Source organism: Lupinus angustifolius, chromosome LG03 (assembly GCF_001865875.1).
Source record: "Lupinus angustifolius cultivar Tanjil chromosome LG03, LupAngTanjil_v1.0, whole genome shotgun sequence".
In the NCBI taxonomy this organism is placed as follows: Eukaryota; Viridiplantae; Streptophyta; class Magnoliopsida; order Fabales; family Fabaceae; genus Lupinus; species Lupinus angustifolius.
Window position 1 is genome coordinate 4,142,338 of NC_032011.1, and position 62,847 is coordinate 4,205,184.

The following is a 62,847-nucleotide window of genomic DNA, read 5'->3' on the forward strand; positions in this document are numbered from 1 at the left end:
CTGCTGCTTCCAAGCGTTAGAGAACGTTATCCCTCGTTCCCTGTCCTACTGAGGGGTCCCCCAGTCAAACAGTTGTGCCGCCCTTTTCAAAGAGTGCGGGGCAGTCTGAGAATTTGATGGATCAAGAGCTGGTCCAAAGGGTTGCTGATACGCCCCCTGCTGTGCCTACTTAAACGGTTCTTTCTGCTGATCCTACTGGAAACCCCCCGCCCGTATCGACTGGGGAAGAAGCCGGTACGTCGGTGCTCCCTTCCTCTGGGCAGACAGCTGGAGAGGATGTTGGTCGTTCCTCTGAGCCAAGCAGGAGGAAAGGTTTTAGGGGGAGTCAGGATTGTCTTTCTCCTGTTAGTGTCCCCAGGGCGATTGAGCAGGCGCTCCTCAATGCCCATGCCAAGGAGACCTTCGACAAGTTATCCATGTCTGTCCTGCTGCAGAACGTAAAGGGAAGTGTTGTCCTTATTGCTTCTATCTAGAACTATTTCGAGATGAATGGGGTTCTGGAGTTGCGCCTGGCGGATGACGTGATGGCGAAGCTCCGGACTGCTCATGAGGCGGAGAAGCAGAAGATGGTTGATCTTTATTCCGTCGAGAAGGCGGAGCTGATCAGGCTGGGCGAGGTCGCCAAGGCCCAGGCGGCGAATCTATCCACTCGCGTGGGGTTTCTGGAAAGTGACAAGTTGAAACTCACCGCCCAGGTGATGGAATCCGAAGGGGCGGTCCGTGCCTTAGATGAAGCGCTTCGTCGGCGAAAAGAGGAGGCCGTAGCTTGGAAAGCCCGTGCTGAGGTTGCCGAGCGAGAAAATGCCGTACTTCTGGGGCAGGTGCAGGCATTAGGGGAGGAGAAGGCGTCCCTGGAGACTCAGGTACGGGCATTGGAGGAGGGACGGGCGGCCGTTGAGGTTGAAAAAGAGCAGTTGGAGAAAGCTGTGGTTGAAGCCGCTGTGGATGCTTGGGAGAGTGCCCAGTCCCAACTAGCTCTGGCTTTTCCAGACAAAGACTGGTCTTGGATGCAGTTGGGGGCCTGTGTGGAAGATGGGCGCCTGTTAGTGGGGGATGACAATGGTGAGCCAATCTTGATGTCTTTTCCTGGCCAGGGTGGGGGAACTTTGTAATTTTTGCTTTTAAGTACCTTGTAATTTTGCTTCCTTTTAACGAATGAACAATCACCTTGTAACTTGTTTCTCTTTAATGAAAAATCTTTGCACTAATCTCCTTTATTAAATTCTATATGCAACTCTGTATAACCACTAGACGTTGTGTTTGTGAACAATTTTGAGTATGATGGACTTAATTCTGAATCTGGCGGCCCCTCGGATAACTGTAGAAAAATCATTAAGTGGGATGGCGCTGGACAAGGGGGGTGAAGACCGGCCCCTTGGGTGAATATAAAAAATCATCATGAGGCGGCATCAGGTAAGGGGGGCGAAAACCGACCCTTTGGGTGAATGTAAAAAACCAGAGATAGCACCAGGCAAGGGGGCGAAGGCCGGCCCCTTGGGTGAATGTAAAAAACCAGAGATGACACCAGGCAAGGGGGGCGAAGACCGGCCCCTTGGGTGAATGCGAAACAATCATTAAGTGAGACGGTACCAGGCAAGGGGGCGAAGACCAGCCCCTTGGGTGAATGCGAAAAATAGGCTGGGAGATGATCCTTCAAAACAATCATAGAGTATAATGTCTCAATCATATAAATCTTGAAGCTTGTATGCTCCTTTGCCGATCTTGCTGATTATGCGGTAAGGTCCTTCCCAATTAGGTCCTAGCTTGCCTTTTACCCGTCCTATGTCTGCTCTCCTTAATACCAGAGTTCCCTCGGTAAATTGGCGGGGAATAACCGAAGAGTTGAATTTCGCCGCGGTTCTCTTTTTGATATTTTCCTCTCTGAGACGGGCTCTTTCTCGGATTTCTTCCACTTCATCGAGGTTGTTTCTGAGGAGAGATTGGTTATCGCCCTAGTTGAATTGAATCGTTCGCCAGGTAGGTTCTCCTATCTCGACCGGGATCATTGCCTCTGCGCCGTATGTTAAGTTGAATGGTGACTCGCCGGTCGTAGAGTGGGGAGTGGTTCGATACGCCCACAGTACATGATGGAGTTGATCCGGCCAATTTGCCTTTGACTCGTCCAGCCTTTTCTTTATCCCTTTCAGGATGACCTTGTTTGTTGCTTCGGCCTGCCCATTAGTATGTGGATGCTCTACTGAAGTGAAGTGTTGTTTGATGCGGAGGCTTGATAACAATTCTTGGAATCTTCGATCGGCGAATTGGGTACCGTTATCCGTTACTATGGCGGACGGGATGCCGAAACGAGTGATTATGCTTCGCCAAGTGAACTTATGGATATTTGCTGAAGTGATGGTAGTCAATGCTTCTACTTCTACCCATTTGGTGAAGTAATCTATGATGACTATCAAAAATTTCAGCTGCCCCGTTGCTTGAGGTCCCAGAATGTCCATACCCCAACTATAGAAAGGCCAAGGCGCTTGTGTCGTGGTTAATTCTTCTGGTGGGGCTTTGTGGAAATCGGCGAAAAGTTGGCAACGAGTGCATCTTCGAGTGAGGTCTATCGCGTCCTTTTCCATCGTGGGCCAGTAGTACCCAGCACATAACACCTTCTTAGCAAGTGAGGCGGCGCCCAAATGGTGCCCACAACTCCCCTCATGAACTTCTCTGAGGACGTAGTCCGCCCGATCCAGACCAATGCACTTAAGCAAGGGGGCGGTGAATCCTCGTCGATACAGTGTTCCTCGGATCAGGGTGTACCAAGAGGAACACCTGAGGAACCGTTGCTTTTCCTGCAGGTCGGGAGGCATGGTTCCATGAAGGATGTATCGGATGAAAGGGCCCATCCAATTGTCTGGGATCTCCACTCGTTCCACTGTCATGACACTTAGGTGGTAGACTGTTCCCTGGACGACAGACCGATTATTCCCGAGGCATTTGGTACTGACGAGTTTGGACAAGATATCTGCTCGGGCGTTGCATTCACGGGGCACATGCTGAATGGTCGCTTCATCGAAGTCGACCATGAGCTCTTTCACTTTGAGCAAATATTTCCCGAGGAGGGTGTCCTTGGTTTGATATGCACTTGTAATTTGAGACACAGGTAATTGAGAATCGCTGCAAATTCATACCTTGTGGGCGCCCACTTCTTTTGCTAGCTGTAGTATGGCGATGCAAGCCTCATATTCTGCCTGATTGTTGGATGTTGGAAATGTGAAAGTGAGAGAATGTTCAATGGTTACTCCTTGTCCATCTTCCAGCAGAATTCCAGCCCCGTTGCCTCTCGGGTTAGAAGATCCATCGACGAAGATAGTCCATACCTGTTCCGGATCGCCCTCTGGTGCGGCCAGCTCGGCCACGAAGTTAGATATGATCTGGCTCTTGATGGCCGTGCGAGGTTCAAAGTGGATGTCAAATTGAGAGAGCTCTATTGACCATGTGATCATCCGCCCAGCCAACTCTGGCTTATGCAAAATTTGCCTGATTGGTTCTGACAATTGTTGTTTGAGATTGGAAGTACTGGCGCAACCTACGTGTGGCGACCAACAATGCATACGCCACTTTCTCCAGCTTCTGATACCTCAATTCCGGGCCTTGCAGGGCCTTGCTTGTGAAATAAACCGGGTTTTGACCTTCTGCCGTTTCTCATATCAGCACGGCCGCTACTGCTCCGTCGGACACGGCCAGATATACATACATAAGTTTGTCACGTAATGGTTTGGAGAGAATATTGTTTGAAAGTTCGCCAGATACACGGCCATATATTGTTTGAAAGTGTTGAACGCCGCTTCGCAACTCTCAGACCATTCAAACTTCTTGCTCTTCTTCAATAACTGAAACAAGGGGAGTGAATGCTTTGCAGCGGACAGGAGAAACCTGGACAACGCAGCTAGTCGCCCATTTAATTGTTGGACCTCCTTGACCGTGCGGGGGCTTCTCATGTCAATGATTGCCTGGCATTTGGACAGATTTGCCTCAATCTGTCGGCTAGTCAGGAGAAAACCGAGGAATTTGCCCGCCTCCACTCCGAAAGTGCATTTTTCGGGGTTTAGCCGCATGTTATACTTGCGGAGTTGCTGAAAAATGCTTTCCAAAATGGATACATGATCTTCGTCGGGGAGGCTTTTGGCGATCATATCATCCATGTAGACCTCCATGTGCTTTCCAGTTTGGCCGACAAACACCTTGCTCATCATCCTTTGATAAGTTGCCCCAGCATTTTTCAAACCAAAGGGCATGACAGTGTAGCAGTAGGCGGCCTGATCAGTGATGAATGCTGTTTTTTCTTGGCCGGGAGGGTACATCGGGATCTGATTGTAACCGGAATATGCGTCCATGAAGGACAAGTACTGATAGCCTGAAGAATTATCCACCAAATGGTCAATGTTTGGAAGAGGATAAAGGTCTTTAGGGCATACCTTATTGAGATCTGTGTAGTCCACGCACATCCGCCATTTCCCTGATGGTTTCTTCACCAATACAACATTTTCCAACCACGTGGTGTAGGTGATTTCGCGAATGAAACCCGCCTCTAGCAACTCAGCCACTTTCAAAGCGACTTCCTTGGTCCTGTCCGCCCCCATTTTTCGCCTTCTTTGCACCACTGGTTTAGCACCTTGTTTTGTTGTCAGTCGATGGCAGGCGAATGAAGGATCTATACCAGGCATATCGGCCGCTAACCAGGTGAAGAGGTCCTAGTTTGCCTTCAAATATGTCTCCAACCGCAACCTTTGGCTTGCTGGAAGGAAACTGCCAAGGTACACTACCTGTCCTGGGGATTGGCCCAACTGTAGAGTTGTTTTTCCCCTTCTGGTTGTGGTCGAAAGTCTCCTTCGTCCGCTCGGACGTCCAATTCTACCATGTGCATGCCCCGAGATCTTTTAGAGGGGGGACGTGCTGTTTGTTGAAGTGGGGGCGGAGGCTCATCTGGTAGCATCTGCGAGCCGAATGCTGGTCTCCTTTTACTATGCAGACTTGGAGGCTGATCGAGAGGAACTTCATGCATAGGTGGGGCGTAGAGACGATCGCTCCAAGCCTGTTCAAAGTTGGCCGGCCGATTATGGCGTTGTATGCTGAATCGCACTGGACGACCAAGAACTTTGTTTGGACAGTCCTACTCATGAGGTGGTCGCCGATTGTGTGCCAAATATCTACATATCCCCTCGGGGTGATTCCCTGACCGGAAAACCCGACCAACTGTCCATCATAAGGTAGGAGGTCACGGTCTCAGAGCTCCATTTTTTCAAACAGATTCTGAAAAATAACGTCAGCCGAGCTACCCTCATCAATGAATAGGCGACTAACCTTTTTTGTTGTTGAGTTTGGCGGTGATGACGAGGGGGTCATCATGCCCTCGGACGACACCTTCATAATCACGATCGTCGAAAATAATGGGGGGAGTTGTAGTTCTGTCTCTGCTGGGAGTTTCTGGCAGCGACGTGCATTACCTCCCGCACATATTTTTTCTGGGCGGTCCTAGAGGTACCCCCGGCAGCAAAGCCTCCTGAGATAGTGTTGATATGAACTGGGCTCCTTGGCCTTCGGTTGTCTGTCCGGTGCCTATCCACTTGAGGTCGTGGGGTAGGGCGCCGTTGTTGAAATTGTGGGGGGGACCGCCTTCTTGGAGGTTCTGGTCGACGATGTTGTGGTGATCGTCGACGTTGCTCTAGGCCTGCGATGAATCGCCGCCTGGATGAGATCTTCGATGGTATCCCGGAGCTGGGTGCAGTCATTGGTTAAGTGGTCGAACATACTGTGATAGTCACAATATTTGGATCGGTCTTGCGGGTCTGGCTTGGTAGGGCGGGGGCGTGGGAGTTGGACGAGGTGAGTGGAGAGTACTTCTTGCAGAATTCGTGAACGGCTAGCGTTCAGAGGGGTATAGGTGGAGTATTTCCGTTTGGCTTCCCGTGAGGGGTGATGTGTTTGGGGCTCGGCATGGGTGTGTATATGGTGGGTTTCTTCTAGATTGATGAATTGTTGGGCCTTGGAAGGGAGGTCCTTCATGGTAAGGTCGGTGTATTTGGCCAATTCTGTGCGGAAAAGACCTTCCTGAAGTCCCATAACGAGGACATGCACTGCTACTTCGGGGCTTAGGATATGCACCTTCATGGCCTCGGTATTAAACCGATTTAGATATGCTCGAATGGATTCATTAGATCCTTGGCGAATGCCAGACAATGTGTATGATGACCTTGGTTGCTCCTTGCTTGCCGTGAACCTTGTGTTGAAGGCCGAAGCTAGAGTTCCCCAAGTGTTGATGCTATTTGGAGCCAGGCAGGTGAACCATTGGAGGGCCGCCTTTTTAAGAGTCAGGGGGAAGGCCCTGCAAATGATGGGGTCGGTTGCCCCATGGAATAACATAGAAGCCTCGAAGGCATCAAGGTGATCTTGTGGGTCCGCCGTTCCGTCATATTGGTCCATGTTTGTGGGGCGGTTGAAATGGGAGGGTAATGGGTAAGCCATGATGGCAGGTGTAAAAGGATGTCTAGCACCACAAGAGTGGTGCGGGGTTGGTTGGGATGGTGGGCGAGACTCGCTCGCTGACTCTTCACGGTTACTTTCGTGAACAAGGCGTTCCGAGTGATCTTCAGGGTTTATTTTGGATTGGCGGAGTTCTTGTATTACGTCGGCCTGTTGCTGGATGAGCCGCTCCTGGCGTTCCAGCATCCGGAGAAGGTGTTGGGTGGTTGGTTGTTGTTCTGGAGTGGTATGGTGGCTTCGGCTAGCTTGATGGGATGGTTGTCTTGGTGGGGGAAGAGTACTTGGGGCAGGGTCGACTTGGCTGGTAGATAGAGCTCGGTTTCTGGTGGTTACCATGGTGAGAGTTGGAAGCACAGACGGCGCCAATGTTCTTTCCTAGAACACAAAGGTACGGACAATGGTTGATCAGCTGCTGAGGAAGGAGAAGAGGATAATCGTCAAAGTAGCAAGATGAGGTAGGAGAGCTGGACCCGCCGGTGGAGGTACCTGAAAAGGTTCTCCGACGATCAAGTCAGTGTATGAACTAAGTGAATGGGAATATGAGAATAATGAAGGTAGAGAGTAGTAGAGTGAGTAATGTTAAAGAGTAGAGAGGTTAAGATACTTCCTGTTGGTAGAGACCCCTATTTATAGAAGGGAGAGTTGACTTTGGGCTCTTGGCAGGTGGTGCGACGCGTGGCCGACCAAAGGTATTGTCGGGGGCTGCTTTTCCCGTGTCAGGCGGTCTGCTAGGACCGTACACTATGCCACTCTTGTCTTTTAGCCTCTGGTTGGTTTGGTAGCCGTTCTGCAGCTTGTCTGCCGTGCTGGCAGGTGGGTTGGTGAAGTATTGAAAGCATGTTGTCTCTTAGGTCAACTCTGGTGGTCCCAACACGCGGGGCCCACCTCAGCGACCAATTATGTGATTCTTCGGTTCGCCGGGTAGGAACAATTTGATTAGATGCATCAAATATGCACTAATCTATACAAGTTTTACTCAATTAACCACATGTCGTTGAGTTTTAGAGAAAACCCATTTTATTAAGCATTTTCCTAAGCTACCTTTTGGTAATTGGTATGATTTTGAACAAATCATCGAGAATAAGAGGATGATGATTGTGATGCCTAAAAATGTAAACATATATTCTTTTTAGGAGATTCTAATTTTTTTGCCTTCATTCATTAGTGACATGTCCATAAGTATTTTTACATTCCAATTTTTTTTTTGAGTAATTTTTTTATCAAATATAGACAAATCATATTCCTAAATAAGATATATAAGAATGTTGAAACATGCGTAAGTGTCATTTTAATTCCCAACATTGGACCAAATTGTCATTTTTGTTGACCAAATTGTCATTTTTGTTGACCAAATTGACATTTCTGTAGTTTCAATGACCAAATTGATTGATAATGTCAATCTTAGGAATGAATATGTTTTTGCTCTTCAAACATTTTGGTGAACAATACACTAGCTTATGATAATGGTTAAGGAATAAAAAAATAGAAAGGTTTTAATGGAAAACTAGAATACACCACTTCCTAATAAAAACACACACTTTCTCTTAAACCATTTCTTTAGTATGTTTGGCATGACATATAAGTGAATTATAAGTAAGTTATGACGTTATTTGATAAAAAAAAATAAGGACCATACGATAAAAAATTTCTATATATAAATAGGTAAGAAATCCACACCATGGCTTATTATCTTTAAATAAAAAATGAAAGTTTATGTACGTCCATTTAGTAAGAGAAGACTTTTATAAAATTCTAGAGATTATAACTTCCAGTTTGAAAAGTTCTAAATTGACTAAAATAATAAAGTATTTCATCATATTAAAAGATAAGTTATTTCTTTTGGTTTCTAAAATTATAATATATACATTGTCATATTTAATTATTTTTTACAAAAATATTTCTAAAAACTAAAAAAATAATATATATATCTCAATTTTAGTAATTGAAGGGATAACTTATATTCTAATATGAGAAAATATTCTATTCTGATTGAGTCATGTCTGAAAATCCATTGACTTATAAGTTCTTTAACATCATTTTACCATTTTCAAGAATAGTATTTTGTGTATTAATTTAACATCATTTAACTTATTAAAACAACTTGTTATATATTTTTTAAATGGTAACATGGTCTCTATATTTCATTGAATTCTTACATAGATTTTCCCAATTTTTAAAAGTTTTTGACATAGTTTTTAAATTTTTAAATAGGTCCCCACCGAAAGACGCTATTGCAAAATATTATATGTTGCTGTTGAGCTCTCTGGTCATACAAATTGTGTTTGGTTTTTGAATTTCACACTCTTAAATATTTATTATAATATTTTTATATTGTAGTCATTTTAATATGATTAGCTAATTACTAAATAAGATAAATAAGTATTTAATTAATTGATTAACAACTTAACAAAACTATGTTATAAACATGTCTCATCACGAGTTCAGATGAGCTGAGTCAAATTTTGGATCTAATCAATTGGATGCATGCAGTGACTACAGTTGATATACATCGATAATGACTTGGTTTATTAACAAATGCAACACATATTTTAATATGTGATTTTCATTATTGGTACGTAAACATCCGAAACCATAAGGTTAAAAATTATCATAGAAAAATGTGGAACACCTAAATTATAATGTGGTTGTAATTAACTAATTATAATATAGTTGTCTCAATTGTAACCTGTCTTATTGGGATGAGTACCCACGCATCTTGAAGAAATTAATTTCTTATCATAAAAGAAATTTTAACAATAGTACAAAAAAAATTGTGATAGTAAGTTGAGCTTGAACTTTAAGACTAATTACTTAACTTAGTTATCAAACATTTCTATTTTATTGGAACCAATTATTAGTGGTCTTAAATTAATTACCTTTGGGGTGGTTCACGTGCTACTGAATTATCACTGATAGTGAGGGTTTCAATTTGATATTGATCATTGAGTCTTGTGGAGAGTCTCACTTATTGTGTTTACTGCTACTTAATTAAGGGCTTTCCCACTAGCTTAGCACCATTGTCTCTAGTATACCTTTTTACTTTGGATTTTTGAACAAGTTTGTGCCTCTCACTTTCTTCAAATGACAGCTAGCTAGGTAAGATAGCTACGCATGAAGCTGTTTAATCCTTACAAATTGACCAATGCCAAACTTCTTTCACCTCTATCTCTAATGGGAGTTGCATTCCGACAAGAATAAATTAGATCAAACTGTGTCTCAAACTATATTCTGAATCGATGATATTAAAACAGAAATAGAAAAATATTGAATATTGAATATTTTTAAAATTAATATGGCATGTTTTTGTTAATCTACAACATTATTGAGTAGATTTTTGTCCATACTACTACTCCATCATTTACTTTTAGAAATTCGGAGATGCAGGACAAAACAACTATTTATAACCAGACAAGAATACTGTAGGTAAATATGACGTTATATGCATTAGGTATGGAATCACATTAGTTTGTCTCACAATGTTGTTTCAACTTTTTTTAATCCCTCAGGAAAAATGATTTGATACTACTTAACTTCATTATATAATCATAGATTTAATTAGTTTTTAGTCCTAGAAAAGTAGGCGTTTTTGTTTTTTTCTACAAAATTTTATTTCTGGTTTCACTTCTTAACATTTTATATGAAGTGGGCATTTAAGTAATGATGTGTCAACATTACAACCAATCATGTTGGCAATTAATATAGCAAATGATTAGAATAATATCCACATGTCACTGCCTAGCAAATAATAAAGATAAAATCACTAACAAAGTGTTGTTTAATGTCGAAAGGCTCCGCTAGATCCCAGGATGACTAGAAGGTCAATTGTTTAATTACTAAGAGCGACACACTTGTTGGGAGGGGCAGTCACGCACCCTAAAAGAAATTAATTCATTACCTAATAGGGTAAGATATATCATTTGTAGTAGCAAAAAAATAAAATAAAATATCTAAAAGTATAAGGACTCAAATAAAAAATAACTTTCATTTGTAAGGACTAAAACTAAAAGCACGATATTTTTTTGAACAACAACATAATAAGTGGCCTATATAATAACAACAAATATTTTCCATTAGGTTAATTAGTTCATGAGATTACAAATTCACGTGAGGAAGCAAAAGTCATATTAGATGTTTTTTCTTCCAATTTCTTTAGTCAATACAACATAAAAGTGCAATGTTCAACCAACTTAGCACATGATAATACTTTGGCAGCTAATAAACTCTTGGAATATTATTTGAAATTCTGAATATGCAATTAATGAGGCTCATTTGAGGTCAATCTGAACTGCTTCCTCACATGAAATGACCTAATAATATAAAGAAAATTTTGTTTTAGAGCCCATAGTTTATTGAATGTATAACATTTAATTTAATGTATTTTCTGCTACGGATATTTAATTTTTAGTTTGCTATTATTTATTTATTTTGGCTTGGAGAATAAATATATCCTTAATGAAAAGGCAGTGCAGTAATGCAGTTGGCTTATAATGCATTTCAACATCCTATCAATTTTCTGATTTAATAAAGATAGAGAATTCATATCTTTGTGTCTAGCAATGTTTCTATAGGTACTATATAAGTGCAAATGTGACAGTCCTATATAAATGACTAAATTGATTAGTTAAACACAGTATAATTAAGTTTAAAAATGTAGATTTAATATGTATACACTCAGGGTATATGTAACAATGTCATTTTTAATTTTTCTAACACCATTATCCAACAAATAGTAGAAATAGTGAATGTGAGATCTTTATTTTAGATAAATAATGGAAAGAGCAACAAACTTGTTATGTTTTATTTTGATTTACGACAACCCCTACAACTTATTAAGACATCATTTCTAGCATTTTTATACACACATGTATTTCTTTTGAACATTTTGTATTCTCTCGTACCTCTAGTATATTTAATAAGTAAATAATTTTTTTGCCCACAAAAGAAGTATGTATAAGTATTTTTTACATACATCATTTATAATTATATCTTAACTATTATCTGTGAAATAAAAATAATATAAATTAGTAATAAATGATATAATGATAATATAAAAAAAATATATATTAAACTCTTCCCCTGTATAATATAAATATGAAAATCCATAATGATTCATCGTTTTCTTTCTTTGAAATATAGGTATAGGTAGGTCTTCCTATAACTAGTCAAGTAAATGTGATGAGTTAGGCGTGATTAACATCAGACCTGACCCATCCATCACCTCATAATGATAGTACCAATGATGCTTTTTGCATGACAAAAGTAAGTAATATGAGAAAAACCATGGAGTTATCTGAGACATGGAAGTGATGGAAAATTATGAGAGGTATATCCACCATCCAATATGGTAATAATCATACGTGAAATAATAATCACTTATAGCAAAACCTTTTTAGTACCATGTTGGTCTAATAATGTAAGGTTTTATTAGATTCTCAAAGTTGATGATTTGATTTCTAAGAACAACATTTACTGGAAGAGGTAACTATAAACTCCGAAAGGGATTAGTTCCTTAACAAAAACATGAGAGAATAATTGTAATACAAAAAAATCTCTTTTGAGTGATACATCCACCATGGAAGACCTGAAATTGAAAAAAGTGAGATTATTAATAGGGTGCCTTTCCAAATACACTTGAAAATAAACTTATCAATGAATGCTATGCTTTGAGATTATTAATAAGTAATATCTACTTATATTCTGATACTTTATAGGTATAGAAACTTTTAGAATCAAGAAACAACAATAAATTTTATGAAAATAAATAAATGAATAAGAAAGAAAGTTTATGAATATTTGAATCATATGCTTCCTTTGACCTATGTTTTTCTTCTTCTTCATTTCTCTCTTTATTTTACGTGATGCACTCTCCTTATTTCCTAAATCCTAATATGGTGTAGATGGATATTTGGTTCCTAACTTAAATTTGGAATAATACAATCAATTTGTATGGGGACGGTCAAAGAAAGTACTAGCGGGTTTTCCGGTGCTAGGACGAATAAGAAAAAGGTATCGATAGGACACGTGGAAAAACATTACCCTTTAGATGATGGTCAAAACATTGGGGATGAGATTCATTGAAAGTGGGAGAGAAAAATGTATGGCTCAAAATACATGGAGATGATTGTAATTATACATAGGGATGATACAAACTTATATCAAGATATATATAACACATCATATTTAAAGATAAATATATTTATAATTTTTTGTATTATAATTTACTAGCTTGTTGCTGGAGACTCACATTATGATATTTTCATTTTTATGATAAAAAGTATGAAAATGAATTGTCATAAGAAAATTTTTATTGGAGGTTTGATATTTTTTAGTATGTAACTTGCTCCAATTTTCATTAATATTTTTTATTATGTGAGAAAAAAATTGTAATTTTATTTAACTAAAAGGGCAAAATAGGTAGGACATAATTACACCATATAGGTAGTTATATGAATTTTTTGTAAAAATAAAAAAATATGAAAGACAAAATAGGAAGTAGAAATTACACCATGATGAAAGTTACACCATGTTTTGTCTTTATATATAGTACAGAGGTATATATATAGTGTAGATAACTAAATCTTATTTAAAATTAAAATTTTAATGTGTTGTCAGTAGTTTATTAGTTGTCTGTACATATATACGTTTCCAAACAATTCTTTCTCATAACAATAAGTACACATGTCAAAGATTCAATTTCTGAGAGTAACTCTTGTTGAGAGGGATAGCCACAAACCCTAAAAGAGATTAGTTAGGTCAAAATATTCGATTTCTGATAGTGACAATTGTTGAGAGAGACAGCCACAAATCCTGAAAGAGATTAGTTCCTTACAATAAGGTGAAGAAAGATCATTGATAATATTAAAAAATAATCATGTTCACAAATATATAAATTATTTGTACTTTTTTAATTATTTTCTAAAAATTTTATATATGTGGATTCACTAGGTTGGACGTTAGGTAACATACCTAAATATGTAAGAGCGGTCTAAAAGTGCCACAATAATCTATTATCCTCAAGTATATACAAATTTTGTTTTATCAATTATAATATATCATATCAGCTAAAAAATTATTTATTTATTATTTTATTTATTTTACTTTACTAGCGAGCATATCTCCTCTCCCCAAAAGTGGGGGTGGGACCTCCCTAATTATGTATAAGTGAAAGATGATATATACAAATTTTCCTATAGTCTGCACGCACACAAACTCATCCATAACTATGTACCCATTAAAAACTCATCTATAAGTGGCTCACTGGTAACAGATGCTCATGTTCCCCAAGGCGCACACACGCTCTCTCTCTCTCTCTGAACGAAAAGCACAGTGTGAGTTTGAGGTTGAGAGAGAGAGTTGGGGTTGTGATTCATAAATGAGAGACTTCACTTGTACAGTATACTTGATGAGTGCAGTTTGCCATGGCGGCGTAGCAGAGCCTCTAATTCCATCACATAATTACGTCCACGAAACTGGGAACTGCACCATAATTAAGCTACATCAACTTAATAACTGATGCCATTTCGTTTTTCCTTTTTCATTTTTTTGTGCACTACCTAACGAATCCATAAATGCAAACTGCATTTTAGGGTATTGTTAGCATCATCTCTGAAATTGAGGACTTAGGAGAATTTTTTTAAAGAAATGGATATACTTATTATACTCTTGTTATCGAATGGTTGAAGACTTGAAATTATTAAGAGACTTAAATATTAATTTTCCATCCAATCTACCTAGTAAGATAATAAAAGATAAAAGTGTAAATAGGTTATGAGAATGAAAAGGAAGTTATAATGTATTTGTGGAGTTATGAATCTCAACAATCACATTTTATATCCTAATGAGTCTGGGAACAAAACAATTTCTACTTTTGCATCCTTGGAGAATTGGTTGATTTAATTAGCAAAAACTTATTTTCTTTTTATATGTACCGAAAGTATTATTCCTATACACCAATTCCTTTTGAAATATAAAAAAAAATGCTCCATCTTACAAAAGCTTTATTTATATATAGATGACAAAAATTTGAATCCCTTAATATTTGAGTTTTAGTTATAACCAATGGCTAAGATCATCTAAAATCACAATTTTTTTTGGTCTTAAAGTCGTCGAATCTATTTCCATTGATATTGTGTATAAGAAGTCCATCTATATCTAACAACCTATTGCACTTTTAAATAGCAGTTGTGTGTGACTAATGAATTGTTGTACCAATGTAAAACAATGTGGCTATAATTGTGACGTTAGTGCGATTTTGAAAACTCCCAAAATGTTGACGGTGTAATTTATTGGAAGGTCAGAAACTTGAATTTAAACCCTGCTTATTGGTATAAATGCACATTTATATTGAAAAAAAATAAATTTATTCATTTTGACATTGTAATGGATAGCATAAATGCCTCATATTTTATCCATTTTTATTTCTTACGGGTTTGAGAAACTGTTTACCACAAAAGCTGCTTAAATCAAATATAAACGAGAAGATAAGGTCACCATAATATAAAGCAATGGTGTTCAAAAAGTTATAAAAAAATAATTTAATATTTTACCAATTAGATAGGGACATGAGGACATAAACTTTTTGAGACAAATGATCACAGTCCATACTAGACCATCTATACAGACAAAGATTTGTTGTCCTAAAATATGTCACAAACGAGTTAGGATCCTCCCCATTAATGAAGAGGCAATTGAACACTTTTACATTTACATATACCAGATAAAATTGTTTCAAATTATATTATCATTTTAATTATGGAGCAATATAAATTATCATCATCGAATAAATTAACATTCATCACTTTGAGGAATTAATTAAAAGAGAATTGATAAGATTTTCTTTTATGATTAAACATATTTTTTACAATGTCAGACACGAATGTGGATATTTTTTAGCTGACTCTCACTTGGTTATTGTGCAAGGCCGTGTGGGGATGAGGATATGCTATCCATAAAGTTGTCTCACCACTTTCTCTGACCTATCATAATGAATAAAAATTGACAATGTCATGAATATTTAATTTTTTTAATTGATATGATATAATATGATTAATTTGAAACGAGTTGATATCTTCTTCATTAATGGAGAGACAAATACATCCAAAACAAGAGAAAAATGTAATATGATATAATATTTTTCCTTCACATGTAAGAATATAACATTTTTATGATCCTAATTCATTAGAGATGATACTGAATATTTACTAAAAACGAAACAGAAGAAAAAAAGAATAAGAAAAGAGTTTGAGTGGGTGAAAATTAATAAGCAAGCCTAGCTCTGAATACTACACCACCACTACTACTACTGTTGTCAGTAAAGCCACACTTTGCACTTGAAAACCAAAAAAATTACAGTTCTACTCTCTCTGATCTTTCCTAAACTAAAATTTAAGATTCTCGAAGGTTCTGCTATGGATATTATTATCTCTGGATTAAGGCTCGTTTATTCAGCTTTTAGGTGCAACAACACATGGCTGGTTTTTTCTCCCTAGGTGGAAAAGGTGGTCTACAAAACAAGGACGAAGAAGAACAACACCAAAGACAAGTTAACACACCATTCTTGTTCAGAAACGAAGAGATCTATAACAGAGGGTTTGAGATATGGCCACAGTATCATAACAACAACAACAACAATACCAACAACAACTACTACTCGTGTGGCGTAGGACCTAGTAGAAGAAATAACTCATCATCATCGAATAACGTGGTGGACGACGTTGTTTCTGTGTCTGATGAGAGTACTAGATTTGGTTTCACAATGATGAGGGCTTCTGGGTCATCTAGTTTTGGTGGAATAAATTGTCAGGATTGTGGGAACCAAGCAAAGAAAGATTGTCCTCACCTTCGGTGCAGAACTTGTTGTAAGAGTCGAGGGTTTCAGTGCCAAACCCATGTTAAGAGCACTTGGGTCCCCGCTGCTAAACGCCGTGAAAAACAGCAACAACAACAACATAATGAACAACAGCAACAGCAACAGTTTTGGGGAGGAGATCATTCTTCTAGAAGAAATAGAGAAAATCAAGGTGTTGCTTCTTTATCTGTCACTACCACAGGTAATTAATAAGGTCTTATTTGATACAATATTATTATATGCTACATGTTAGGGATAAGTTTTAAGGTTTATAGGTTTTTTTGAAGGCTATGAAGATAGAGAAATTATGAGATGGAATGAGATCTAGAGGAACTATAGTCTTCTATATGACTAATACCTAACGGGTCTATATCAAATTTTCTTGTAGTGAAAATGAAATTATATACTCCATAGTTACTCAATAGTCACCACCTTCCCTTTTTTGTTACACTTTCTCTCTCTTTCTTCTTCTTTTATTCTATCACTGTTACTGAGTAAAACTGACCAAGTTATTAAGTTGCATCATGTGATCCTTAGTTATTTGATTGGAACTTGTTCTTTTCTTTTTTTCTCCCCAAAAAAATGAAATGGAGAGAAGCGTAGCATCAATTAAGGCCTTTCCCTCAATAATACTTCAACTTTGCCTAAAGTTTTAAATTTATTCATAGAATGTAATAACTTCATTACCACCATATGATGTTTAAGAAAGTTGTAGAGTTCTGATGTTGGAAATAATAATGTTCTAATATATATATATATATATGTTTATATCATTTAGCTTCCTAGTTAATTTTGTTGATTATTTCATATATAATTAGGGTTGGAGCAAGGACAATTCCCACCTGAACTGAACTCACCAGCTGTGTTTCGGTGTGTAAAAGTGAGCCCAATGGACGCACCGGATGAGAGGTATGCATACCAAACCGCAGTGAACATAGGAGGACATGTTTTCAAGGGAATTCTCTATGATCAAGGACCAGATAGTCCTTACACCATTGCTGGAGGAGCTGGTGAGGGTTCCTCGGGTGGCGGCGGCGGCGATGCTCAACAACTCACCCTCACTACCGCAACCACCACCGGCAACCCTTTTGACCCTTCCCAACTCTACCCTCCTCCATTCAATGCTTTCATGGCTGGTACGCAATTTTGCCCACCAAGATCCTAAGCGCTACGTGTGTCTCTCTAATATGATAATTATCATTAAAGAAGCCAAGTATTTTGTTTTTCTTCTACTCTTATTAGAATTATTAGTGTTGGATTTAATGGTTACATTGTTTGTTGTAACATCATCAGCTGAAGTAAGAAGCTATACTAGCTAGACTAGTATTAAGAGAGTCCACAAATGATTAATCACGATGATTCAGGGAGCATGAAATTAATGGCCACTCAAGGGTGTTTGTTTTGTTTTGTTTTGTGTTTCGTTCTTATCGAAAGACTCAACTTTCAATTATAGAGTCTAAATATATATATTTTTGATTTGGCTGTGGAGTTTGTGTGTTTTTTTGTGGCAGCATTTGGATGTGTGCATTATAATCATATAATGTTATTTGGGTTGATTTGATTTCTGATTTCTTTATAGTAATTTTCTTTTTCTGGGGTTTATATTGAATGAACTTTATGGTTGGTGCTCAACTCGAAGCGGCTTTTCCCGTTTACCAGTTTGCTTGCCGGATCAAATTGGAATGAAATAGGTTTCATGTTTGGTTATGCATGGAATTTTTTAAAGCATTATTTTAACTCTTTTGCATGATTTCTGGTGAGGGAGGGATCATGCCATGGAAGATGCAACCTATCTTTAATTTGTAGAATTTAGATCTTCTATCTCATTCACATATACTCAACACAATACCATGAATAAGAATTGGATAAATATGTATTAAATGAAAAATAATTTAATTTTTTAAATTTGCATTATTATACTTGAAGTTATTTGATTGTTTTGAGATAGAAAAACAAAATTATTTTTACACAGATGATTTTTATCATCTTTCTCTCTCATGCATTGAAATTTTCTTTTAATTTTTTATATATAAATTGATAGTAATATTTTCACTTGTTCTAAATATAACTTAAAGTTTTCTTATCATCACACTAAGGATAAAGATGAAGATAGACTCAAGATAATTATTTAGCAAGAAATAATTATTCAAAGATTTATGTACTTTCATTTAGAAAAAATATATCTTATTTTGATTACCAAACTCAATGAATGTTATATGTACATCTCAAATGTACAGCAACATCATACACTTTCCACTTTCTCTTTTAGTTTTCTATAATCTAATATTGTGAGGTGTATGTTGTATATTTAAATTTTACACCTAACATTTCTATATCTTGATGGACTAAGTTTAACAAAATCGTTTAATTTAATAATTTATTTTCAATTCAATAGCATGTATTGTCATATATCATTACTTTTTTTATCAAGCAAATAAATATATTATTGAAGCACAAGGTACTTCAATGGAGTATTTTTATCAACTAAAAAGTATTATTAATGATGTAGCTAGGTACAAGGAACTTACAATATGTTAATGATTATTGAATATAATATGATGAAAAAGCCTAAACTAATACGTGAGACATACATAAGAGTTAAACCATAAAATAATGCTCCAAATCTTTCTGGCCTAGCTTCCTTCTTGCTTTTTTTTATAAACAAACATAGAGTAAAAGGCACCAGAGGTGTCAAGCCGGTTATAAGTTACATAAGAGTTCAATGCAAAAGAAAGGAGCAATGCATGCAAAAGAAATGGAACTTACAAAAGTACTATTAGAAATTAAAGCCATAACCATTCTTCCTTCCTTCTCGCTAACCAACTTCAATGGAGTTGTATAGCATTACATGTGACATGCATTGGGAAATTGGTAACTTGACATCACAGCAGTTCAGTTCAGTTCCAAAACTGAAATGAAATTAGATACCACTGGATCTGGATGTGGCTACTTACTGAGTAGAATAATTACATCATACGTATAAATGGAGAATTACAACTAGCATTTACACCAACTACTTTTCTGAAACACAATAAAATTAGCCACTGAAATAGACATTGATCATCCAAGGATGTCTATATCCATATGCTAGAGTTGGAAAAGCCACTCTTTTCTTTGGCTCAAAATATCTTTAATGCTTCTCAAAGTATGTGCATGTGATGGTATGTTATATGCATACAAGTAGCCACTGCCACACAATGATATAGGTCAAGGTACATATAAAATGCATAGGGTTAATGATACTTTTATAGACTTCTGGTTTTAGTTCTTAAGGGAAGAATCAGAAACTATACGAAAAATTTCCCTTGTTTTGTAATAACTGACCCATAACATGTGCTACTCAACGTTCACTTGATCGGGACATACCAGTCTCTTTCTTTTTCATCCATCCTTTTGTTCTCTTGTATTTATGAACACAAATCTATTGTCTCAGATCATATCTCATATATAGTCATGGCCAAATGAAAATATGTATTGTCAATTAAAAATTTTAAAATTTATTATTATTATGGCTTTGTGTCATTATGAATGGTATAGACCACATAAGAGACAACATATTTTTCTTCTCTATTTATTAGTATAACTTTTTTCCATACTTTTTCCACCCTCTAATTTCTTCTTGATTCCTTTTACGAGTACTTATCGTATTTATTTAGCAGTTTTGCTTTAACAGGAAGTTGCATTGTTATCCCCTCCTCCATATCTAGGAAATCAAATTAAAAAAGTTATTCAACTTAGCTATGATTTCATGAATAAACATGTGAATGTTTGAAATATGTTATTATATGAAGTCTCACATTATTTAGTATTAGAATAGAATAGAATATTAACGTTATACATTAGACTCAAGTTTCTTGTTATAATGTGTACCAGGTATAAACACCAAATAGAAACACCTCATGGGCATGTGACCACATGAGTGTGTTAGGGTTGTAATCCTTATTAATATCTTGGTAGTCGTTCAGCACTCCCGGTGACATATGCATAATTGACCGAACATCGTTACCAAATTCTCTTGTTTGTTCTCTTCTATATACTTTGTTTGATTGTTTGTAGCCAACGCTGCCAACGATCATTTTCGCTGAACCAACACGTTATATCTAAATTGTGGATTAATGTTCATAATTACAAATATGAAAATGGCAGCGCACACATGCAGAAACATTATCCCTTATCATGAATGCTTATTCAAATTCCACTGCACCCTTCCAAGTTCCAATTAACCTACGAATTGAGGTAAAAACCAAGTCGGCAATTAAATATGAAGCGTAATATTTTCTTTTTGAAGCTTCTAACAGTAACAACTTCATATGGATTAGTAGGATTTGATTAGTGAATTTGAGCTTTATCTATTTCTATATGATTGTTGAATTTTCTGGAAATATTATGAAACACCCAAGGACATTATTCATTCTTCTCTCGCTAGCTAGGGCAAAAAGCTATTATTTATTTCTTATTATTAGTTCTTCTTATGGCTAGCTAGATATATTAGAGGACAGTAAGTCTAATCAAATGCCAAGTTGCATATTCCTTTTCTTTTTTCGGATGCTCAAATCCTGTGTTCAGAAAATATAGTTTCATGTCAGCGTTGTTTGTTCGAAGAAAGATCCCATTCTAGGATTTTGTTTACAAGCATTCTCTTTAATGGAAATTCAACACAATAACAATGAAAACTCTAACAGAGTATATGCAGCGGATAATAATTTCCGCAACTTGTTAGAATTTATGAGGAACAATATCAAATAAATGCAGTAACCCACGAGGGACACCAGAATTTTAACGTGAAAAATCTTCCAATGTGAGAAGTAAAAACCACGGGCACAAGTCAGTCCACAAAGCTCCATTATAATCAAAATAGGAATACAAGAGTGTCTCCAAAATACAGCACAGAACGTGCTCAACAATACAACATATAACAGAGCAACAAACTTGAAAATAAGAACAAGAAAAACCAGAAAAAAGCCAGAAAAACAGCTAGAAACAGCTCGTTTTTTTTTATCGCAAAAGAAATTATTATTAAAAGAAGAGATAATTAAAAGCTCGTTTTCTACCACCTCGGATGTCGTCTCACCGATCCAACAGATCAGAATGAAGTACTATAAGTTGTGAACTTGTTTTCCAAATTTCAGTCCGATCTAACGGTGAACGAAGACGCAATCGCAAATTTCCCACGGCTGCTCGGAGTTCCTGCGGGTTAAGTTTTCTTATCTTCTCTCACACTTTTCAATTGTCTCTTTTTGCATAAATTGTCTTCACTACCTTGCATCATCTGACCCCTTTCTATTTGATTAAGTGGGATAAGTGAGCTTTGGCCAACTGGGTCTTTCTTCACATAGAAAGGGAGTCCAAATCCAACATTTTTAAAAATTCCAACAAATGTTACTCCCAGTGATTTGCGCGTGTTTCTAAGTTCCAATTGAGTTGGGTCTTTCTTCACATAGGAAGGGAGTCCAAATCCAACACTTTTAAAGATCCCAACAAATGTTACTCCTACTGATTTGCGCGTGTTTCTAAGTTCCAATCGAGTGAAAACATGCACGTTTTGAAACCATATAATCTGATTTTCGGTTGATAATCTCAAACTATTTCAACTAGCTTGTCATATAGTAGACACTTAAAAACTCATATTTTAATGAAATAATCCTCCTTGTAAAACACTAACGGTAGCTTATATATACGTTAATATGTGATCTTACCAAACACTCAACCAGCAGTGATATTTAGTTGTAATAAACTACTAAAGCAGTATCAGCATTACTCGTTCTTTCCATCAAGTAAGGTTAACCGCTGCAAATAGAAATCTCAAAGGGTATAGATTTAAGCACAACATGATTAATTACTTACGGTTATTGTCAGAACTATGAGTACTTGCTTTGCGGGTCATTTCATGTCAACGTGATATCCGGTCAATGTCGGGCGAAGGATTATTATCATTCAATGTAATGTGATTTTTGTTCTTGGATAAGCAATATGCAGTTCAAAATCATTTGATTCTCTCATAGAAAAAGGACCTTTCACCTAGGGTTTGATATATTGGTCACACCCTAGGGTTTGTGCAATGAATAGAACGGCATGCCCTATGTAAGTGGTGGACAAGGTGTTGGTATTTCAAACTATGTCACAAATCATATCCTAATTAATAAAAATATGTATCAATTAAAAAAATTAAATATTCATTATTTTTCTGTTTTTACTTTAATATTATTGATCTAAGACATGGTTTGAGACATTAAATTCTTGTCCGTAAGTAATAGCCAAGGTTATGCAATTGCAAGCTGTTGTTTCCTGTGCTTGTTACCTACTCAGCTAAATGGAGTTATAAAAGAATTTAGATCATTTTTAGTATTAAAGAGTCCTATATTTAATGATATTGTGACACAGGGCCAAAATTAATTTTTAGCAAATATGATTTTAAGTTATTTTTAATAAAAAAGTTAAAATTAAGAAATTTCTCTTCCTCTTCCTATTAGTGGACTATCAGATAATGGAGAAGTGTTGAAAGATATATATACAAAGCAGTCACATGACTTGGTAGTGCAGCAAGAATGCATGTGAGATTTGGATTTGAGAGAGACTAAAGCATATTGACCAACTAGTTCTGAAAAAAATGATAATGATAATAATATGAGGAATGTTTAATAATATCCTAAGAGCATGATTAAAGAAGGAAAATAAGTAGTTTTCCGATGTTTTAAATTTGATTTGTGGTTGCAATTATTGAGATATACGTCAAACTTTAACATTTACAAAACTAGAAAAATGATGTATCTTCAATTGTGGTCATTATATGGTTTTAGAGTGTTCCAAAACCGGAAGAATGTGTCTTAAATTTGGTCAATATGTTAACATGATTGTTTCTTATGGATAACATATGTGGCTAGAACAAAACAAGTCATTATGTTTAACAACTTATAAGATGGGTATCTTGGTGCTGTTAAAAGATTTTCCCTGCCATCTATTCAAAGGTTATGTATGATATTTTGAAACAGCTTGTGAGTGAATTCTCAGTTAGGTAGAAATGTGAGCATGGAGTGCAAGAGTGTAATAAAAAGTTAAAGACACGCAGTAGAGAGATTGGTCTCTAGGACACAGGAACTACATCAATGCATTTCTTAGCTTAAATGACTGAATGAACGAATGTTAAGCTTAATCATGGCTTGGAAATTTTAAAAAAAATTGTGGCAGTAATGTAAATTGTATTTCTGAACAAAGTTATGTAACACTTCAAGGCGGTGGTCACTAACATCTTGGGCGAGGAGAGAATAACATCCTTCACTGAGAATAATATTTTATTCTAAATTATGTCTCAAACTATGTTTATGTCACATGTTAATATTCACATCTAAACTTTAATTAAAATATGAGGGGAAAAGTTTAATTTTTTTAATATTATATTACTAAAAAAATAATTAAATAATTAATTTTTTTTTCGTGCCACTTGTCAACATTCTCATTTGGAGAGGATATCTGCTAGAGAGGGAGAGGCTGGTTGGTTTCGTATAGTGGGTGGGCTTAGGCCCTTATTATTTTGTCGGACTACATAAAGGCAGCCTTAGTATGTCTGGGCCGTTACTATGGGCACTGTACAAAGTGCAAACTTTTATTTTGTTGGAATAGAAGAGTGGTCTTTTCTTAAAATTATGATAGAGATCCTCCTGAAAGCAACATTTATTAGGAAAGATATTCATATATTCTGAAAGGGATTACTTCCTTACCAAAATTGTAATAGATATCCTTAATTATACAAAAAAAAATGTTATTTGGGCTGGTTAAGTGATATGATATTATGGAAAAGTTTGAAGAATAAACAAATATATTGTTGTGTTTGTGTTTATAAACTTTGATGAGATGCTATAAACCACACTAGTAAAGCACCGAAAAAGTAAAATAAAAATAGGTGGAAGAAACAAAAAGGATCCACTCTATTAATAATGAAACAATTATCATATAATCTCGTAAACAATAATAATATTAATGAAAGCATATTAACCTAAAACATTTTATAATCATTTTATTAAGTGATTGTGGTCACATACCGAAAAATTAATGTAATACAAAAAAAAAGAGTTTTCTAATGCATGACTTACGAGTATTTTGGGGCCATTAATCTATGGATTTAATATGTATACACCGACAGTATAAATGTTTTTTATAATGTCAGTAAATCATTCATCATTGATTTGTTAATAATCATTGACTCTCAATCAAAAGTAATATAAATCAATAGTAGATGATGTGCTGACAATGTAAAATATTTTACAATGTCAGTACATAGATTTTAAACTCTTAATTTATTTGTCTCTTTCAAATGTGGAAGTAGAAAAATATATATGCACTGACAATGTATAAAATTTATACACTGTCATTGTATCATCTAACATTGATATTTAATTAGTGTTGACTTTTTTAAAAAAGTAATATAAATTAAGGGTGAATAATAGTATGTATGTGTATAAATCTTTATACTGTGTGTACATATTTTACACTCATGTGGAAGTGCTGCATGTAGGGGTGACAATACAATTACATGTAACTATTACTTTGTAAAAGGGATTGAATTATTTTACCAACAAAATAAAGATTGAAGTATCTTTTACTTCAATTTTCATGAATTTGTTGTATCGGGAACCACTTATAAGTGCAGATAATTTTTTTGTCAAAAAATTGAAAACTGCTAATATGAATCGTTCAACTTTTTTGAACAGACAAGTTAAAAAGAAATACATATTTCATATTAAGTGATGTCATTATTGGTATAACCATGTTTAAACAGACTAGTGCATATTATTGACTCTGACATCGATTGACATGGAAATTTAAATGAAGTTGCAATGTGGCAACTAACATTAAAGTAGCTAAGATGAAATTAGATTTACAAACTTTTGTAAATGAACGAAAATAATTATGTAGAAAGCAAAAAAAAATATTTGCATGAATTTTATATATTATAATTTTCATTGTATCATCTATCATTTATATTTAATTATTATTGATTTTTAAAAAATAATACAAATAAATGGTCAATAATATATTAACTTTATATAAATCTTTATACTGACATTACATAGATATATTAAACTAAAAACTATCCCAATGAACACACATTATTTTGATATGATCATGTAAAAATATGATTCACACGAATCTTTACAACAGTTTCTTTCTGCTGCGCATTCCCTTTCAAACCCTAAACAGGCCAAACCCAAACATTGATCCATGCTGACCCAGGCATACCTGACAGAAAAATAAGCATTGCCTTAGATTTTAAGCATTTTTGTTTTGTACCGGTCTTAAATTGAATCTTTCCTTTATATAAGGTAACGTTTTTCATTCATCGATTGACCCACCACTGAATCGAAAGTGAGAGTAATCGTTCTTTGATTGATTCATGTCCAAAAGATACAAGCCTTAAGATCTTAGAGCTTACAAGTGTTCAATCATATGCATATTTACCTAACTTTCAATCCCTATCGAAGTCCCCATGCATTTAGAGGATAAAGTGTTTACTATCAAATAATATGTGTAGCTGTTGGGAAATCTCAATCTACTCCTTTTTCTACGAGTGAAATAAACATATAAATGAGATTAACATAAAAATATATGTTATTTTGTTTGGAAATGTCTTAAATATAGAATTCTTATAAAGGCTGAGCTTCTCAAAATGCAAGTTATTCTTAGGATTGAGGAATTGAAGTGTGTTTTTTACAAGAACTGTGACGAGTTAATTGATCATCTTTTTTATCTTGTGAGTTTGCATCTTCTGTTTGAAAAGGTGTTTATTTGTGGCTTAAGTTGATGAGCGGAAACCTACAACAATCATTGAGTCATTTATCATGTATGATGCTATTGGTCATAGAACTTGTGGTTCTAAGATGTGGAAGACAATATGGTTTATTGTTGTGTGGTTTATTTGGATTATGAGGAATAACGTTATATTCTGCAATAAGCCAATGTATTTATGCACATAATGGATCTCATCATTCAAGCCAGATCTTAGTCTTGGTTTCAATCAAAAAGTAATTCAAATTTCTTTACTTCTAATTAGTGTAATAACTCAATTGCTTGTATTTTAATATCATCTAAAAAGAACAAATTGTGATCTTTATCTTGTATTGGGTTAACATCCTTTGTGCTTCTTTAATATATATTTTCTTTTAACAAAAAAATTAGATTAATATTACATCTTGTCCCAAAATCTTAAGGTTTTATTAAGTCAATGAATTACTTATATGTTTTTCAACTTATTCACTTCTATATAATATGAGATTTCTTCTTCACATCCAACATTCCATATGATGATCTCTCACACCATTATTTTTATATACACATCAATCCAAATAGTTTAAAATTATATTTTCTTTACTGATCCAATACAGTTCAAAAACTGTGTCGCACAAGATAGTAAAAAATAAATATTTAGCCGTATGGAAGTTGACTAAACATTCCCACAAATACGACTGAAAATAAAGTGAAAATGCTGATTAGTGAGAACTAAGCAATGAGAAGAACACATAATTAAGGGTTGATATTATTGACAAAACTCAAAGATTTTTCAAAATCATGTTGGGGCATGAAGAGGAACAGTGTCCACCCTTGGACTAATTCAACTACTAATTGATTTTATTCCAAATTATCCCTTCTTTTACAACATTATAATCATCGATGTTTAGCATTGTGTCATGCAAACATGTTTAACAAACCAACATATGCGTGCAATTTGCGGTCAGTGGATATTATTGCTTTCATAAAAACATTATTATTACGTTCCAACAATGTGCACATCAATTCACTGCATGCTGCATCTCTTTCGTTATTAGATACGCACAAACTAGTTAATTTATAAGCAAAATTTGTAGAAAGTTTATTATATAAGAGGAAGTTGCTATAAATGATACGATGATATATTCCAATAATAACTAATAGAATAAACATAAATTATACATAAACTCAAATAATATGAAATTAATTAAATTTTAAATAAGATTATCTTAAATATCATGTTCTATCGATTCAAATATATCTAACAACTTTAAATCTTTAATCTTTATTGACTCAAATAGTTATGTCTACCATTTTTCATTTTTATAAATAAATAAACGATAGAGGCCTAGTAAGACAAGGAGCAGATACGACAGAAACTGAAAAAAAAAATAACACTAATATAGTGCAATTAAAAATGATAATTTAGAATAGAATAATTTTGAAAGAGATTGTATTGGAAGCATAAAAAACTAAAAGAACTATTGGTGAAAAAATATCAACAAATGTAACTAAAGTTGAGAAGTTTTGAATTTTAGTCATGTAAATTTTTATATTGAACCCTAATAATCCTCAAACTACTAAACCCTTAAATTATTGTAGATTTTTATTTGTCCAGGAAGTTGCATTGCTAAATGCAAAGTTTGAAACTGCAGTTTCAGTATTCTATGAAACAGTTAAATAGGGATGAGTAGGACCCGACCCTACCCGCTCATTCATTAAGGTCCGACCATGATCAGGTCTGAATAGGGTCGTGTATCATCAAGTCTAGGGTCTGTTTCGGGTTCAAAAATTAGACATAGAAAATATTTAGGGTCAGGTAGAGACGAAACATGACCCTGTCCCACTCGACCCATAGTCAGTCACTCATCATATTTGTATGTGTCTCTACTTAATTGTGCATAGAGAAATGTCACCATTTTTTGTCGAAAATATCATTATTTCTCTGGGTTTTTTATCATATTTACATTATTAATAAGAGAGAGGATCCACTTACTTCAAGAGTAAGTGAAAAAAACTTCACATTCTAACCATTAATTCTTGAGAAATCCAATGATTTAACTCTACTAACTAATTCAAATAATCATTGGATTTTTCAAGAATGAACGATTACGATGTAGAGTAAGTTTTTTCCACTTACTCTAAGAGCAAGTAAAAAAAATTACTTCACATTCTAACTATCGATTCTTGAGAAATCCAATGATTTAAATCTACTAACTAATTCAAATAATCATTGGATTTTTCAAGAATGAATGATTATGATGTAGAGTAAGTTTTTTCCACTTACTCTTTGAGTATGTGGATCTCTTCCCTATTAATAATATATATACATGCATCATTTTATATGTAAATTACATATTCATAATAATAAGTAATAATGAGAAGACTTTATCTAGAATGAGTATGCATTATATTTAATCGAGTCTAGGACTGTGGTCGAGTTTAAAGGTTGATACGATCGATATTTATGATCGGGTTAGCTTCGGGTCTAAAGTACAGGTTCAAAAAATAATCCAACAAACATTTAGGATTGGGTCTGAATTCAAAAAATGACCCGACCAATATTTAGGGTCGGGTAAGTAATAAGTTTTAACGTGTATCATGCTAACCCCTACTTATGTACTAACTCTATTAGAGTAATAGCTCAGATGAACAGTTTTCATCTAAAGAGCACAGTGAAAGTAACAGATTTCCCTATGGCGTGGATGGATCAGATCTTTTGAAAGTACCTTTCTATTAGAGTAATGTTTATAAAAAACATTGGTGAAAGAAATATCCCTTATGGGTCTATACAAAACATAATATGTGATTGCTATTCTACATACAAAAAAAAATTTATTGTTCTATTCAATAATGTTACACTGCCTTTGGTAGGGTGTAATGGAAAAGAAAGGAAAATGAAAAGAAAAAAATTATTTTTCATTATTTGGTTGATACAAAATTAGGGAGAAATGAAGAAAAAAAATTGTACTGTGGGACTTTCCCTTTTACTTTCTCTGTAGTGATGAAAAAAAAAACTAAAGAGGAGAAGCTTAGTGATTGTTTTCTTCGCTTGGACCATCCAGTTGACTGGCTAAGACTCGAGAATGTTTGGATCAGGCTCACTTCGTCCGATCTTATATTAAATGTTGTCATTCTTGTCCAGCCGTAACATGTACTTTAGAATCGGGATCAAAGATTTTGCTATTCACAAATGTCATAGATTTCTTAAAACGCATACCAACACATGTTGTTTCACTGGTAGATTTTACTATTAAATTTATTCTTTTCTTTCTAGCAGGACTTTTGTATGAGAAGTTAACTATTCGTGCAATAATTTCCAACTCTTGAAAATTTGCTCCACCAGCTTTTGTCATACCATGTAATAAGTAAAAGTGTAAAACATCATAACAGGACTTTCTTTTTTATTCCAAAAGGTTTTTTAGTTTTTCAAAAGATTAAAAGGTTGATATAGCCACAGATATGCTTCTTTTTCTTTCAATTTAGAATCATAGTGAGGGGCAGAATGTCTGTTAAAGTGAGGAGGTTCATTTCAGGAACCAACCAGCACGTTGTGTTAACTTTGAGAGTGGGAGGAACCTTTATGGAAACACTTCACTAGCTTTAATCTATTTCTAATTTTCTAATGAAAGTGATATTGATTTTTTTTTTGCATAACTGCTTATTAATTATAAACTATTAAGCATGCGTATAAATTAAAAGAAAGTGAATACTACAAAGGATAAGGAATCTTGGTGTTAGCTGCGAGGGCTGCTATTGTCATGCTCTCTAGTGCTAATTCCATTAATGAATATTTAGCAATAACAATGTCTTGAAACATCATATAAAAATTTCCAAGGTATCAAATTGGATTGGGATCTATTACAATAATGATGAGAGTTGCAACATATGTCAAAAAAATCTTTAACAATTGCATTTTAAGCTATTTTTCAATAAAAAAAGTTAACATTAGAAAATATTATATCCTTCGTTATATTTCAGTATTAGACTTTTCAATATTCGAGATGGGCTAAACTCGGAATTGTGAGACACTTGATGTAGAAATAAATCATTGAATATGAAGAGAGAAAAATGGTTAGTGGCTAGTAGGATGTGATACTTGATCAAAGTAGCACAAGTAGGGTGGGGCGGTATCATATTTGTGGTGGGGTTTTTAGCTTTCATGGGGATGAGAGCGCATGTGTATTCATTCGTCCACCCCCTCGTGCGTGTTATCTGTCAATGAGAGCATGCCCATTGCTCTATTATCATCATTAATGGCATGATCCAAAGCAGAAACAGTTAAATATGGCACTGTAGGCTCAAACAACCCTACAACTCTACTAGGTTGGTTATGCTTCATTATGGAATACCCTAATTTATTTATCAATTTTAAGTTAAGGGCAAGTGAGGTGGAGGTTGTCTTGTCAGCTAGGGTGGATTGGACTAGCAAAAAATGTGGGAGACAAAAAAAAACAGTTGAAGGGTAGCCACAGTTGACATAACGTCTTTTTAGGGTCAATGTGGGCCAAACCATATTGCTTCTATTCTATACCCTTTTCCCTTATGAGGATACTTTTTTTCATTAAATGCATGTTTAATTCTTTTTATATTTTTGTTAGTATTAAAAGGTAAGGAACTAATCTTTTTTTGGTGTACGACTGTTTATTTCAACAAATGTCGCTCATAAGAATTGAACTCTTTACTTTTTGATCATTTTATATATGAATACAATTCAAATGTTAAGATATTAAAAAAGTTGATAAGAACCACTTAAAGAGAGTACAGTTATAAGTGAAGAACAATGATTTGTTATTTCAAACAATGTCTCACACAATAACATTGAAGAAAAATAAGGAAAAATAATATTATTTAATTTTTTTAATTGTCATGATATAGTTTCATTTATGTGAGACATGAATTGGAATAACAGATTATTATTCATAAATAAAAGGCAACATTTTAGACCAAAACCTTAAATTAATATTTTTATTAGTCTTCTCCTTTTATAAATTCTCATTCAGTTATTGAATAAGGTTACTATATTAGCTGCTAAAATAAAATTGCTTCCAATAAAAAAAACACTTGTGGTATAAGCAAAAGGAAAAAAATACTACTATGTCCCTTCACCTCTCTCTTCACTATATTTATACCCGCTAGTAGCACATTCTCTTCACCAATTCTCACACTTCTTTTACTAGCTATAGGCCTCAATTATTTGGGTCAAAATCATTCTTCTCCAATATGGCAGATTCTTCAGGCTCAGCCACTTCTGGGAGAATGTTGTGCTCCATCCCAGAACGGTTTCAGTTGCATGTAGCCATGCTGCTACTGCAGTTTGGCTATGCTGGGTTTCATGTGGTTTCAAGAGCTGCCCTTAACATGGGTGTCAGCAAACTTGTTTTCCCAGTTTATAGAAACATCATTGCTTTGCTTCTACTCCTTCCCTTTGCATACTTCTTGGAAAAGTTAGTTCTATACCTCATCTATCAAATTAATCTTCCAACAGTGCATATATTATACATTAAATAATAAATTCGTATACCTTGGCATAGCTGAAAATAATGTTATAATTTATAACTTTTAGTCCCTAATCAATTGTGTATATATTTATCTTAGCAACAACTTCTTCCGTTTTTTGTTTCAGGAAGGATAGGCCAGCGATTACTTTAAACTTCCTCGGCCAGTTCTTTCTTCTGGCACTTGTTGGGTATGTCTTGGCTAGTTATTAAACCATGTAAAAATTTAAGTAGAAAGTTGAACGTCGTCATATATATGCTAGTATATATATATTTAATTAAACTGTGGCATTTTTGTTAGTATTCTAAAATGCAAAATAAAATTTAGGATTGTCCACTTTTGATAATAATGTTGCATTAAACAGGATTACAGCAAACCAAGGTTTCTACTTGCTTGGGTTGGAGAACACATCCCCTACCTTCGCATCAGCTATACAAAATTCTGTCCCAGCCATTACATTTCTCATGGCAGTTATACTCAGGCAAGATCTTAACTAATTAATAAGATAATTTACATTATTTGCACCTATGGATACAAATATATCAACTATAATTAGGGTAACAAGGATTTGACCTAGTAGGTTCTAAGGTGTCTAGACGAAAACAATCTTAAACTCATAATTTCAAGATTTGAATCGTGAGCTTCAGGTCACAAGTAACCTTACTGTTGCACAGTTGTGATTGAGGTCGTGATGCAGTTGTATAAACTACCAAAGGCATAAGTATTGAGTAGGTTTCAATTGCAATTATGGAACTTGTTATAAAACCTTGAATATAATTAAAAAAAATTGCCTCAGCCTTCTTTAATTGTTGTTATTACACCAATAACCAACCATATATGATTGTTTTTACTAATAAAGTGTATTATTTGGTCAATTATTGGTTATACAATTTCAGGATAGAGCAAGTGAGACTGAACAGAAAAGATGGGGTAGCTAAGGTAACAGGAACCATATTATGTGTTGCAGGAGCAACAGTGATCACACTCTACAAGGGTCCAACAATATACAGTCCAACTCCACCACTACATAGCAGCATCATTACAACAACAACTACTACACCACAAATATTTGATTTTGGGTCACTCTCACTTGGAGATGCAAAGGGCAAAAACTGGACCCTTGGTTGTCTCTACCTAATAGGGCATTGCTTGTCTTGGTCTGCTTGGCTTGTGTTGCAAGCACCTGTCCTTAAGAAATACCCAGCTCGCCTATCTGTCACTTCCTACACTTGTTTCTTTGGACTCTTGCAATTTCTTCTTATTGCTTTGGTCCTTGAAAGAGATGCACAGGCTTGGGTTTTCCATTCTGGTGGAGAAGCTTTCACAATTCTATATGCGGTTAGTGACTACTATATATCTACTCATCATCAAGAATATATCTTTAGCTAGTATCTGGTTCGGTTTATTTTCCTTTTTTACTTTTAAAAGAAGAAAAAAAGCTAGAAAGCCATTTTTGTGTGTTTATATTAAGAGTGTCTATAAGCAAGCATATACCTTGAAAGTTAGTTGTAGATTCTGACTCAATATACTGTCTCAGATTAATGATAATGGAAGTAAAAACAAAACTAATAAATGATATTTAATTTTTTAATTGATATAACATTTACCAACAAAATGTTGGTCTATTGGTGTAAGGTCCGTTAAATCTCCAAAGTGACCAAAATGTTAAGATTCGATTCGTGGAAGTGACATTTGTTAGAAGGAACAATAGTTACATATTTCAAAAGATTACTATAGGGGTGAGAGATACTCTTGATAATACCAAAATTTGACATGATATCTTTTCATTAGTCTAGACCTGAATATGATCTACGAGATTAAATCTATTTGAGTCTCTAAGCCAGAGTGGGACACTAACTTTCAAGGTATAAATATTATCTAAGGAGATTTTGTCTCTAACAACAAATCTTTTATACACATAAAGGAGGTTGAATATGAAAACATAGAGGGAACTAAAGGTCTGGTGATATTCTTTTCAAAGTTTATTTTACAGAACTTTTTAGAATTAAAAAGTAAATATCCTTAATGCATTAGACTATAAGTAGCATAATTCATTTACTAAATAAAGATTATTAGTATAAAGATTGGGTAAAACAATTTAGAATTATTTAATACATATACATTTAGTAACCATGGACCAAGGTCTCCCACTGGTAAGGCATGGATAAACAAGATATCCCAGTTTAATTTCATATGGAAGTGGACAAAGCAAAGCTGGTCACTTTCTAATAAAAGTTTCATGTAAAAAATCATAGTTATATGCATTGCATGGGTTTGAGTTATGACATGCATGATACTAAAGTTTATTCTGATTAAATTTGTAATGTATATGCAGGGAGTGGTTGCATCAGGAATTGCCTTTGCTGTACAGATATGGTGCATTGACAGAGGTGGTCCTGTATTTGTTGCTGTATATCAACCTGTTCAGACTTTTGTTGTAGCCATTATGGCTTCCCTTGCTTTAGGGGAAGAGTTCTACTTGGGCGGGTTAGTCCCTTAATTACCCGCTAATTATCTTTCTCATGTCATTACACTCTACATGTCTTAGGGATGGGGTTTCTCTCTATTTAATTCATTATTTGAGTTAAATATTTGTCTTTTTACTCTTTTTTATCTTAAAAAAAACTCTATAATAACATTCCTTCTAATTTGGTTCTTGCCATTGTGGGTGATGTAAATAAAATCTGATTTTATAGGATCATTGGGGCAGTATTGATCGTAGCAGGACTATACCTAGTCTTGTGGGGTAAAAATGAAGAGAAGAAATTTATAAAGGAACAACTTGCTATTTCATTGAATGTGGAGCATAGCATTATCAGGCCCACAAGCCATGCCAAAGCATCACTTACTCAACCACTCCTTCCATCATCAACAGAGAATGTTTGATCATCAAGAGAACAATCTAATTTCAAACCACAGCATTCTCTGGGGAGAAGAAAAACAAAGATAAAAAATGATACAAGTAATGTATTACTAGTACCTTTTTCAGGGTTGTTTTTTGTGTGTACGGAAGGGTTTTCATGAATCTTCCTTTTAATTTAATTTTCTTTTGTTTTGAAATGCTTTGTTACTAGCTCATATTTAGATGGAGAGATTTTATGGGCATGATTATAATGATGGATGTCACTCACTACTTATGGTGGGGCCTATAGGGGCATGAAATCCCATATGTTTTTATGGTTTGATTTAAGAAAAGAAATATTTCTTACACAGTACACATAATTATATTGGATAAAGATCTAATGTTCCTAAATGTATTTTAAACTATATTTCGAATTAATGATATTGAGTAAAAGCAGAAAAAATAAAAAACTTTAATTTTTAATTGATATATCATATTTTTATTGGTTCGGGACATGATTTACGATAATAAATCTTTATCACATAGAATGAAAGGGAGAGTCACGAACACTTCAAAAGTAGGCTAAGCATGAAGATGTTAATATATAAGTTTCACCTTCAAACGGAATAATCATTTCCGTCATATTCAATTAATCTATCTAATTTCATATCACGGTCAAATTCTATGAGTATATGATCACATAACGAAATGCATGCTAGTAAAATCTCAAGCACAAATAACTAAACACGATAAATTAAATTACTGGGATATTATAAATGACAAAAAAATATATGTTTCATATGATGAAAGTTCCTCCATGCCAAAAATTGTAATATTCAGTCTCTAACCATTAAATTGCATCAAATAATATAAAAATGTTGGATTCTATTTTTAAGACTTTTTTTAATTAAGTTATATTTTTAATTAGACAAGACATGAAATGATGAGGACATATAATTTCTGTTTTATATAGATTTGCATCTAATTATATGTTAGGAGTCTCACATTGAATAAAATATCATATTTAATGTGTTACTTAAGTCATAAAGTTCTCCTATCTGATAGACTAATCTTTTAGGTTGAACTATCATCATGTGCTTAAGTCATACCATTATATTATATGCGAGGCCATATTGATTAAGAATGTCCCAATCAGCTTGCATTGTCTCGATTATGTCGTTGGCACATAAGAAGACATTGATATAATCTAATAATAAGGGGGTAAAGTCAAGGAAATAAGGACCTACATGTAGAGTTGGTTTATAAGATGCTGCCATGAGGGTACAAGCCAACATGTCACTGTTAATTCATGTGAAAGCTTCAAATTATATGTATATGCAACTAACGCATTCCAAGATCACATATCTCTAAAGGATATCTTATGAATCATTAGGATCCATTATGATATGTGGAGATAAACCCATTTTTTAAGTCTACTTTATTGAGATGATTGATCCATGCTTTTCTTTTTCTTATCATCAAGGGAAGGGGGAATCTTTCTTTTGGGTATCTTTCTTTTATTTGTTTTGCTCTTTTGCCACACATTTCTTTATCCTTTGCTTTACTAGTTGTATGAAGCTAGCAATGATCATGTGCTGTTGGGGAAGAGACTTCAAATATCTATATACTTCACCCCTCACATCCGTAATTTGAATTATAGAGTAGTTTTTTAAGAGTTTGACCTAACTACCATCATGACTTTATTATAGAAGTTTAGGAATAATAAAAATTTGTTCAACTTTGTATCAGTCATTTCAAACAATTTATTATATTGATAAAAATGATTATGAATAATAAGATAATAAAAACTCAAATAATAAATAATAAAATAAATATAAATTATAGATAAATTCAAATCAAATGAAACTTATAATGTTTCGAATAGAATAATGTGTTATCAATCTAAATATCATTTAACACACTTTAGGATCAATCTTATAATTATGCCAACAAGATAGCATGTTAAAAATCTTATGGGAGGTACTATAAAGATGAAAAGAAAAGTCAACCAATATCTTCATACCAAATCATCAACAAAGAATTGTATGGAAAAGTATTATCCAACATAATCAAAAGCACGAGTTAAAGTGTCGAATCATACAATTTAACATTTTTCACAATGAGCAACATGTCAATACGGGTAGAAAAGCGTACTGAGGAGAGCATGACAGCATGATACTTTGGTGCGTCAGATCATAAAATTTAAACCTAATTCTAATCCTTTCTACCCTGACCCAAGAGGTCTAGTGAGGCATTCACATCAAAGTTAGGTTTGGCCAAATTTTAACCCTCATTCCTCACATGAATCTAAGGAGCCTTGTTGCGGTATCACAATATAGGCATACTAGTTGTTGCTCTATCCGCAAACTCACTGTGCTTTACTATTAAGAGTGGATGATCGGAAGCTGAGGATGGATGGTCGGTAGAATGTAGGAGATCAGGTACCTTGGTTGGATTGTCGTCTGGATCCGTCGGGGAAGGTACCCGAAAAGGTTCTCCGACGCTCAAGTCAGTAGAGTATTCTAGAGAGATAAATGAGTAAATAAGAGATAAGAGAGAAGTTAGAGTAGTAAGTGTGGCAATAAATAAGGGAATGAGAATTAATTATACTCCTTGTGTGGTCTCTTCTATTTATAGAGCTTAAGAGGTGATGAGATGACATATGGTCATTGACTAGCTTTTAATGGGTACCAGGTGTTAGATATTTTATGGAACGGCAAGCGCACCGTATCGTCCAAGTAGTAAAATTTGGTAAAGTACCGGGATATCGTCCTCGGGGAGCATAGTGGATTTACACTAATTCCTACAAGAATTAGTTGAGCAACTATTTACACGAATTTGTTTGATAATTTGATAATAGTTTTGTAATAATGTTAAATTAAAATAAAGTGTTAACTATGAATTTAAAAGAGTTGGGATCGAAATTCATCATCTTTCCCTTTTGACATCCATAGATTCAATTCCAAGCAACTTGCGAAGTTACTAATTCTGATGCACATTTTCGGCAATTCATTTACATCAATTCCTTGAGTGTAAAATCCTTAGATGATCACTCAATTATCAATTCCTTGGCTAATTGACTGATTAACTAGCATTAAAAATAATGTAAAAGCAATTCATACATCATTATCTCATTCACGAAATAATGATGTATGAAGGAAGATAATCCAAATCAGGTGTCAAATTTAAATTTCCAATTAAACTTGAACCCAAGAACAAGAATTCAGTAGCTAATTAAACTCATGCATTAAGAATGAGATAAACTTCCCAAAATCAAATAACAATTACATTAGAATTGAATCCAGGAGTACAAGGTGAGAAGATTACATTTCAAATCCCAACAACGAAGAACTAGCCATTCATCCTTGCCATTACAACACTCTGATCGTGAGAAATACAAGAAATTCTGGAGCTAAAGTCGTTCCCACGACTTCTCTCTTCCTCCCTAGTGTTTCTCTCTCTCTAAAATCGTGTGAAAAAGCTTGGAAAATGGTTGGATAACCCAACCCCCTTTTGCTTTTCGTAACCACTTATATTTGTTCCAGATTTCTGGTCTCTCGCTCGGGCTAGAGATTATCACTCGAGTGAGAGAGCAAATTTCAGAATTTAGAAAATCTTCTAGCTTGAGCAATAGATCTCTCGCTCGAGCGAGAGAATCAAAGTTTTGAACCTGTCTTTCTCGCTTGAGCGAGAAAGACACAAAAACTTTGACATCCAAAAGTGAGAATTGTTGTTTGAGCGAGGGACAAGTAGTGATTTAAGCTTTTTTCCTTAAATTAGCAATTGTCGCTTGGGCTAGGGATCCAGAGCTCCTTTTACGCAAATTCCTTCAATTTCCATCTTTTCTACTCCTCATTCTTCTGCAATTGACACAAAAACATGTAAGGTTCTTAAACAAGATTAATCACACTAGATTCTTCAGAGTTGTGCATGAATTTCATCACAACTACATCATAAGTGCCCAAAATTTATATGAATTTCCTTCACAACATGGCACTTAACACGAGGGACGTACTCTGGTCGTCCTTGCTTGACTTGCGGATCTGCCCCTATCGATTTGTCGAGGGCAAGTAGAATGTTCAGGCGGCGTGATATGTGGCTTGTTGCCTAACATTGATGGCGAGTCAGCGGCACATTAAATGATATGTCAATGATGCATTAAATAACATGTCTGATGTGCATTAAATAGTGTGTCAGAGGTCTTAATGTCGCATCAGGAGCATTAATTGCATTTGCTACAGGTGAACCCATCTGATGCGAACGAAGGGTACATGCAGAGTACTGCACGGGGTACTCGGGCAGAAGGGGGCAGCTTGGAGATATCAGGCTAATAGATTCTTTAGGGTTGACAGCACGGGTATGACCGGGCTGGAACAATTGCCTCTAGTCTACTTAGCCGTCCAGAGACGACCAGGCTAATAGATTCTTTGGGGTTGGCAGCGCGGGTATAACTGAGCTGGAATAGTTGCCTCCAGTCTACTAGACCGATCAGATACGACCGGGATAATAGATTCTTTAGGGTTGGTAGCACGAGTATAATCGGGCTGGAACTGTTGCCTCTAGTCTACTAGGTCGGTCAGGGACGATCAGGCTAGTAGACTCTATGGGGTTGGCAGCACAGGTATAATCGGGCTGATAGACTTGGATCATAATGTTTTGATTTAGCGCAATGGATATGGGTAGGGCTTCTAGGTAGGTATAAGGGTAGGTCATGATGGCTTGGAGGTTTTTATTAGACACGTGGGGGATGTTTGGCATTTCGTCTGAAACTAGAACGATAGATCGACGCGTCTGTTCGTTTGAATTCTGTTGCCTGGGTTTCTGTGTCACCGTTGGATTGTCCTCAAGTGATTTTGAACGGGTGGACGCACATTTTGGGCTGGGCCCTCAAGGAGGTCTGGGCTTGGGTCTCTCTCTATAAATAGGGGTTCCCTTCTTCATTCTTCTTCACTTTGCCTTCTGAGATATTGTCTCATGCCAAGCATACGCATTGTTTGAATTTGACCTTCGATTTTCTTCCAGAATCTTCTACTTCCACAAACTCTATAACTTTTTTCTCTCTTTTGCTTTTTTTAATAACATTCTAAGCAGTTATGACATCGTTAGGCAGGGATTCAAGCCCTGATGAGGTGGAGGTCTTATCTAGGTCTGCACCTATTTTTACTAACATAACTCGCCGTAGTTGCCAATGAGCCCAATGCGTCATCGCCCCGGTTATTAGTCGTTCCTTTTGTTTGTTTCTTTCAGCAGCGACCATGGGGGATCAGGCAAACCGAAGTAGGCTTCTAAAGCGGGCAGCTGCTAAGAGGAAGAACGCGGAAAGCAGCAAGTGTCTCAGGCTGAGTCTACCTACCTGGGTTGAGGGTCCTCCTTATACTCCTCGGAGGGAAACTGCCCAAGCAAGCGGTTCAGAGAGGACCACTATAGACCGGCCAGCTCCCATCACGGTCGTGTCTCCTGAAACTGCCTTTGGTCAATCGGTTGACCTTACTGGGGAGCCTGTTAGCACTCCTGAAGCGGCCTCAGAGGAGGACACACTATCGGGGAAGCAGAAGTTGTGCAAGTCTTATGGCAAGGGTAAGTTCGGCCCCCTCCGCCTGAATACTATTTACAACATTCTCAGGATTGTTGAAGAGGGTTTGGTCAACCCGGGGGTGAAGGACGTGATGGATGGGGTACCTCTAGTGAATCTGCTGAGGAGGACCCGGAAGGTGAGGGTTATGGTGGCTTCAGTCGCCAAATACCTTGTAGGTGAGGGGGTGCTCGCCACCCGGGTCGAGGAAATTGCTTTGGACAACCTTCAAAAGCTTCATTCAGGTGAGCTTCATGAGTTGAAGGAGAAGCATGCTGAAGTTTTGAAGAACTTGGAGGCTCGGAACCTCTCGGCTGTTGAGCAACTCTGTACGGTGTCCCTCCAACTGAATGATGCTCGGGAAGCGGAAATGCTAGCCAAGATAGATGTGGGGGCCACTAAACGAAACGCGCAAGCTCTAGCTGATCGACTTTATAGGAGTGAAGACGAGAGGCTTCAACTTTGGGACAAGTTGAAGATGTCAGAGGATGAGAATGCCTAGGTGCATATGGAGTTGGATGACCTCAAAACTGCCTACTCGAAGCTGGAGGATGATGTTGATGGGGCGGCTAATGCTGGTTGGGATAGTGCCATTTCCTAGGTCAGATTGGTTTATCCTGATGCTGACTGGTCTTGGACCAGGATAAATGCTCGGGTTACCCCCAAAGGTGAGCTCGTTGTTGATGAAGATGAAGGTCCCGTTACCCTCCTAGTTTCGACCAGAGGTGGTAAGGGGAATTAGGTTTAGTTGTTTTTATTTTGCTTCTGAACTTGTAATTTCTTATTTTCAATGTAGACCTTTGTCATTTTATCCACTATGTTATTTCGTTTCTGCACTTGTAATATCTTGTTGACCAGAGTAATTGAATCGACTAATCAACCATTCAGATAATTAATCGGCCGGATAATTAAATCAACTAACCAACCATTTGGATAACTAATCGACCGGATAATCAGTAAGATCTAGCTTGCACTCTAACCGGTGTTGAAGTGAGGGTTGATCAGATATCATTATTAAGATATGGGACTTGAATGAGAATGAGAATGTTATGTTAACCGATGAACTGATATTAAACTTGAATGAGAATATGGAATACCCATTAAGTAATGATTACTCGGTTAAAATGTTGTTGAACGTGAATGAGAATGACATATACATTAAGTAACATTTGTTCGGTTTAACATTTTGCTGAACTTGAATGAAAATGAAATACCCATTAAGTAACAATTGCTTGGTTAATACTCATTAAGTAACAGTTGCTCGGTTTAACATTTTGCTGAACTTGAATGAGAATGAAATACCTATTAAGTAACAATTGCTTGGTTTAACATTTTACTGAACTTGAATGAGAATGAAATACTCATTAAGTAATAGTTGCTCGATTTAACATTTTGCTAAACTTGAATGAGAATGAAATACCCATTAAGTAACAATTGTTCGGTTTAAAATTTTGCTGAATTTGAAGATGTTGAACAACCCTGAAGTATTGAAACTGTCGTCAGAGGGGGACTAGCTCATGCCTCGTAGAGTGAATCGCCGCCAGAGGGGGACTGGCCCACGTCTCTGGGGTTATATTGTTGGCAACTAAGAAGACTTGGTCCTGGCTTGGGTTTGTAAAGTGAATTGCCGCCAAAGGGGGACTGACCCACACCTCTAGGGTTATATTGTTGGCGACCAAAAGGACTTGGTCCTGGCTTGGGTATGTAGAGTGAATTGCCGCCAAAGGGGGACTGACCCACACCTCTAGGGTTATATTGTTGGCGACCAAGAGGACTTGGTCCTGGCTTGGGTATGTAGAGTGAATTGCCTGAGGATACCGAGCTAATAGATTCTTTAGGGTTGACAGCGTGGGTATGACCGGACTGGAACAATTGCCTCCAATCTACTAGGTCGGTCAGAGACAACTGGGCTAATAGATTCTAAGGGGTTGACAGCGTGGGTATTATATATATGTTGCTCTTTCATCTCAATACATTTCTGCTCCTTCAATTGTTTTTAGGTAGAAGCAACCTTATAATTCTAGGATTATCCGACATATGAATATGTGATGTTTTAATTGACAATATATGATATTAACTTATTATACTATCACTTGTGATTTACTATTTTTATTTTATTTTTCTATATATATATAGTTCGTATTTTAGGGGCAACTACGCTCCGTGTTACATTCTATCGCTTCTACAGTCCTATCCCCTCCTAAGCTCCAAGAGGGGACAATTTACTACTCCTATAATAAATATATACTACCCATTCATGAAAAGTAATGACTTTTTAATTTTTCTATTTTATATATTGATTAATCAACAAAATAATATTTTTTTGGTCAACCCATATCAAATAAGATGTCTTTAAGCCCTAATAATTTACTTTAAATAACTCTTTAAACAACATAGTATATATAAACTCACATTAGATAAATATCTAACAACTGATCACAATTTACTTTTATATTGATAAAGATTTCACTTAATTTATCTTGGTGAGTAAGGGATAAGTTGGGGCGAGTTAGACATGTCCTTCACCCGTCTCTAAACATTGACCGAATCAATTTTTGAACAAAAACTCGTCCCTAATTAAGATGGGATGCGTGAGAGACGGGTCCAAAATAAGACGGGTCAAGATATGGACAGGTCCGGACTGGAAAAGAACAAAATGATAAACATAGATTTTTTTTTCAAATCTTTAAGCATGCATAATCAAAATTATCACAATCTGTATATAAACTCAACTAAAACCTGCATCCCACATACATCAATATATAAACTATAAACCGTAAATTGCATCATTCAAACTAAAAACTATCACAATCACTTGACTGAAAATTATAAAAGACATTGATAATTTCAGAACAATTTAAACTATCAAGTGTCAACATAAACTGAAGTGTTCTTGTAAATAATAAAAAACACATGAGAAGTGAAATGATAACAACATGTCAATACTCAAAAGTTCACACAAAAATGAATACAATAACTAATCTTTAAGCGCCACAGTGTCTTTCACTCTCATCACAACAGTCCTTCACTATCAATGAGAATTAGACAATGAAAAAAATGTAAAGAAAAAGTATCATATGATAAGTGATGTGAATATGTTGTGTGAGCTTATAGGTATTTGAGTTATGTGGACTGAATATAATGAGTATTGATAGCTACTTATTCAATTATTATTGAAATATAACTATAAGGGATGAGTCGTGTGACTCGGGCATAGACCCGAACCCGTCCTTTTTTGACATCAGGTCTGTCCTTTTTATTTACTTGGACGGATCAAACTCGTCCCTAAGTTATCGAGTTGAGACGGATCTACGGTCGGGCCGAGTCTTGCTCACTCCTAATTTATACACCAACCTTCAATCAAAATTTGCTTCCAAATATGAGGTTAAATGTACACATAAAATCACTCTATGTATCCCTGTATATGATTCATAAAAATAGTTTAAAATTACTCATCAAATATTTAATAAGTTAATACATTTTTACTAATTGAATTCATGAAGGATAACAAATTCGATCTCACTAAAACATGATAATCTTATATTCACAAAAAAAATGATAATACCAAAACTTTTTCTGGTTCATATTGTCAGACTTTATATTAATCATATCTTATCATACATAGCTACCATAGACTAGAAAAATCAAAGCCAACAAAAATCACATTGAAGTTCGCTTTCCTAGCTCGTTGGATCGTTGCCTTTGCTGAGACCGTATCAAAATAATGGTCCAGGCTCAATATCTTAGGTCCATATTAAGATGTGACTCAATATCTTAGGTCCATATTAAGATGTGACTTAAAAATCCAACTCATACCCAATGGTTCGCAACGATTATGAGGCAGAACCGGTCTGATTTACAAACCGGACCGATCAGGCGTCCGGCTCACCAATTCACCTTTTGAACCATCCGGTCCGGTTCATTTTTAATAACTGGCTCGTTATCTCCACTGTATTAGGGTTTTAGAGTTAGCAGACCAGTTTCACTCACACCGGAATATCGCAATTTCTCATCGATTTCGTCTCAATAACTCGCGAAGTCGAAATATATCGTCAGCAACGCGCAGCGCGCAACGCGGTACGATATTTTATTCCTTGTTTATATTATTGCCATGCACTCTTCTTTTGAATAGTAACGTGCAGAGGTAGTTGAACTATAGGGTGAAGTTTCAACTAGGTTCTGCAATTTTATACAAAAAATTGATTTTTTGTATTATTTTTTGATTTTATTGTTTCTATAGTGAGATGGGGACAAAGGCAAAGAAAGCTATGAACAAGAATCTGAAAAAGGCTAATTCTAAAAAGCCATCTGATGGTGCTGATTTTTTGGTATATAAACTCGTGCCCTAAGATATCTTATTTATTTATTTTGTTCTTGTCAATGTTGTGTTTATTTGTGTAATTTTGTTTCTCAATTTGTTGAAGCCTTTGGAAAGTGGTTCTGCTCGCAAAATTCACGAAGAAAAACAACCAAGGGAGGGTACTGCTACGGTTTTGTATGTTGGTAGGATTCCACATGGGTTCTATGAGAAGGAGATGAATGGTACAATTATGGTTTTATGATTTTTCGTGCTCTAGAATGTTTACCTGGAATATGTACTTATAATATGCTTATGTCCTAGGTTATTTTGGACAATTTGGAACCATCAAGAGATTGAGAATTGCAAGAAATAAAAAGGTTAGGTTCTTGAGCTTGATTCCTTTGTATATGTGTTTGTTTAAACTTGATTTGTGGCATTTTTCAATGATATATTTACTCTATATATGGTAAATGGCAATTATAAACTAATTGAGATTTTCTGTAGATTGTCTCGTTCTTATGTCTATTTGTTGCTTGATTAAAATTTCTTGTGATAATCGATATTGGTTTTGGTTGATTGTTATTAACCATATTTGTTTCTTGATGTTTAACAGACAGGACAATCAAAGCATTATGGTTTCATAGAATTCGAGTCTCCTGAGGTAGTGTACTTGTTTCATCTAACCAATTGTTTCTGTTGTGACTTGTGGCCATTATCATTGTTATAAACTCACATTGCTGTGTGCTAACGCCTTGTTTTTTCAGGTAGCAAAAATTGTAGCTGATACTATGCACAATTACCTGCTTTTTGAACACCTTCTCCAGGTTCACTTGATACCTCCAGAGCATGTTCATCCAAAATTGTAAGTCTTCAATTCTTTTTCCACATGTATAGATTTTGTTTCAGTTTTCATCACATGTTTAAACGAGGGGGGAGAGGGCAATTATCTAGAACCTAGGAAAAAGAAAGGTATATCAGTACATAAAATTTCCAATCCACCTGGATATCAGATAAATAGGTTTAAGGTTAAAGATTATTGCCCTATTAGTTTGGCTAGAATGTGTACAAACTGGGTATCTCTATTCTAACCCTTAAAAATGATACCTACTGGAAAGATACCACAAGTAGAATTTCACATAGCAGCCAGCAATCTACAAAATCCCAGGTAGGAACTACTAACCAGAAAGTCTTTCATAGCATTTTAACTAAATGCCTCACATGCCCCCCCCCCTTTTTCTTCTATCAAAGGCCATTAAAATCATGCCTTCATGAAAGTAAGAAAAGAACTTTCTTATCCCCAATTAAGAGGATTATATGAATACATAAATTTTCCTTTGTAGATGGAGAGGTTTTAATTACCATTACAAGCCACTGGACACTGTCGAAATTGAACGAGAGCGACATGACAAGGTATCTATCTAGTTGGATGAAGAATAAAGTATAGCTTTCTGAGTTTCACTATAAAATAAAGTGCATTATATTCTTGTGTGTTGTGTTCAGGAAAGAACATTGGAAGAACACAATGAGTTGGTGGAAAAGATTCTGAAGCGTGACAAAAAACGACGGAAAATCATAGAGGCTGCTGGCATTGATTATGAATGCCCTGAGATTGTTAGATTTTTTTGCTTATCTGCCTTCGTAAATATTCTGTTTCTTAGTTTTGTTTTCAGAAATTGGAAGGCAATGTCATGAATTTTGCTCTCATGTTATATGTAATTGTCATTGCAGGTGGGTAACGTTCAGCCTGCTGCAAAGAAAATAAAGTTTGAAGACTAAGTAGGTAACATTTCTTGTTTTCTTTAAAAGGAGGCCACATACCTTTGTTGTTCATATATTAGTTGTGTGCCTAGGTAGTCATTCGCCATGGGATAGTAGAGGAGTGGTGCTTTCCATCTCCTCCATGTGATGGGATGGAGAATTGCTTGTGGATGGCTGTTGCGCCCTGTCGCGGCCTGTTAGCAGCAAAAATTGTAACCCTGTCGCGGGTGTAGCAGCTGCTTCAACCTTCTGCAACAGGAACAGTAATTTTTAAAGGGCAAAAGTAAGATTTGCCTTTATTTTTTAATGTGAAAGATACTTTTTTGCACTTGTGCATAAACGGCTGAAGCCCCAAGTCCGATTTGAAGTTTCTTCTCCTCTCACTGAACTGAAGTAATCTCTGCCTTTGATTACTGATGGCAATTTCCAGCCACATTCTCTGCTTTCGGCCATACCCGTTCTCCTTGCTTCTTCCTCTCACTCTGTTCTTAACTTCTCAACATACTTCACTGCCATACCGACTTCAAGAGCCCACTTCACATATCCATGGCCTCATCTCAACCTCCCACGACCACACCCGCTCCCAGCCGTTAGAAGCTTAATCTTACTTTTCAAAGACTTAGAGTCTGGGCTGTTATATTGAAGCCATAGAGGTTATTATTTTGATTATACGGTCAATTTCTTTGTTATATTGAAGTCTTAGGCTCTATATTGAAGGCTTGGTTTATTATGAATTTTGATTACAGCCTATAAATGTGTCTTTAATTTGGTTTATTTTATTATTAGAGTATTTTTATGTGTAATATATGATTCATGTGTATTATATTTCCCTTGGCTGTAGCAGTCATCCACACTCCGCCATCCTCAATTAACTACTTAGTTTGTGCATCCTATTATCTTGATCTAATTTCATTATGCTACTTATCTTGAAATTAGATGATTCTGCTGAATATACCGAGTTATTGGACAAGAGAAACTGCTGCTTTTGTATTACCAGTGAATTTGTGTATGCAAGGAAAAGAATCTACAATTATGAGACTTAACCTGGTATTCTCAAAAATATATATCCGAATCATTATGCTTTTTCATATATTCATTAGCTTCTGTTGCAGTTGATCGCTTTTACTGAGGCACATTCATTGTTTGCCCCCCCCCCCAAATGTTTTTGCTAGAATTTTAGAATTCCAATGCAAGTTTTGCTAGGTCACTGGAATTAGCACCCTGAAGATTAATAATTATAGATGGCTTCTAAATTACCTTTTTTACAACAAAAAAAAATCAGTGAGAAATGAGAATTTGAATGTTGGATTTGGTTCACCTTTTTAAGCTAATAGACTAACGGGTTGGTTTTAAGGTTCGAATTTGGAATTTCATGATTCATATAAAAGCTGTTATAAACATTTTTCCCTCTACCCACAAGAAAGGGTCATTTTTTCCATGAAAATTTATGCTTTTATTTTTAATATGCAAAGTTTTTTCTTTGATCCATGCTCTTACAATTGAAAAAAGTGAGTGTTGCTATTAGCTAAATGATAACAAATGGGCACCATAAGGTTATTATTTTGTTTGTTTGCTTAGGAATATTTCTTTTAGCTGCAAAAAGCACAATGCAAATATGCAACCACAAACGTCCAACCCGTAGTTATCCAATTTACTGAAATTAGTGGTTTTGCCAAAAAAATAGTGAATGATTCAAAGTAAATCAATTAATTTGATATTTTGATGACAATTTTACAAATACCATCAATAGTCGAGATTGTTGACGAAAATACTGAACATTATGTGTTGCTAGCATTGCTCTTTTTTGCAATTGATAAAAATAATCAATAGTGTATTAATGTTTGCCAAAATATTGTTTTCTTATTTTGTTGCCTTTCCTTTGGTAGGAAATGGAAGAAAGCCATAGAAAATGTTTTAGAGTATGTTTGGGATTTGGAATGGAATGAAGAGAAGTAGGAGATCTTAAAGTCAGTTCACAAATATATTTCATTTATCTTAAATTTTTTATTTATTCCTCTCCAAAATCTAATTCGCAAAAATGGAGAGAGATTGTCAGCTGCTTTGGTCTCGGTCTTTTGCAACCAAACAAACAATTAAACTCTTATGCACTCTTTATCCTAGAAACCTAGTGGAGCTAAAGAAAGAGTCTCAAAGGGCATGTTCTCTTGATTGTCTTTGAATATTTTTTCGACTTGCTTCTTGAAATAAGTACAAAGTTTTTTTCTTTCCAAGTATCCATGAATGTTATTGATGTTATTTTATTGTTTTTAATCTGCTGAGTGGTAAAGAACTCACATTGATTTTGTTTTGCAATATGGAATTGGTTAGCCAAGGGGCATGATCGAGATTTTATTTTCTCAAATAGTTTGCATGCTTTCTACCATAAAAATCATTTTCGGGCTAAATTAAATGGAGAGTATATTTATTGTCTCATAAAGTGTGTTATTATTTGTGATTGGTTGAAAAATTATATTTAAGTTAAAAATTTAATAATTAAGTATTTTTTTATCAATTATAAGCAGTGATACACGTTTGTAAGACAGAAAATGTTCATTCAATGAAATGGGACCCATTTTATGAGAAAAATATGTGAGAGTTTCTTACATTGTCATTTATATCATTTAACATTTATATTTAATTATCATTAACTTTTAAATATAAAAAAATTGTATATAAATATTTACTTATACTGATAGATAATAGATAAAGGGAAAGTATAAAATAACTTTCATGCAATAATTTATGTTTTATATTTTACCCTTTATAATTCTAATTTCATGTTTCTAAATATTATATATCTCTTAATGTAAATTAATGATTCCATTTTAACTGTCCCATCAATTCTTAAATCTCTCATTTCCAAACTAATATAATTTTTTTAATGGATAAATGAATTATATTGGTTATGACATAAAATATGAAACAAATATAAATTATTTAGCCATGACAAATTACTTTCATTTTTTAATTATGATAGTTTTCTTAAATTTTATGCCAATCAACATGCTTGTACTAATAATGGATAAATATATACCGGTCAAAGTTCGGGATTGGAAATATCTAACTGACCATGATAAATTAATTAAAAATAATAACTTGTTATTAAAAACATGCTGAAAGAGTAAAAGGTTGAGGACTAAATATGGAATTTGGTAACACAAGTCAACCCATCACGCGACTGACGAACGAGAATGCGTCACGCGTGAACGTGGACAAAGCGAAGGGCGTTACACCAAAGTTTCCAATTTTATTTTTTACATATTTAAAAGAGTAAATTACACTGACACCCCCTGAGTTTTAGTGAAATTATACAAACTCCCCTTCACTTTTCTAAACTTACACAAACCTCCCCTAGTTTTATACTTTCATTATACTGATTACCCATTTATAATAAATAAGTGTAATCTTTTAAACAAAAAATATGATAAATGCAATTAAGTTAAATAAAACATCATATATTGTGTAGACAAGTCTAAATAATATACAATCAATGTATCTTTATTATTTTTTGTTACAAAATGCATCAACAATTATAAAGAAATATTGTTTAAATCACTCTTATAATGTAGTGTAACGAACCAAAAATAATAAAGATACATTGATTGTATATTATTTAGACTTGTCTACACAATATATGATGTTTTATTTAACTTAATTGCATTTATCATATTTTTTGTTTAAAAGATTACACTTATTTATTATAAATGGGTAATCAGTATAATGAAAGTATAAAACTAGGGGAGGTTTGTGTAAGTTTAGAAAAGTGAGGGGTGGTTTGTGTAATTTCACTAAAACTTAGGGGGTGTCCGTGTAATTTACTCTATTTAAAAATAGGGGTGTTCGCAGTCCATTTGGATCAGTTTTTAGGCAAAAAATGATATGATCCAAACACATAATTAACATGCGGTCTGGACCGGTTTGGTCTATTTATATTAAGATGTCCGATTCAATCCGATCCAAATATAATATGCGGGTTCGGTTCGGTTTGGATCAGTTTTTTTTATAAAATATTAAAATTGCACTTATATTCAAAACTCATAAAAATGATTAATTATTAATAAAACAACAATAAAAATAGTGTTCAACAACATTAAAATGTGTACAACAATAGTATAAGTAAACAACATCATAAAGTAGTAATAAAGAATAAGACAATAATAACAAAAGTATAAAATAGTAACAACAACAACAAGATATCAATAATAACAAAACAACAATATATCAATAATAAAAATATGAGCATCGGTAACGTAATTTTAACAGTTATAATATTCCACCGATGATTAATGACAATAATACTTTCACAACAATAATAATTGAATCCTCTTTATTTGGTTATGGTATTGGTTTTAAGTTCTAAAAAAGTGTATCAAATATAATCAATATGATTTAAAACATAGCAACATATATATAAGTGTGTTATAGAAAATAACAAATAAAATATAGGTACAATTTTGAGTTGGGACTTAAGATTAAGTTTGGAAGACACTTAAAAGTATCACACACTTAAACTTTACATACAATTTCAGTCCGGTCTGGATCAGTCTGGATCCAAGAGGTGAAACCAAAATCCGGACCGGACCAATCGGTCTTTAAAAAATAAGTACAACACGGTCCAAATGCATTAGGTTTTTGCGGTTTCGATTTATTTTGAATCGGTTTTCGATTTTATTGTTGGACTCGTCTAGATTTGAACACCCCTATTTAAAAGTGTATGATGCCATATACTTGGTTTGAATGCATAGCAAGTTAGGAATTCCAAACGGGATTATTTTTTTAAGTTGAAAAGGGAGGTTATTCCATATTTTTACACTATAATTAGACATTTCTAATAAAACTTGCATAATATTAGGTCTAACTTGTTGTGTAATCAAACAAAATTAGAATAAAAAATAACAAAAAATAATTGTTATCAAAATGTAAAAGTTTTATATATAGTCAGACTATTATTCATTATTCATTTTTAATTATCAATCATTTTTCAAGAAAATTAATACAAATGAAAAGCGTATGATGTACCGTTTGTTTATAATTTTTTGTAGAGTCAATATTTCTATGATTAATGTATATTTAGGTGTTAAAGAAATAAAAGTATGTATTATAATATATGAGTTATATACATTATTATTACTATTGTATCATTTATCATTCATATTTAATAATTATCAAACAAAATAATATAAATAATTATTAAATAGAGTAATGGCCGTACAAATCCTCTGACAGATGTTATAGATTTTTTAGACAAATACGGTATTTTGGTCGGGGCTAGGGCCTATATATAAAGAGGCAAGACCTTCTCCCTTGTTACCGTGTTAGATATAATAACTAAACAAAGAAGATTCGAATCGAAAGATTTCATTCTGAATTTGAATATTTGATATGGCTGCTGAAGAGGGACAAGTGATCGGTGTTCACAGTGTTGAGGCATGGAAGGAGCATATCGAGAAGGGAAAGCAGAGTCAGAAATTGGTATTTACCTTAATAATCACTTTTTTCTCTTTCATTTGTTTCAAACCTTTAATTTTTACATGCATTTTTTAGAGCTATAGTTGTATTAGATTAGTGTAGTTAGCGATAAATCAAACAGAAATTTGATTAGTTACTAGTGATTAGTGAATTTACTCTTGCAACTTTTATGAAAGACAAGTGATATATCTATGCAGATTTGTTAAGGAAGTGTTATCAATTCATGTACTTAACATTAATCATATAAAGCAGAGGCAGAAAGAGCATAAGACTGCTATTTAGATATGGTTGAAAATCAAAATTGGGGGAAGTGGTAATTATTGTTGTTATCCAGATTTTTCTCGCGTGACAAATGGAATAGTTCAAAAAAAATTCTTTGCAGATGGGATAATTCATAGAGTGTGTGTAGCTTTTGCCATGTTTCCTCCTGTTTTATGCATATCTTTCTTGTAAGTTTCATGGCCAAACATGTTGATGATAATGAAATAGAACAATTTCATGGCCTGTCACACTTCGCTTGAGACCTATAATATTTGGAGAGTGTAATGTTTCTTAAGTTTTAGTATAAGTCAATTTTGAGTTTCATGTTTCTACAAGTATGTGATACCTGCGAAGATTGTTGCTAACTTCATGTTTAATAGATTGTGGTGGATTTTACCGCTTCTTGGTGTGGTCCTTGTCGCTTCATTGCCCCAATTCTAGCAGAGATTGCTAAAAACACGCCTGCAGTCACCTTCCTTAAGGTTGATGTGGATGAATTAAAGGTAAGCATATCTAAATATCTGATATCACCATATTTTATATTTAATCGTTTGCCACACGATCAATTACTAATAATTCTACACCATTGTATTGTTATCTTCAGACTGTTGCTGAGGAATGGGGTATTCAGGCTATGCCAACCTTCCTGTTCTTGAAAGAAGGCAAAATTGTGGACACAGTGGTGGGTGCTAAGAAGGAAGAACTGCAACTGACAATAGTGAAGCATTCAACTGTTGCTTCTTCTTCTTCAAGTATCTTATGAAGATCAAGAATAATAAATTATCATTTTCTTTTCAGTTTGTATGTTTTAAACTTATTAGATAATAATATATTTGTATGATTGAATGAAGATTAGCAACTAGTAAGTATTTTCAAATTGATAGCATTTATTAAACATTTTTTCATATTTTTATCATTTTCGTAGCTCAATAATATTGTGATTTTATCACTCTTAAACAGAACCTTTAGGTAAACATAGCAATGGTATGACATCTTGGTAAATATTTATATACAGTAAATATATCATTCATCATTTATTTATATTATATTTAAAAGTTAATTATGATTAAATGTAAATGGTGGATGATAAATCTTTCTCTTTTTATTATCTTGTAAATGAATAATGGGAAGTTAGTAGTGAACTTTTTCCCAAATGAAACCTAGGTAATTAATCCATATTTTCTATGGCTAGAATGACCTCCAGTGATGTGAGACTAAAATATGAAATATGATTTTCGAGACTAAAATCACATGGTCGCTTTGGTTGATGTTAGACAATTAAAATATTTTGATGATTACAAATGCCACAGACACTCTACTTTGCATGTGTAGACAAATTACAAATGCATAAATAAAAACACTTGTAATTTTCTCTCTTTCGAGTTATATATTGGCACTAAAGTCCAGTGAATAAGTTAAAAGTCACTTACCCACCAGACCTTATGTAATGATCACATCAAAGCTTGAACCAAACCACATACCATGTGAAGCACATTTATCATAAACTATAATATAATAACTTTATTCTTTCAAGCCTTTCTACCAATGTTAATAGAATCTAGACAACTTCACATGTGGACATAAAATTATTTATTCTTCAAACCATGTCCTTTGTTGCTTCCATGTCCATCAACATTTGGCTACTTATAGTAATGTCTTTTCAGTTCTTTGAATTGGGTTCACTAGTAGCTTCAGTATGTACTGTTCTCTTTACAAGAGATATTTTCGAAGGATCCCCTCCCAGTTCCTCAAAAACTACTATCAAGTTCTTTGTTGGCTTTAACCAGGACCTTGGAACATGATACCTACAAAATTCCAAAATAAAAATTGGGTGAATAAGCCTAATCTTTCATGGTCCAGTATTCCTGATAAGGGTCATGCAAATAGTGACATATCACCATCATTTGTAATTGGTTGTCTCATTATCATTGCTCTTATGTACTATGATATAATTTGTTGTTCTATAAAGTGTGTCATAATTTTGTGTAATGGATTCTGATTAAACAAGAAACATCCTTTCTCATTATTTATTACTAGATATTTATATCAAATGACTAATTATAATCCATGACATGAGAAAAATGTGCTGTCCCTCAAAGTGTGCAAGTGCATGTCATATATTTGGATTGATCAGTTGATTAAACCATCCAAATGATGTTTCTTGACCAATCAAGATACATGGCATATGGTTGTTATCATGCTTTGTACGAAACTAGATAAGTGTGTTGTGCAGCATGGTTCTATCAAATATACAAGATAGCACAACCTATAATGTTATTGTCTAACACATTGCACAAATTCAATGGCTCTAGCATAGAGGGGTGTGTGATTTTGTAACAGTTAAGTGAGTGGTATTTTTCCTAAATAATATGAGGTAATATTGAAGTTAAATCTTATTAATAAAAAAGTAGTACCATTGTTGAGAGGGTTTTCCACAACCAAGTTGGCACTTTGTAGATCTATATGTCCCAGCATAGTTGCAAGAATTACAAGCACCCTTAGCATAAACCATCCAATATCTTCCTATGTTTTGCCCATTGATCCATACTTGTCCCTTTCCCATACTTGTCAAGTCCAATGCCAATGGCTCAACTCCATCAGGTGCATTGAAATAAGCCTGAAAGTTCCAACTTGGTGGTTAAAGTTGTCAACTTTGTTATAAGTTACAAAGTAAATACCCATTTCAATCCCTCATGTTTTTTGATTTATCAGTTTGGTTCCTCAAAAATTTGAAAAACCCAAAATGGTCTAAGAAATATCAAATGTAGGTCACATTAGTCATTTTATGGTCAAATTAGTTTATATCAAGTGATGTAAAATATGCTAAAAAAGACTAATTTGACTCACATTTGATATTTTTGAAGACTATTTTGGGTTTGTCAATTTTCGAGGGACTAAATTGGTATGGTCGAAAAACACGAGGACTGAAATGGGTATTTACTCTTAAGTTATATTATCAACCACTAACTTTTCTTACCTTGTGCCATTTCAATTGTTGCTGGCTTTGTATAGCTAGTGTCTCTATGGTCCAATCAACAGATGAAACTCCATTTGGAGACACCAAATTCATAGTTTCTCCTTTTAGGCCAACCTTTCATGAAGATACCATAATTAGAAAATATTTTCTCCTTAACACATCTATTGAAGCCTATGTATATAGAGACAATTATATTTGTGTGCAACAAACCTGGTATGACCATTTCTGCCCTGTCAAATCTTTCTGTCCATGGTCAAGACCATTGATCAAAATTGGACCAGTGATCCCTGTCTTCCATGTTTCAAAATGGAACCCAACATTCTAGGGGAAAAAAAAGAACAAAACCAATCAATGGCTAGCAAAGTATTATTCAAGCAAGTTGAACCACTCCATTATCACATGACCTATCATAATCAGTTAAATCATTATGTCATATGTGTAAGGTTGTTCCTACCTAAGAAATAATAAAGAATACCTCCAGATTTTTACTAGCATGGTACTAACAAGAAATACTTATATAAGTACACTTTAGCATGAACACTCAAATTATTAGTTTTGCACATGTAAGTGATGTAACATTGTAAGGGGCATGTTAGAAATCCATCTATTTTTAAGATTAGTTTTACACAAGGCAAATAATGATTTCAGTGACTGAAAGATGATGTAGTAGACCATGCTATATGAAGAATTTCTCAGGAACTAACTGGTAATCCAACAGCTACGCTGAGAAGTGCTATTTTATTTGTTCCAGCACGTAAGTTTGCAGGGGCATTAAATGTGAAGCTTTTCTGTTTACTTGTCCTAAAAGCTGAGCCTGTAAAAAGAATCATCTGGTCTTGGTTGAACTGAACTTTCTTCAACTCAATCGATGTGCAAACACGAGAACAAGCAAGTTTAACTACATAGTACATACCTACAAATTGTCCATTAATAAACACATGGACGCCATCGCCTGCAGAATTCACACTAATGCCGGGCTTGTTGTGCCCTCCTCGAAGAAACGATTCAGATGAACTTATGTCAACACTGTGACATAAAAAACAATTAGATTTTAACTTCAAAGAACCGATAAGGAAAGTGAATAAAAGCTATATGACAAAGAATTCCATTAATTTGAGATGAACTCACTTATGAAAGAAAGGAAAAAGAAGGCCATATTTATTTGATTGCTTTTGAATATCAATAAGATTAAGTTTATATCAAGTAACCTACCTGGTTGTGTACCATAGATAGTCACTGGTGTCTCTAGTAGCATTTAACTGTTCTATTAGTCCAGAACCTGTTATCCTCGAATTTTCCTCGAGAGAAGATATATCTTCATTATAGGTCTCCCATGACAATATTTTCAAATTGCTAGGCACCATTTGTATTTGTGATGTTCCAACTCTCACCTTCGTTAAGGCATAACAATCCAATCAATAATTTGATGCAAATGGCAAGTTTGACAACAAATATTTTAAGAACAACAAGCGCTTCCATCACACTTTAATCAAGAAACCGAAATGGCATAAAAAGCGGTTTAAGTATTCTTACTCTTGCAGTGTTAAATACATCTGTTACGCAATCCGGGAGGATGCTTATGGACCAAGGAGGCAAGTCATAGTGCCTGTTATTGAAGGTCACTCTAGCAGAAGAATTTGAACCATAGTTTGCTAGAAAAGCTGCACATGTTCCATTTCCCGAAGAGAAAACATGAGCCTGAAAGATAACCAAGACATGGATCATTGTTATCATTTGTGAAGTTAGTTTATGTTAAAGAAGTATGCAACTAGAAAAGGGTAACTCTCTTTGTTAGAGTTAAAATACCTCCTTATAGGTTCCTAATGATGTAACAGTAGGGTCTGCAGAAATCAAAGCATTTTCACATTGTTTGATGGCTTTATGAAGGTCCTTCAAATGAGTATATTTAGGTTCTCTGGGCAAACCTGGACATATAATAAAGCACTCAATTACAACTTGCGTATGGAGCAAACAAAATAATGAAACATTGGAATCTTTTCATGATGTTTTGTAAGGATAATTATCTCACCATATTCATCAATTGGAGCATCATAGTCATAACTTGTAATAATAAATGGGCCTCCAGATGATCTTCCAAAATTAGTTCCTCCATGGTACTATAATTTGTCATTAAGCACATGAATAAGAGTCATAAGACTCATATTTTTTAAATTAATGCAATGTATATACTTTGCTAAATTGAGAAATAAATCAATAAAGGTGACCAACCATGTAATAATTGAAATATGAGCCACCCTTTTGTATGAAACGAGCAACTCCAAATGCTAGATCTTCAACTGGTCTCTGAACAATTGTGCCACCAAATTCTGTAAACCTAATGGTTAAAGGGAATAACAAAAAAAACAGAAGAACAAAAGGGTAAATAATTTAGAGTTAAGATGATAGTAAATTAAGTTAAACAACCAATTCCAAAAAGAAAAACTATACACATAGCTTACCAGCCAGTCCAAGCCTCAGTCCACAGTTTTGGCTTGTATGGTTTATTTGGAGTGAAATAATCACAGTAAAAACCATTACAAGTATTTATCTGTTGAAGAATTAGATGGATCATATTCAAACCTTAGTAAAAATCTAATGATAATGAACTTATAGAAAGAGCTAAAGGCTAAAGGAAATCTATAATTTAATGATTAGGAGAATGCTATCACACATGATTGTTAAGAATTCATGTAAGAATATACTAAATAGAGATTAGACTCATGCAATTTAGTGAGTCTCACAATCATTTCAACCAAATAAAGAGCATATTGAAACCGGTTTGTAAAAGAGTGTGTTGCTAGCATTTCTCGAGTCGATAAGAAGTTAATAGCAGTCGGTGAGCGAGGAACATGAGACGGCTCACCACCGGATCAGGGGCATCATCTTCCTTGCACATCACCCAGGGGACTCCTGTACCCAAACCAACAGCCATCTTTGCAGCCCAAGTCATGTATGAAGGAACAGCAGCGCCGCGAGCCTTGCTTTGTAACTCATTCTCAATCTAGAAATTACAACATGAAAGGACACAAATCTAAGATTTTATCTTCAAGTAATGATTTTTAATTGCTGAATCCAACTCAATTAGGAACTTGTTCCCATGCAACATACATGTTGGAGAAAATTTGGTTAAAAACTTGAGTTATGCCATAAAGTGAAAGGAGTTGCATACCTGAGATAGAATAATTGGACCACCCTGAGATTGAAATAGCTTTTCATTTTTCATCATGTTGACAATTTTCTGAGTGAAACCTTCCATTGCTTCCTAATAAAAAGGGAAGGTGAATTTCATTATTTCTATGGTCACACTATTGAAGATTTGAAGGCAAAAGAATATAAGTGAAATTAAAATTACAACTCAACCTTAAAAGGACCATTATCTGTTCTGAAGCTTATGTCAGGAACATACTTCAACCAAACAGGAAATCCTCTATATCAATAAAAGAATGTGATTGAGAATCATAATAACAATTCATACCAAGAAACCAAGCAATAAATGTGATGATTATAAACATTCAAAAATGAAGAAAAAAATCAACACATGAAAGTTGAAGTTGTATTTACCCAAAATTCCACTCAGCACAAACATAAGGTCCAATGCGAAGATGCACATAGAGCCCCACTTTCTGCACTGTTTTAATGAACCGTACCAAATCATATCTTCCTTCAAAATTGTACTGCAACAGTGCAACCCAATATCAGAAAATCAAAAATAAAAGTAGAAAAGAAGAAAAAAACAAATTTTGAGGTGGGGTTTGAGAATTTGAACTAAAAAAGTAGAAAACTGAATCAAACAAAGATCCATAATAATAGTACATTGCTAGGAGAAGGTTCATGAACATTCCAAAACACATAAGTATCAATAACATCAAGGCCTCCATCTTTGGCTTTCTGAATTAGATCCTCCCACATCTTCAAAAAACAAGTATTTCAATCAAACCACACATAAACACAATATAATGCAAGCTTTAACCACAAATGAAGCAAAAGTAACAAGCAAAAGTGAAAAACAAAAAGAAATATTATATATAGTGACATAAACATACTTCAGGGGTGCTTCTAGGATAGTGAATGGAACCAGATATGAGGATTCTCCTTTGGCCATTGATAACAATGGCTTTCTTATCATAGGTAACATTGCAATGGATGAACTTAGAATACAAAAAAAGGACAGTGAAGAAGTACAGTGTTAGAAGCTTGGAAACTGAGTTGTTTTCCATAGCTAAACTGAATGGAGGGAAAGTTGGAAACTTTTTTGGAAGAGATAAGAGAGTTCAGAAGAAGAAGAAAAAAGAGGTATTGGGTTGTCTTATATTTTCATTTGAAACTGATATAAAACTATGCAGCTACTAACTACTATTGTATATGTTTGTCTGTTATTCAACTAGAACCAACTAATGCAAGTTCCAAATATGTCAGGTAATGTCTGTGTTTATTTAAGTAGATTTTTGTTTTGCTTTGATATTTGGACTGTTTTTGTGTCAATAGGACTGAGAGATAGGGATGGAAAAAGAAGAAGAAAAAAGTATATATTTAGTAGAACATGAAAGAGAGGATCCATTATATTATTTCTTTGTGTCACTTCATGTATTAAAATATAAATATGATTGACTAGAAAAATATTCAATAATTGCAATTTTAATTTAAATAAAAAATTTCAATTCATCAAAAGTAATGATACATAAAGTGATACAAAAGTTGGACAGTTGATATGGTCCCTCAAACTCGAAGAGATTCTGAATTAAGCTTAAATAGTTAAACTATTGAATAATTTTATATATAATTGATGATTATCTATAATATATATTATAGTTAATAATTATATATAATTATTTAAAATTTTATATAATATATTATATATAATTTATTTAAAATTTTATATAATTAATAACTATCTATAACTATATTCAAATAATATATTTTTGTATTTTTCAGTAAAATAAATTATTATAATAATATTCTTTTTTTATAAATCATGTGAACGGTTCGATTTACATTTCAGATTAATATGGTTTAATCAGGTTTAAACGATCGAACCCAAATTTTTATAGTTTAAAATGGTATAACCTTTTATTTAATTAAGATTGCAAATCAAAATTATTTTAAAATCTAATCAATGATCGAACCAATCAAATTGCTCCATCCTTTCAGGTTCACATAACATTGGTTTTTTCAATCAAGAACTACTTATTTATTGATGGTGCCATTTAGTTTACATCAATGATGACATTTATATCAACATAGCTTTGGTCAAAAGTGAGAAAGAAAAAGGAAGTTTGTAATTGTCTGTCTATATCTATTTCACACTACAGATTGCTTTCACTTAAAAGTGTTAAACAGTGACAAATTTGAAATTTGAAAGTCTCAATTATGTATTAGCATCAATTATGTGCATACTATACAATACCTCACTAATTATATAGACTATTTTATACACTAAAGTTGTTGTAATATTTATTTATTTGTAAAGAAAAATACATATTATTTATTTTTATATATGAATAATTATATTTTGCTCCTATACATTGCATGAATAATTTATAATCAACACTAAATGTGATTAAGGATTTTTATATAATTATTTTTTTAAAATTAATTATTTAATTATTTACTTTCTATATTGATTATTTATTATTAAATAAACTATTTATTGCTATTATTTGAAATAAATATTTATTAAAAGAAATTATTTCTTAATTTGTATGATTAGAATTTTTGTCATATTAAAATATTGTTATTTTTTATTTATTAATTATTAAGTTTTAATGAATATAGGGATCACAAAAAACTCGTACCCGCGGGTAAAATCCGTATGGGCACGGGTATGAGTCACAAACGGATACTCACAAGTTTTATAAACGGGTTTTTAAAAATACATGTAGTACATATGGACGAGTATGTGTATTATGGTACCCGTGTCTGCGAGTATCCGTTATTTATATGATTAATATATTATATTTAATTAAAATAAAAAGTACATTATTCTAACAACATTCATTACACTATGTACATTTTTTCCTTTTACTTTGTTTACATATTTTATTGAGTTTAATAGTGAAACACCCTACAAATATTATTATATGTGTAGAAACACACATATTTTACAAAGAAAATATATAATTTTGTTAAGGAAATAAGGAAATGAGAACAAAAAATCACACAAATAGAAACATCAATAAATTTAGCAGTTTTGCCAAATATTCAATCAAAACATACAAAAATAATTAGGTTTTATCTAATTTGAAAAATTAAAAATTCATTTATAATATAGGAAACTCGCAGGTACCCGTTGTACCTGCAGGTACCTAGAAATACCACGAATACTCGCACACGGATACCCATACAGATACAGGCGGATATGAGTAATGCTCTCCTATTTTGGAACGGGTAGCGGGTAGCTATTATCCGTGTCCAACCGTATCTGTTGCCATCTCTAAACGAATACAATGAAATGCATCATTAAAGGATAATATGAGAGAAATAATTGACACAACAATCATTATTATAACTATTTTGAGATATTTATAACTAAGTATGATAAATGCATTATTTTATTGTAAAAAACACCATGTATTTATTATTAATCGTTAAAACATGTCTTTCTCTTGGAAAAAAAAAGACTATCGTTATATTAATTTTTAAATTACTTAATAAGAAAATATTCAAAAACTGTTTTATCAACATTATTATTATTCTTATAAAGTTTAGATCGATTATTAACTTGGATAAGGGATTATCAATGGATCATTACTCCGACCATTTGATTAAAAACATAATAAATTAATAATATAAAATTATTTAATAAATTTTTATTCTAAATATAAAAATTTATATCTACATAAGTATCTAATTAAATAATTAACACGTAAGATTTTTGGGTGGACATCTGCTGTCCCACAATAGTGTGTCACTAATTGTGATTGGTCAGAAAAATAATTAACTATTAAAATTTCAATTTAAATATATTTTTTCAACTAATCATACGTTGTGGCACATGGAGTGACACTGCAATAAAAGGTCACTAATAGGTTGAAAATATTACCGGACAACATAAATTCACGCATTGATTACATCAAAGGCACAAAAATAAAATTTAAACTTAATTAAACAAAAAAAATTATTTTAATATAAGTTAATAAATAACAACTATAATTACTAGTGTATTGACAGACACTCTCGTGTCTATCAACCCGCTTTCCTATTGTTTATAATGTATAATTTATATGCTATAAATATCAAATATAATAATTTATGTTAGATATTATAATTTGGAGTTGAACATGTTTGATTGATGTAATTATTCAATTCTATTATATAAAAATTGAACATTCAAATAATTGAATCACTTACAATTATCTTTATAGGTCATTTTCCTTTATAAAATTATACATGCACCTTAGATATATATATTCAATCAATACAATAATCTGACTTAAATGAATCAATAGTGGAATTATATATTTATATTTGTACCTCAGTGGTTAAACCGGATATGTAGTTTATTGAATGTGTTTAATAGAAGTATTAATCTCTATTAAATAATGATCTTATTGAACCTATTTTATAATTTAGTATAGAATTATATGATTTTTTGACGGTCCTAATCAATTAAGTATTGTATAGATAAATTAAAATATATCAATTAAAAATAAACATAAAAACAAATTAAAAGTTTCAATCTATTTCACTTAGAAAAATTATTATATGAAACAAAATTAGTTGATCTAACTGATCCTCACTCATTGATCATGCATTAATGAGATATTTAATCAATTTCTTCTTTACCCCATATCAATGGTACGTATAAAAAGGAAGGGTTGGTAGTGTATAATAGTAACTCATAGTCTTTTAGTTTTCCAACCATATATATATATAATAATTAACAATTATTTACAATTTAATTTTCATTGGAACATAAAATAGTAATAAAAAATGAGATTTAAAAGGTGCTCATATTATTTCTCTTATAAATAATGGTTGTTTCCATACCAACAAATATATACATATTTTGACTTTATAACTTACTATATAGAATTATATATACTTCATGATAGTAGTTATCTTTCAATTGATTATGTATATT

The 62,847-nt window shown here is 34.0% G+C and overlaps 5 protein-coding genes across 6 annotated transcripts; 4 read left to right on the forward strand and 1 right to left on the reverse strand.

Moving 5' to 3' along the window:
• LOC109342540 (protein SHI RELATED SEQUENCE 5-like) lies at nt 15,766-17,773 on the forward strand. The gene is made up of 2 exons (XM_019580510.1): nt 15,766-16,532; nt 17,149-17,773. The coding sequence occupies exons 1-2, from the start codon at nt 15,950-15,952 to the stop codon at nt 17,493-17,495; spliced, it is 930 nt and encodes a 309-aa protein (XP_019436055.1). The 5' UTR covers nt 15,766-15,949; the 3' UTR covers nt 17,496-17,773.
• LOC109343155 (protein WALLS ARE THIN 1-like) lies at nt 31,225-34,778 on the forward strand. Its single transcript, XM_019581324.1, has 6 exons — nt 31,225-31,536; nt 31,716-31,778; nt 31,953-32,069; nt 32,485-32,926; nt 33,924-34,075; nt 34,285-34,778. Exons 1-6 carry the CDS (start codon nt 31,313-31,315, stop codon nt 34,472-34,474), a joined length of 1,188 nt encoding a protein of 395 aa, XP_019436869.1. The 5' UTR covers nt 31,225-31,312; the 3' UTR covers nt 34,475-34,778.
• Nucleotides 43,928-47,178, forward strand: LOC109343156 (uncharacterized RNA-binding protein C1827.05c-like). Its single transcript, XM_019581325.1, has 10 exons — nt 43,928-44,079; nt 44,243-44,330; nt 44,427-44,544; nt 44,624-44,679; nt 44,916-44,963; nt 45,067-45,164; nt 45,643-45,712; nt 45,803-45,913; nt 46,031-46,082; nt 46,997-47,178. The coding sequence occupies exons 2-9, from the start codon at nt 44,247-44,249 to the stop codon at nt 46,076-46,078; spliced, it is 633 nt and encodes a 210-aa protein (XP_019436870.1). The 5' UTR covers nt 43,928-44,079; nt 44,243-44,246; the 3' UTR covers nt 46,079-46,082; nt 46,997-47,178.
• Nucleotides 51,351-52,685, forward strand: LOC109343157 (thioredoxin H-type-like). Its single transcript, XM_019581327.1, has 3 exons — nt 51,351-51,532; nt 52,171-52,293; nt 52,395-52,685. Exons 1-3 carry the CDS (start codon nt 51,443-51,445, stop codon nt 52,551-52,553), a joined length of 372 nt encoding a protein of 123 aa, XP_019436872.1. The 5' UTR covers nt 51,351-51,442; the 3' UTR covers nt 52,554-52,685.
• LOC109343158 (beta-galactosidase 5-like) lies at nt 53,202-59,121 on the reverse strand. Of its 2 annotated transcripts, XM_019581329.1 has the most exons (19): nt 58,811-59,121; nt 58,581-58,676; nt 58,329-58,441; nt 58,128-58,194; nt 57,937-58,029; nt 57,631-57,768; nt 57,227-57,315; nt 56,997-57,102; nt 56,797-56,884; nt 56,574-56,692; nt 56,301-56,465; nt 55,980-56,158; nt 55,681-55,793; nt 55,472-55,581; nt 54,978-55,088; nt 54,768-54,881; nt 54,205-54,407; nt 53,441-53,595; nt 53,385-53,401 (listed from the first exon to the last, which is right to left on the reverse strand). In XM_019581329.1, the coding sequence occupies exons 1-18, from the start codon at nt 58,982-58,984 to the stop codon at nt 53,451-53,453; spliced, it is 2,223 nt and encodes a 740-aa protein (XP_019436874.1). In that variant the 5' UTR covers nt 58,985-59,121; the 3' UTR covers nt 53,385-53,401; nt 53,441-53,450. The 2 variants fall into 2 exon arrangements, with proteins under 2 accessions (XP_019436873.1, XP_019436874.1); XM_019581328.1 differs by having other exon boundaries at nt 53,202-53,595.

Coding starts and splice junctions, on each gene's coding strand:
- LOC109343158 (XM_019581328.1), bottom strand. CDS start 58,984: ATGGAAAACAACTCAGTTTCCAAGCTTCTAACACTGTACTTCTTCACT. Junction 56,159..56,300: donor ATGTATTTAACACTGCAAGA/GTAAGAATACTT, acceptor GCCTTAACGAAG/GTGAGAGTTGGAACATCACA. Junction 54,882..54,977: donor GGCAGAAATGGTCATACCAG/GTTTGTTGCACA, acceptor TCTTCATGAAAG/GTTGGCCTAAAAGGAGAAAC.
- LOC109343157 (XM_019581327.1), top strand. CDS start 51,443: ATGGCTGCTGAAGAGGGACAAGTGATCGGTGTTCACAGTGTTGAGGCA. Junction 51,533..52,170: donor GAAAGCAGAGTCAGAAATTG/GTATTTACCTTA, acceptor CATGTTTAATAG/ATTGTGGTGGATTTTACCGC. Junction 52,294..52,394: donor TTGATGTGGATGAATTAAAG/GTAAGCATATCT, acceptor TGTTATCTTCAG/ACTGTTGCTGAGGAATGGGG.
- LOC109343156 (XM_019581325.1), top strand. CDS start 44,247: ATGGGGACAAAGGCAAAGAAAGCTATGAACAAGAATCTGAAAAAGGCT. Junction 44,545..44,623: donor CTATGAGAAGGAGATGAATG/GTACAATTATGG, acceptor CTTATGTCCTAG/GTTATTTTGGACAATTTGGA. Junction 45,914..46,030: donor ATTATGAATGCCCTGAGATT/GTTAGATTTTTT, acceptor TTGTCATTGCAG/GTGGGTAACGTTCAGCCTGC.
- LOC109342540 (XM_019580510.1), top strand. CDS start 15,950: ATGGCTGGTTTTTTCTCCCTAGGTGGAAAAGGTGGTCTACAAAACAAG. Junction 16,533..17,148: donor TTTATCTGTCACTACCACAG/GTAATTAATAAG, acceptor ATATATAATTAG/GGTTGGAGCAAGGACAATTC.
- LOC109343155 (XM_019581324.1), top strand. CDS start 31,313: ATGGCAGATTCTTCAGGCTCAGCCACTTCTGGGAGAATGTTGTGCTCC. Junction 31,537..31,715: donor TTTGCATACTTCTTGGAAAA/GTTAGTTCTATA, acceptor TTTTTGTTTCAG/GAAGGATAGGCCAGCGATTA. Junction 32,070..32,484: donor CTCATGGCAGTTATACTCAG/GCAAGATCTTAA, acceptor ATACAATTTCAG/GATAGAGCAAGTGAGACTGA.